This window comes from Argopecten irradians, chromosome 11 (genome assembly GCF_041381155.1).
Source record: "Argopecten irradians isolate NY chromosome 11, Ai_NY, whole genome shotgun sequence".
Taxonomy (NCBI): domain Eukaryota; kingdom Metazoa; phylum Mollusca; class Bivalvia; order Pectinida; family Pectinidae; genus Argopecten; species Argopecten irradians.
Window position 1 is genome coordinate 12,260,181 of NC_091144.1, and position 60,250 is coordinate 12,320,430.

The following is a 60,250-nucleotide window of genomic DNA, read 5'->3' on the forward strand; positions in this document are numbered from 1 at the left end:
CTGATATCAAGATAGATGCTCTGTCTTCTGATTCAGTTTCTGCCTGATTTAATGATTTTTTTTTTCTGGGTTGATTGAGATCTTTCGAACGATCCAATTTTGTAATAGCGATTGATCTATAGGTCTTAAAGCTGTGAAAAGCATGAATTTGTACTTTCATGATATTATGATATTTCTAAGTAAGGATTCTTACACTATATATATTAATTTACATTAATACATTTGTGCTGTTTCATTATTATTGGTGGTATGCATAGCAGGAGGATACCAAACCTGGGTTGTATGTCGAGTCTTCAGGCAGAAGACTAAGAAGGGAGAAAAGAAACTGTAAGACAGTTCAGATTCAGGGTCAATCTGTTGCAACCAGATAGCTTAATTGGTAGAGTACGTACTCCGGCTATAGTGTTTGGTATTCTGGGTTCAAATCCTGGCCGTGCTTTTTTCTGCTCCTACTGCAATTTCATAACAGGAGCTGAGAAAATGTAACAGCCAGACCGGAGCTTGAACCCTGGCGATCTTCCAGGAATACTAGCCGAATGCTCAACCGAATGCTCTACTGAATGCTTAACCAATACTCTACCGAATACTCAACTGAATGCTCAACCAAATGCTCAACTAAATGCTCTACAGAATTCTCAACTGAATGCTCTACCGAATGCTCAACTAAATGCTCCCGAATGCTCATCCGAATGCTCTACTGAATGAGCTACCTGGTCACTGATGATCAATCTGGTCCAATTCCACTACATTCCTCCCTGTTCATATGCATTAATTCCTACTTTTTGTGTTGTTTTTGTGTGTGTTATTGTGGCAACTTGTTTGTGAAACTTTGGATATTGACTTTCTGGTATTCTGTATTTGCATATTACAGATTTATCTGCCCTTGCGGGTAGGTATTGATTGTGACGTCATGTTTTTGGAGCATAACGTCATACTTTTCGGAGAAAAATTGTGCTCACAAAATAATGACGTAACAAACGATACCTATCCACAAGGGAGCTTACTCTGTAATATGCAAAGACAGAATTATTGGCAGGTTAACAACTGTGTTGTAATCCTGCTATTCTCTATCCAATGTGTTCAGGGTACTATAAAAAGCTTAGAAATTTGAAGGGTTCTCACACTCAGAAAAATAATACATTTTTGTATATGCAAAATTACAACACAAAGACAAAACTAAGTCATAAATAAATCTACAAAAGAATTTAAATAAAGTTCTTATATCATGTTCATACAATGATGATACGCTTTGGTCAGCACCCAGAACAAACCACACACGATTGCTGAAATCACTGAACCAATCATTGATCATGGCTCCCCTGTCTGTTGGTTTGAAGAATTTGATTATTTTTATAAAAGTTTCATAGTTTTCATTTCAGATAACACTGTGGATGATTGATCAATGTTGTGATTGATCTGTCAGCTGTTTGACGGTTGTGATTAAGGAAATTGATTGAGGTTTGAGAGTTTAATTAATTTAGAGCGTTGGCATTGGTCTGTAGAGATTGTACTAATGCATGATGGGAGTGATCAATGGACTGAATGAACAAATCAGTGGTTTAGGTTTTTGTGGACAATAAAACTAGCAATGATTGTGTAACAAATGCTGGAGAATTACTCTAGTGTAAAAGTCTCATATTGTGGCAAACTAGAATACGTTCCAATTTGTCATTTACCGTAGGTTGCTTCCATCACACACCAACATCAGGTAAAAATTTTACAGTAGATACATTATAAGATCACCTGAGATAGCCTATTGTATTTAAGTTTTAATCGTTCATAGTGCGATGTCGTAAACAACTTGCAATTTACATTTTTGCATCATCTTCTAAATAACCATTGGCCCAGAGACTTGACAATGGACCTTTAGCATGCTGGGGAAAATGGTTACAAAGTTTGATCACATGATTGATGAATGATCTTCACCTGCATTCAAGGCCACAGAGGTCAAATATACCAAACTAATATGGTTGTCCCATGACTAATTAATGTGCTGGAGACCTGTTATTGGACATGTACTATGTTTAGATGAAAAGTTTTCTAGTTTGTTCTAATGAATTACTTTTACTTCCATTCAAGTTTGATTCATAGGTTTTAAACAAACTATATAACATATTAAAATGGCTTCACATTATATAAGAATCTCCGAGACTTGATATTCATGCTGGAATAAAGGACTTTACCAAGTTTGTTTGATGAATCACTTTGATCTTCATTCAAGTTCACATAAGGGAGTGAAATAGGCTAGATATACAAACATGTACATAATATTGAGGGCTTCTGCGGCCCAAACATGTGATATTGGACATGGGCAGCAGTATGATGAGGTGGTGTGCTACCACATTTATTTAAATGAATGAATTGATCGTCATTCAGTGTGTTATATCAGGTTCAAATGTGTGAAAAGAATTGCCTGCATAACCAAATTCATATCTTTGAAAACATGAATTTAGATTGTTAAAATGAATGATACCTTTCAATCTTATTGGTAGTAAATTTAAAAAAAAAATCAGACAAACAGACATTTAAGACAAACAGACATTTAAGTATTTAAGAAGCCAATTGCCAAAGCAATGCTAGAGGCAAGTTTAGATGAAATACTGAATGCTTTCACTCAAATTCAAAATGGTCTGCAATGTTCTTTCCCAGTGGGAGATTGGTGAGTCTTGATTAATTCTGTCCCTGAAAAAACAATTCAGACGGGGAAAGAAAATGCTTCTCACATTTTTTGCTAATTTTCTTTCAGATGACCTGATATCTATGCCCGCCGAACAAAATTAAGTGGGGAACAAATTGCTTTTGCTTGCAATTCTTATTTACATTCTTTAACTATTTTTCTGCTACAAAGGTTTATGACGCTTTTCTCAAAAACTACTAAATATGGTTTGTAGCAATACTTGACAGACAAAATTACTTTCTGTTCAATAAGTAATAAAATTGACTTTTAGGTCTAACATGAATAAATGATCAATCCATACACTGCAAATGTCATCATTGAAAACACCTTAATAGACTTTGTGGTCTACGAACTTGAAATAATTTGACATAAATACAGGAACTATATATATTGTTGTCAATACCAAGGATGTGCTGCTCTACTTATGTTTTATGACTATAAGGTATGAGATTTTACAAGGATGGCCCTGACCATGGATATATATGGAGATTAGCTGGTGAGGGATGTGTGGCCCTGACCATGGATATATATGGAGATTAGCTGGTGAGGGATGTGTGGTCCTGACTATGGATATACATGGGGATTAGCTGGTGAGGGATGTGTGGTCCTGACCATGGATATATATGGAGATTAGCTGGTGAGGGATGTGTGGTCCTGACTATAGATATACATGGGGATTAGCTGGTGAGGGATGTGTGGCCCTGACTATAGATATACATGGGGATTAGCTGGTGAGGGATGTGTGGCCCTGACTATGGATATACATGGGGATTAGCTGGTGAGGGATGTGTGGTCCTGACCATGGATATATATGGAGATTAGCTGGTGAGGGATGTGTGGTCCTGACCATGGATATATATGGAGATTAGCTGGTGAGGGATGTGTGGTCCTGACCATGGATATATATGGAGATTAGCTGGTGAGGGATGTGTGGCCCTGACCATGGATATATATGGAGATTAGCTGGTGAGGGATGTGTGGTCCTGACTATGGATATACATGGGGATTAGCTGGTGAGGGATGTGTGGTCCTGACTATAGATATACATGGGGATTAGCTGGTGAGGGATGTGTGGCCCTGACTATGGATATACATGGGGATTAGCTGGTGAGGGATGTGTGGCCCTGACTATGGATATACATGGGGATTAGCTGGTGAGAGATGTGTGGCCCTGACTATAGATATACATGGGGATTAGCTGGTGAGGGATGTGTGGCCCTGACTATTGATATACATGGGGATTAGCTGGTGAGGGATGTGTGGCCCTGACTATAGATATACATGGGGATTAGCTGGTGAGAGATGTTAGGTCCTGACTATGGATATACATGGGGATTAGCATGTGAGGGATGCGTGCCCAGTATTGGTATTTCTTCATCATTAGATCCAGAGATTTTAGTTGGATCAGGACCTATGCTGAATATCTCTGCTGAATCTAAACCATCAGTCATGTTCATGGTACGGGGCTTGTCTTGGTCACATGGACGTTTGTATTCATGTTGATATAAGGCTGAAGAATATAGAGCACATGTGCACATGGCTAGCCCAATATGAATCTAAAACAGATGTTAAAAGATTTGCTTTAATTGATTTGGGCTAAATCGTTTTTCATAATTTTTCAAAAGGTCCTCCATTAAATCCCTCGTATTTTCAATACCACCTTGCTTCACATGAATTAGTTGGTGTGGAAAGTGGTAAAGAAAAGACCTTGAATTAGCCTCTTTAATTGTCAGTGAAATTGAAGTTAAAATGTCGGTGTGAGTGATGCAGGTCATTTATGCCTCTTGTGTTGATAGCACTTACAATAGTGACTTAATTATATAGCAAAATGACACCAGCTATAGAAGGAGCCGTGTTCATCCAAAATGACACCAGCTGTAGAAGGAGCCGTGTTCATCCAAAACGATTGCCCACAGATACTATAAAACCCAGAGCACCTAAGTTGAATATAAAGCTTCATAAACATTTACTAAACCAAGGTCATGTGATCAGCAAAGTCGTATTAAAGTTCTCATTTTAAGATAAAAGGTAATTGATATGAACATTTAATTCATAATTATGGCATTCTGATGTTTTCATTACGCAACTTTGGAGGAAAAAGTTCCTAATTTAACTGTAAGACAATTTATCTGTACACTTTCACAATAAAATTTCACAATTGCTGACGTTATGTTCGGCAGTAGATTGCTACAACGGGTCTTACCACTTGTTGTTGATGTATTACAGGTACAGCTAAGTAATATCTTCTGTTGCAGGCTATCTTTGGCACTGGTGATTCTTTGGGGGCAATAACCACCACGGCTAATATGGGATTCGTAAGGGCAGCAGAACGTCAGGTGTGTAGGGTATTAAATATCTTACTTATTTTACTTTCTCAGCAGGTAAGCATCTGAATAGGGCTTCAACAAGCACTGAGCAAGTCACATTCACCAAGGAAGTCTTTCATTCAACAAATTTTGACAATTGTCTTTGTTGTCAATTCAAGTGTTCAGACTGTATCAGTTTTAATTGTCAGATTAAATGTTCAACAAGTCTTGGTGAGTGACTCAAGTGTAGTGTAGTTACAAAACTAACTCCCTAAAACTCAATTGCCATTAAAGCTGATCAGTGCTATGGATAGGTTGTAAGAGTTGTACCTGTTGCCTCCAGTCACAGCAAAAACATACCACAGCCTCCCAAACACATTAACCATACAGAATACATCGCATGCATGGGAAGATGCCATTAAATGGCTACCACAGGATTTCTATGTCTCTGCTCCTGGATGTTCTCAGTTCCTTAGGCTGTCCATATTATGGATCGGCAGTAATACATGTCTGACAGACCAACATTTCTAGTAATGTCATTTTATTTGTTCCGTAAGTATCGACTGTTAAATCAACAAGAGTGCAGCACATCTCATTGGTCAATTCATCAACATTTTAACACATTGGCTTCACTTGTATCAATGTTACCAGAGTCTAATAATAATTGTATTTTATCATCTCACTAAGAACTGTTTTTGTAGAGTTGATTGTGATAGATTTGCTTCCTATTCATGACCAACATTTCATTGATGTGGTACTCAGACTTCATTTCCAGCTTCCTTTGACACCTACCAGGCTGCCAAGAAAAGCCAATATCTCAGATCTATATGATGGATTTCCTTTGAAACATTAACCATGTTACGCCTTCCTATAAGAGCTCAACAAGATTATATTCCCAGAACGTGACAGGGAAACAAAGAAAATAACACTTCTTATTGTTGAAGACATTTGGAAGAAATTAGCTTTCACCTTGAGCTGGCTTGATATATTACCACAGCAATAAAATTTGTTTCTCTCTCATTGATTGTTCCCTTTTGGAATAGTTTTCTGGTTTTAAAGTGATTCCTAGACAAAACCATTTCTGTCATAATCACAGGCGGTTTGGTGATGCCAGTGCTAGCAAAGTAAGTTCAATTTTGATTGGTCGTTTATTGTGATAGTTGCATTTTGTCAGCAAAGTAAGCTCAATTCTGATTGGTCGTTTATGGGTTGGTGTTATGTTGTGTTAGTTGTATTTTGTCAGCAAAGTAAGCTCAATTCTGATTGGTTGTTTATGGTGTTAGTTGTATTATGAATGGTTCGATGTATAACATTCTCTCATGGTTATGTCATTTAGATGTCATGTACATGCTTATATTCATGTTTCATTAGGTGTTTTATGTTTCTGCACATTAAAATTGAAAATAGAGCAGAAAAGTTTTAGATGACATAATAATCTCTCGTGTGCTCTCATAAATTTGTTTGTTTTTTCTCTTTGCCCTTTGCAATAGTTCTCCTAATTCTCTCATCTATTGCTTTATATTGTCACCAGTTATGTAGGATCTAAAATTTTCTCCTTGTAATTTTTCAGATGATAATTTTTCGTCTGCTTCATCTGCTATCATGGGTTATGTAAATTTGTCTTCCTTTTTACCCTTACCAAGATCCCTACTGCGGGGGAGTTTCCTCACATTTCGTAATGGTCAGAAACAAGCAGACGGCGCTCACATTTGTTACACTTAGTGTCTACGCATGTAGATAATTCATAATTCTTGATTTAACCTGTACACCATTTTAATATGCCTTTCATTAGATAAACCTTGTAAGCCTAAGGCGATCTGAACTAATCATACATATATATATACAGAAGAGATCATCCAGACAATACCCATCGCAATTGTCCCTGTAGTTTATCTGTATGTTCTATATGTGTTTGTGTTTTTGTGAACATTTGTGACTGTCCTTAATATGTAATTCTGTTTGTTTTATGTCTCGATAAAGGAGCAGATCGCTTGGAAAATTCAACAATATTTTCTCCACACTGTTAGAATTACCTCTTTGTCCCATATAATCTTGGTTTATATATGGAGAATTCAGAGAAAATTAAGATTCCACATGTACATTCTCTTTCCTTAGTCTTTTTTTCATGTGTAAATCTTTGTAACATAGCTACATGTATAGATTATAGATGACAAATACTCTGTAACATGAAAGGAAGCTCTTAATTGGTTCATTAGTTAGCGAAAAATCCTGTCTGCTTCACCTGTAAGTCTTTAATTAACCATAGATTTTACAGGTAGGACACTGTTTTGGATTAGAAGTACTGATGGGAATGCCATGTTAGATTTACGGTCCTTAGTAGTTCACTAACGTGGATTCAATTCTCAACTGCTGCCACAGATTAACATTGTGTTGGTATACATAGCAGCAGGTATAGTTCACCTGTATACAGGTGTATTAGTTCATGTATACTGGTGGTATAGCATAGCAGCAGGTATAGTTCACCTGTATACAGGTGGCAGTGGGTGGAGGGGGAGTTGTAATACAGAATATGTACATACCAGCCTTATATCGAAAATTGGGTTTTTTAGCCCACCATCAACAGATTTTGATTTTGATATTTTAAGTTTGTTATCGCTATTTCTCAGAAAGTACTGAAGAGATCTGTCTTAAATTGTATTTGTAGGTTCTCCCTAGGGCCCTAGTTGTGCATATAGCATTTTGGGGACCAATCGGTCAACAAGATGGCCACCAGGCAGCCATCTTGGATTTTGATAGTTAAAGTTTGTTATCGCTATATCTCAGAAAGAACTGAAGGGATCTTTCTCAAATTTCATATGTATGTTTCCCTAGGGACCCAGTTGTGCATATTGCGTTTTGGGACCGATCGGTCAACAAAATGGCCGCCAGGTAGCCATCTTGGATTTTGATATTCAAAGTTTGTTATTGCTATTTCTCAGAAAGTAAAGAAGGGATTTGTTTCAAATTTTATTTGTAGGTTCCCATAGGGCCCTAGTAGTGCATATAGCATTTTGGGACCAATTGGTCAACAAGATGGCCGCCAGGCAGCCATCTTTGATTTTGATAGTTAAAGTTTGTTACTGCTATTTTTAAGAAAGTACTGAAGCGATCTGTCTCTCAAATTTTTTATGTAGTATGTTTGAAAAAGTTTGAAAAGTTGAGAAAAAAGATTCATCTTTCCATTGTCAGACATAGATCATTCTTTGGTGGGCGCCAAGATCCCTCTGGGATCTCTTGTATTAGTTTAACAATCTATTAACAGCCTTGGTCATGTAAGGACTAATTGCCAGGTTTGTTGGTGAAGGAAAGCCGGATTATGCAGAGAAAAACTACTGACCAGCGGTCAGTACCTGGCAACTGCCCCCACATGGGGATTCAAACTCGCCACCCCAGAAGTGGAGGTCCTTGTGGTAATATGTCAAGACATCTTAAGCACTCGGCCACTGTGGCCCCTTAATATTAAAAATCAGCTGAACACTTCATCAGAACTAATTCGTAATCAACTCCCAATTTTTCCATTTTAGCAATTTTGTTTATGCTTGTCAACTAGCTGTTTTCTTATTTTTTTTCTTTTGAAAACATAAAATCCCAAAGACGTGATATTGCACCAGTTCTGTTACACATTGGGTTATCATGCACTAACCATTGTTTGTTCGAAGAATGACATTGACATATTTATTCAAGGTCACTTAGGTCAAATGTGGTAAAATTCTTAAATGACTTGTTGTCGGTAACTAATTGGTCCTAAATAGAGACCTGGGATTGGCCTCACTTTATAGAGATGAGAGGATACCAAGTTTGTTCAAATAAATAACCTTGACCTTCAGTTAAGGTCAATTAGGTTAATCTTCAAGGCTTGTTGTCAGTTCCTAAAGGAGCCAGAGATCTGATATTGAGTATGTATAGCTGGTCAGCTGGAAGATCTTAACCTTCATTTCATTCATTAAATATCATAGGAGTAACAGATGGGAAATACTCGAATAGCTTCTTTCTATAGCTGCAGAAACATAAAGGAAATGGAAAATCAATGTGATTTAAATTGTAATGGTAGAGATTTAAATTCCCTAATTCATCATTTCTGCTAGAAATGTTATGTATAACGTAATTCTGAAATGGTTTTAAGTCTTCATCTGTGTAAGCCTGACACAATATCATCTATTTTATATTAAGTGTAATATTACAATCGTAGAATTAAAGATTAACAAATCATTCATAATTCAATTACGTTGAAATCATGTTTCACCAAGGCAAAATTAAAGTAGAAAATAGAAATCCGCTGTGATTTCCGCAGGTGTAGATTTGAGCCTGCAGTGTACGTAGTTGCCAGTGGTAGATGATACTGATACATGCAGGTTTAACTGTCTCAAATTAATTGAGTTATCTGAAATTACATTTTATTATACATCACCAATCTGGAACATCAGTGGGAAGAAGAATCCCATACAGATTAATGTGTTTAATACTTACTACCGGTATTTAAATAATGAATTTAAGCATTAATTGACATATGTTAATTACTCTCTGATCTTAACTGATTTTTAAATAATTGATATAAAAATGTCACCAGTCAATGGAAGATGATGGTCTCACATAAGAAAAGGCTAGGACAAATTAAGGAAAATAAGAAAAGAAAAAAAGATGATATATGTATGTTTGGAAAAGACTATGTAAGGTTAAAATATAGCATTTGTGGTCCCCTTGCAAACACCATTAAAGATTCAAAACCGATACATAGTGATCAAATTGTTGAATTTTAAATAATGAGTACATGCATCTATGATACAATAGGTCTGATGGTTGTGTACGAGTCGTCACAGTTACTGTTGATATGGTAACCACCTTCATATTCTCAGTAAATAATAACTCAAGATTAATAGTGCTGTATTGACAAAACTATGAAAAAATACATAAATTTCAAATTAGCAAATAATTACTTTATACATATTTTGGATGGGTACCACCACAACATAAAGCTTCAAAATTAGGAAACTTCCATATTACATTTGAATTAAGGTTGAGCTAAATATTACAAATAAAACAACTTTGGTAATATCTTAACACTTATTTTTAAAGATGCTCCACCGCTGAAAAATGGCATTTTTTCACTATAAAAAACTGGAGAAGACGATTTGGTTTTTTTCTTCAGTTACAAAAGTAACTTACTTTACACCATTACCATCAATTAAAAATGTCAGAGATTCAAATTTTACTTCAAGTTTAAAAATATGAAAATAATTAACTTTTGCATCCCGAAAAAATTCTGTGGCATTATATCCTATATGGATGAAGTACTGATTGCGCATGCACCAAAGGCAAAATAAATTATTTTTACATTATTTTTAGCCCACCATCATCAGATGATGGGCTATTCAAATCGCTTTTCGTCCGTGGTCCCGTCGTCCGTCCTTCTGTCGTCCGTCCGTCCCATACGTTAACAATTCTTGTTACCGCTATTTCTCAGAAAGTACTGAAGGGATCTTTCTCAAAATTTCATATGTATAGGTTCCACTAGGGCCCTAGTTTGCATATATTGTATTTTGGACTAATCTGTCTACAAAATGGCCGCCAGGCGGCCATCTTGGATTTTGATAGTTAAAGTTTGTTACCGCTAATTCGCCAGAAAGTACTGAAGGGATTCTTCATCAAATTTCACTGTAGGTTGCCATAGGGGTTCTAGTTGTGCATATTGCATTTTGGGGACCAATCAGATTAACAAGATGGCCGACAGGCCGCCATCTTGGATTTTCATAAAAGTTGTGACCCAATTTCTTACTGAAGGATTGTTACTCAAAGTTTCACATGTAGGTTCTGTAGAAGTGTAGTTTTACATAATGCATTTTGGGACCTGTCCAACAAGATGGCCGACAAGCCGCCATCTTGGATATAGGACAATGAAGTTGTTTACCCTATTTTAAGAAAGCATGAAGGGTATGTATCAAATTTCATTGGCATGGGGCCATTATGCATTTTTTGGACCGAATCGATGTTACAAGATGGCGACAGGAGGCCATCTTGGATTTTGACAATTGATGTTTGTTACCGCTTTATCTCAGAAAGTACTTAAGGGATCTGTATCATAATATTGCATGTGCAGCGTTCCCCTTGGGGTTCTAGCTGTGCCATATCACATTTTCGGAGTCCCGATCGACCGTGGACAAGATGGCCGACAGGCCGCCATCTTGGATTTTGATAGTTAAGTTTGTTTCCACTATTTCTCAGAAAGTACTGATGGGATCTGTGTCAAATTGTATGACCATGTTCCCCTAGGGGTCTAGATGTGCATATTGCATTTTGAAACCGATTGATGAACAAGATGGCCGACAGGCCTCCATCTTGGATTTTGTTAGTTGAAGCTTGTTACCACTATTTCTCAAAAAGTACTGAAAGGATACTGTCTCCAATTTTTAGCCCACATCATCAGATGGTGGGCTATTCAAATCGCCTTCGTCCGCTGGTCCGGGGTCCGTCCTTAACAATTCTTGTTACTGCTCTTTCTCAGAAAGTGCTGAAGGGACTCTTTCTCAAAATTTCATTTTATAGGTCCCATAGACCCTAGTTGTGCATATTGCATTTTGGGAACCGATCAGTCATACAAGATGGCGACAGGGGGGCACATCTTGGATTTTGTATGGTTAAGGTTTGTTACGCTATTCCAAAAAATGGTTGAAGGGATCTTTCTCAAATTTGCATATATAGGGTCCCCTAGGCCCTAGTTGTGCATGTTGCATTTTGGGACGGATAGTGTCTGGCCGACAGGCGGCCCTTGGATTTTGGATTAGTTAAAGTTTTTACTGATATTTCTCAAAAAAAGCAACTGATGGGATCTTTCTCAAAATGTTTCCATATTTTAGGTTACCCTAGGACCCTAGTTGTGCGCATGTTCCTTTGGGGACAGATCGCGTGAATTCAGGGCAAACAAGGCGGCCATCTTGGATTTTGTTAGTTGAGGTTTAACGTTACCCACTATTCTCTGAAAGTACTGATAGGATCTGTCTCAATTGTCATGACATGTTCCCCTAGTGGTCTAGCAGTGCAATATTGCATTTTTTTCTGACACGATCGGTGGACAAGATGGCCGACAGGCCAGCCATCTTGGATTTTGATAGTTGAAGTTTGTTGAAGCTATTTACTCAAAAAAAGTACCTGATGGGATCTTTCTCAAATTTCATTTGTTGGCTCCCCTTGGAACCTAGTTGTGAAATTATTGCATTTTGGGACGAGCTGGTCAACAAGATGCCGACAGGTGGCCATCCTTGGATTTTAATGGGTTATAAGTTTTGTTTACTTTATTCTCAAAAAGTGCTAAGGATACTTTCTCAAATTTCAATATTACAGGTTCCCCCTTAGGACCACTAGTTGTGACATATTGCATTTTCGGGACCGCGATCTCGGGTTAAACTAAGATGGAACTCGCTGACAGGCCATCTTGGATTTTGATAATTTAAAGTAAGTGATCACTATTTATCAGATAATAGTAAGTGAAGGATCTTCTCAAATTTCATGCATAGTTTCCCCTGGTACCTAGTTGTGCATAGTTCTTTTAAGGATGCCTCCATTATGCCGTTCGGGACTTCTGATCGGTAAAACAAGATGGCAAAACCGGCCGCCATCTTAGATTGCATTGTTTGACGTTTGTTTCCACTATTTCTTAGAAGTTACTAAAAGGATTGTCTCAAATTTTATATGTCATGTGTTTGAAAATGTTTAAAAAAGCAGGGCAAAAATGATCATCTTTCTATTGTAAGACATAGATCTTTCTATTGACGTGGGCGCCACAATGATCATTCTGGATCTCGTGTTTTTTGCAGGGTTCTGTACAGGTCTAGTTGTGCCATGTTGTAAAGTTTAGGACCTATTGGTCAACAAGATTGCCGGACAGGCCACCATCTGTGGGAATTGATAATTGATATTTGTTTAACGTTATATATCTCAGATAGGTTCATCAAAGAGATCTTTCTCAAATTTCATATGTAGTCAATATTAGTTAAAAGTTTGACAAATAGCAGGAGAAAGATTTCCCTCTTTCGTTTGTCAGACATTTGATCATTCTTTGGTGTGGCCAGCCAATATCATCCCGCTGGGATTCTCTTGTTTGTGTTTATATTAGAACATGTATGACTCACAGGATTAAATTACAAATTAGTGTTCAAATATGATGAATATCATTTTATGCTCCTGTCGGCAGTTGGATGCATCTTATAAAAAAAAAAACCCAGTGTGTTTGGGGGGACCAAACACAGACCTATAACGAGTAGTGTAATAGAAGCTGTTAACTTGTGTAATGACTAAACAGAAGATATGTTGGGTAAACAGTCCATCATTCTACTGTCTCACCGGTCTGTAACTGTACGAACCATCAACAACACTATATTTACCAAGTTTCTATTTTGAGTGGCAAATGCCTATTTTTACCCTGCCTCTGATAGTGATTTAGTCTGTGCACTTGTCACCTTTCTAAACACAGTCGGAATTTTAGATAACGATGATTCTGTGTCCATTACTCTCTGGCTTAACAATTACTGACACTTGTCACTTTACCATGAGGTTGTACAGGAAAAAGCTTGAATTAAAGCACGAGGCAACAAGTTAATGGTTTTGTGTATGTAGGTTGGAATTATGATTGTTTATCACTGAAACCACAGTTTCTGACAATAAGCATCTAATAATAAAACCACTCTCTAGTCTGAAAATGTTACCCTAGTCCATACTCAAAGCCTGACCCAGAAAACTGATATTTTTGAGGATTGAATTTTATACCATTTGAAATTGTTTCGTTAGTGGGGAGGGGTAAATAGGACAACTTGTTTGTCACTCTATATCTCAGATAGAGAAATTAATTAACATGTAAAGATTGTGTAACAGTAGATGGGAAAAAAACTGTAGCGGCCAGAATGGGATTCAAACTCGTAGATCCACTCCGAAACTCTATCCTAGTGCTCTAAACCGTCTGAACACTCCCACTAATGATCTACCCATCCAATCTCGCTACAATATTTAATCCAATATTTGCCCAATATTCATTAGTTTAATATCTAAGCGATCTTTTGACCCATCAATTGCTATGTACACTGGTCAATTCTCTGAAGGGATTATTAGTTTGTGTTCTTTCATTCATTACAGGAAATTATTTTAATAACAATACAAATATAAAGAAAAATTATCATAGTATTGTTAAAAGAATTGGAACTACAGGAGCCAATGCCCTTTATCAGTTTGGTTTCCTTTAACTTGTCTTCTTGTAGTTTTATCTGGTTACTCTGTATCATGTGATCATGTTCTGTTACTTTCAGAACTTTATTTTGATAATGGGGAGTTTGCTTGAAAATTTGAATTGTATTTTTGATAAAGGGAGGTTGCCTTGAAAATTTGACATTGTATTTTGTTTTTAAAATGGTGTGAATTACTTGTTATTTTGTCTACATGGTTTGGAATTACTTGTATTGTTGTCTATATTTTCTTGAATTACTTGAAATTTTGTCTTCATGGTTATGAATTACATGTATTTTGTCCTATATGCTTTGTAGATTACTTGTATTTTATCTACATAGGTTTATATTACAAGCATTTTTGTCTACATAGTTTGAATTACTTGTAATTTGTCTACATTGTTTGAATTACATGTATTTTGTCCTACATGGTTTGAATAAACTTTTGCATCTTTATTTACATGGTTAGAATTACTTCGTATTTTGTCTTCATTGTGTTGAATTACATGTATTTTTGTACTACCATGGTTTGACATTACTTGTAATTTTATTTACATTGATTTGTTGAATTACATGCATTTTTGTTTACATTTTTTGAATTAATTGTGAATTTATTTACAATTGTTTTGGAATATCTTGCATTTATTTTCATTGTTTGAAATTACTTGTTTTTTGTCTAAGTTGTCTTGAATTACCTTGCCCCTTATTTATCATTGTTTGTATTAACTTTGTATTTTGTTTACATGCGCATGAATTAATTGTATTTTGTATTACATTGTTTGAATTACTTTGTATTTTGTTTACATGGTGTGAAAGACTTGTATTTATGTCTACATGGTTTGAATTACCTTGGTAATTTTATCTAAATGGTTTGAATTACAATCATTTTGTCTAAATTGTTTGAATATCTTTATAAGTTGTCTACATTTGTTTTGATTTACTTGTATTTTTGTTGACATGGTATGAAATTACATGCATTTTGTCTACAAATTGTTTGAATTTACTTGCCTTTTATTTACATTGTTTTGGAATTTCTTTGTTTTTTGGTCGACATGGTTTGAAATACTATGTATTTTGGTGTTACATTGTTTGAATTACTTGTTATTTTTGTCTACATTGGCTAGAATTACTTGTTGATAATTCGTTTTACAGTTGTTTGAATTACTTGTATTTAGTTTTACATGGTTTAGAATTACTTTGTATTGTATTTACATTGTTTGAATTACTTGTATTTTGTCTACATGGTTTGAATTACTTGTATTTTGTTTACATGGTTTGAATTACTTGTATTTTGTCTACATGGTTTGAATTACTTGTATTTTGTCTACATTGTTTGAATTACTTGTATTTTGTCTACATGGTTTGAATTACTTGTATTTTGTCTACATTGTTTGAATTACTTGTATTTTGTTTACATTGTTTGAATTACTTGTATTTTGTCTACATTGTTTGAATTAAATGTTCACTTTGTAAGCATTTTTCGATAAAAGCATCTTGTACATGGAATATCGTACACAAAATATTCGGCCGATGCAGAGATGGGGCCCCGGCAAGGGGCAATTATTGCAGCATAGCATTCGTCGTATTTTACATCAACCGAATCATGAAGGTTAAATACAAATAATCGTAACATAATTTCCCATTTAAAACCACACGAAAACGTTCCATAGAACGTCCGTGCATGTAGCTGTCAAAGATGTGAAAATAAATTAACTCATACATAGATATTTTACAAGTACAATATATGTGTTTCAATTATTCGTGTAGTTTTTTTGCAGAGATTTAATTAAATTATCTATGTCTCTGGTTGTTTTTTTTTTTTTTTTTTTTTTTTTTTGTAAACAATATTTGAGTTCTGGAGAGAGATGACATGAATGTCCAGCTGGAAGGAAAGAAACTTTTTATGATGTATATGTATCGTACAATGTATATATGTAAACGTACATTCCATGTAGCTGCTATAGAATTACAACTAGGAAATTCTCTCAAACATTGATAATATTTAATTCTTCACATTCATGTAGGCCTATGCTGTGAGAATTAACACATCATATATATTTCCAGAAAACATATAGGCCTACATGTATGTTACTTTCCTTTTCTGTTGTTTCCTGTTCTTTTTGTGCTCTGGAGAAAAAGATGATTGAGTTGAAGAAAAGTAATTAATTAAGAGAAATGTGTACCACAGTACTTTGTCTGTAGCCGAGGGGTTCTATACTGTTTTAATAGTCCAGTAATTAATAATTAAATTGAAAATTTCAAAATTAAGATGAAATTGTAAATTCCATTTTTGAATGAAGTGGTTTCCCTCCTTTGAGAGTACACAGTGTGTATACCCTTTTTGGTTTTTAGGAATAATACCTGAATAGGAACCTGAAATAACATGACAATCAATCAGGTATGTGTGTGTTGGGGGGTGGGGGTGGGGTGGGGGGGCTAAAAGACAGAAGAATCATGAGGTTGGGAAGTTGTAACTTGAGTGGGGGGTTGAAATATAGAAGAAATAGCTACAGATAACTGGAAGTGGAAGGGTGCTTTATCATTGATCTGGTCATTGCATATTTGGGGTTTACATGGCTTTTTTTTTGGTTATTTAGTCTCATTGATTTTGGAGCAACTTTGAATCCATATGGTACTGTATATCTTTCTTTTTTCCATGTGTAGCTATTTCTTCTGTATTTCACCCTCCGCCCAAGTCACAACTTCCCAATAGGTACCACTTTTTTGTTTAGAACTCAAATCAAAGACAGATGTACATAGTACTACATACTACATTTTAGTCTATGTGTTTGTAATCACTGTTACTACAGTATTAATACATAAATGGTCTATGTACAAGTTACACATAGACAATAAATGTGAAATTTGGTTCAGACAAAAAGATTTTTAACATTTCAGATAACTTGCTAGTTTTATGGTTTTATTTATATGTTGAGTCTACTCTCTTGTAAAGTAGAATTTAGAAATCCTAAGACAATGTTATCTATATTGCTATATGTAAAAAAAAATCCTTATATTTTAAAAGTAATTGAAAAGCTATCTCACAAGCCCTGACAAACAAATGGGCAGGCATATGGATGCAAGAATTATAATCACTGGATCTAGAGGACTAATATAAACAAATATTTCTACAAAGTTAAACAATGAAAAAGTATTGCATCATAATTTTATTTAATGATTACAGTTGAAAGGAACATTTAATAAATTAATACTGTTTAAATGTTCTGTTCATGATCTTCTAGGTCCATATTGGAAAAGTTTACTTTCAAGAGCACTCAAATCAACATTCTTCAGTCTTCATATGATGCTAATTGTATGTATATGTATACATACACTTGTATACAGGTCCAAGGGATGAACTTTCTGTATTCATGTCACTATGCATGCATGGTGCCTGAAAAAAAGAACCAGCAATTTTTTATATCTGTTGAATATGACAAAAATTGAAATGATCAATTTCAAATATATATAAATGAATAAATGTAGGTTCATTCTACAGGTTTTTTTTTTTTTTATTTTAGAGAAAACATTTTATAAGTTGTGAATGTGTCACTGATGCATTTGATAGAATCAAATATTGTTTCAAAAAAGATACAAAATTCATTATCTATAGTTCCAACAAAAATTCAGAATAATTATAAATGATACATGGCTGCAGTACATTTCAACTCTGTAAAGTTTGTCATATACACATGAACCAGGTACAGTTGTAATAAATATACAAACACTATTTATTATTATGACCAGAAACAAATAATACTGTATGTGTCCTCCAAATATATCTAAAGAACAAGCTAAAACCTACATGTACATATGTATATGTGTATATCAGAACATATACAATACAATTTTACCAATTAACCTACAATGTAAATCCTATATACAATGTATGTGTATAACACTACCAGAACATGTACAGAACAAAAATTTACGAATTAAAAATCTATAGATATATACATCAGAACTGTATGAATTGACCGGTAGCATACAGGGCATTCATTACCCCTAAAGAGGCCCCACTAAAGAACCGCTATTTACCCCAGGGTTACGTTTTACGCGATTGGGGAACAGGTATGAAACATGTGACCATATGTGACCACTCATTTATGAAAAAATACTGCTAGGGACTATTTACATAATGATCAAAATACGAAGACTCACTCACAATCAGCTGGAGCAGGGAGTACCGGGTACGTAGTAGGCCTAGGTACGTACAGTAGCGGTCCGGAGCCCGCGTGCTCGTTTGAACTGTTCTCTTCACTATAACAAGTTGTAACACTCTCCATGCGTCGTAATGTTTACCGAGTCAGTTGTTGGGATTGTCGCTGCTCCATTGCCTTTCCTTTCGCATTTTAGGTGAGTCAGTTGGTTGTTTTGGCTGGAAGGGGGAAACATTTTGGTTCAAAACTACGGTAGCCATGTTTTGTTTATACGGAGAGTGGTGGGTGTTGCGCATGCGTTATAGATTGAACTGCACTCTTTAGCCGTCCGGGAGGACTTTTAGGATTCCCATAGATATTATTATTTTCTTCGCATGTACAGCGATTTTGACACGGAAAGTTTATTTTTCTAATTCTTAAGAAATTATACCGGATTATATTTAATACCATTTTTACCGATTTTACAGTCACTTGCCCGACTATTCGCTTTAATATATAGATTAAAAAGCAGCAACGCGGCTAGCGTACCACTGGAGCAAGGCAGTGTTGTGTCAATTGAATTGAAAAAAAGTTTATACTGTCTCTTCTCTTGGATATCCAGGAACAGCAATATCAACTGGGAGTATAAGAGAAGAAGTCGATTGTGCCTAGCACTTCTACTTTAGTTGTACTTGATCATAACATTTTAAGGTGATCCATCACTCCATCAGACAGGTTACAATGTAACATTCCAGATAGTGTAGAGAAGTCATTTGTTCGAGTAAATGTTGTCACAGTGTTGATCCATTCCCAATTGCAGCACTATCTACAAACTTATTTGAAAGTTATGAAGGTTTGAAGCCATTTATGAAACGATATCCAAGAGAACTAAGTTCAGAGATGGATGTTAGAAATTAGATCATAACAAATATGGCAGGATGAGCACTGTAAAGCATCACATTATGCCTTCTAAATACGGAAATGGGAGGATGCATCTTGCTGTTTGTCTTCTAAACAAAACTCTCTGCCAACCTGGCACAAAAAAAAACAATAAGATAATTCATTTTGCTACTGGTGTATGCGCGATCAGTATTACATTCCATATAAGGCACAGTGCAATCGAGTTTTTTTCTAGATGCAATTTATTATTTTTTAAATAATTATATCTTGAAGTAAAATAAGACGGTCAAACTGTTGGTAAATGGTTAAAATAACTTTTGTAACTGAAGAAAGATAATAATTTGTCTTTTTGACTATTTTGATAATGAAAAAAAATACTATTCGTCAGCAGTGTAGCATCTTTAAAGTTTATACATATATCGGAAACAAACCAGTTCTAATGGAATTTGGAGTAAATGTTACCATTGTAATATGTCAGAAAAAGACCATTGTGGTCAATGTGTGTGAAATGTTGATACTCGTTCGCTGTCCTCCATTACACACTGTGGTCAGACATGCCGAACCCTGGCAAGTGGTAGTGTAGTAATAAAACTACTGTCATTGCTCTTGCACCAATGTCCTTACCTTATCGCATGCTCTTGTCTGAAAAACAATTTCATCAAATATTTACAGTTAATGTATTACATTTCTTTAAGCTACGTAACATCGGCTCGGGTATGGGTACAGCGCACATGTATATATTGTACCTGTTTAAATGTATTATATTGTTATCCTACTATTCTTTGAAATTTCAATGTTTTTATCTTAAATACTTAATCGTGTCATAGAATATGTCAATATTTTTAATGTTCAATAAGGAATGAAAAATAATACCAACAGTTATGCCATATTTTGCATGGTGGCTTTTAGCTTGACTGAATTGTCCGTTGAATTAGAATTTGATATTCAGTTATTTTGTAAATAACTTTTTAGGTCATCTGACCGAAGGTCAGGATGACCTATTGTCATCGTGTTTTGTCCGTCGTCGTGCGCCGTCCGCCGTGCGTCGTGCGTAAGACTATTTATACAAAAGCCTACTCCTCCTTAACCCTTGAGCGGATTACTTCCATATTTGGTGTGAAACATCATTGGGGAAGGACAATCATATTTTATATAAATGAGCCTGGTCCGACCACTAGGGGCTGAGGGATGGGGCCCAAAAGAGTGCAAATTTTCTTAATTTTAGCTTTAAAATCCTACTCCTCCTTCATCCTTTAATGGATTTCATCTATATTTGGTGTGAAATATCATTGGGGAAGGACAATCATATTTTATATAAATGAGCCTGGTCCGACCCCTAGGGGCTGAGGGTTGGGGCCCAAAAGTGCAAATTTTCTTAATTTAAGCTTTAAAATCCTACTCATCTTTCATCCTTGGATGGATTTCATCTATATTTGGTGTAAAATATCATTTGGGAAGGACAATCATATTTTATATAAATGAGCCTGGTCCGACCCCTAGGGGCTGAGGGGTGGGGCCCTAAAAGTTCAAGTTTTCTTAATTTAAGCTTTAAAATCCTACTCCTCTTTCATCCTTGGATGGATTTCATCTTTATTTGGTGTAAAATATCATTTGGGAAGGACAATCATATTTTATATAAATGAGCCTGGTCCGACCCCTAGGGGCTGAGGGGTGGGGCCCAAAATGGGGAAATTTTCTTAATTTAAGCTTTAAAATCCTACTCCTCCTTCATCCTTGAATGGATTTCATCCATATTTGGTGTGAAACATCATTGGGGATGGACAATCATATTTTATATCAATGAGATAGGTCCGACCCCTAGAGGCAGAGGGGCGGGGCCCCAAAAGGGGAAATTTTCTTAATTTAAGCTTTTAAATCCTACTCCTCCTTCATCCTTGGATGAATTTCATCCATATTTGGTGTGAAACATCATTGGGGAAGGACAATCATATTTTATATAAATGAGTCTGGTCCGACCCCTAGGGGCTGAGGGGTGGGGCCCCAAAAGGGCATATTTTCTTAATTTTAGCTGGCCCACTTCCTGTTTTCAGGTTTCGGTCTCTGTTCTCAATGAAAATTAGTCTGTAGGGGTTTAAATTGATGCCGAACAACATGCAAACGTTTTCGTGAAGATTTTAGTATTCCAAGATGGCCGCTGACCCACTTCCTGTTTTCAGGTTTCAGTCTTTGATCTCAAGGAAAATTGGTCTATAGGGGTTTTAATTGATTCAGAAGGGGGAACTTCAGGTGAGGACAATCATATTTTATAAAGGACCGAGCTAAGACCCATGGGGATAGTACGGCGGATGTCCAAAATGGAAGCTTTGCTGAAATTTGGCTTTAAAATCTGACTCCTCCTTATATTAATCCATAAATGGGTTACAACCATATATGGATGAAGGGCTACCAAGTTTAATCAACAAATGACATTTACCTATTTCAGAAACTTACATATTAAACTAAGGAGTTCCTCGTATGTGTTTATATTAATCTTTAACCAATACTTTATACTGTGACTTTGTTGTTTTGTGCAATGAGTCAGATGACCGTTAAGGCCCATGGGCCTCTTGTTTTCAGAATGTTTGTTCCTACCTACCTAAACTATTTTTTCAAGGAAACAAGAAACATGCCCTTCAACAATTCAATTGTAACTGGCGTTGGCATATGAACTCAATAAAATCATTCATATTTGTTAACGAAAAGGAATTATATATTTGTAGTAGCAGTGAGCTTTCCAAATCGAAACCATCCACGTTTTTCCAAGCATACCGCTTTACAATTTTTAGTGAATACTATAATGTAAACTTGGTTGACTCGTGGAAACGTGTGTCATAACACCTAACCCTGTGTATAGCAATAGTTGTTTGTCCAGTATCATAGTCAGTTTGGTTTCAATGCTTTCTCACATGGGATAGACTAGCCTAATTTTTAAAATGTTTGTATTCTTGTTTGTCTGTGAATAATATCTGTATTTTATCTGGTGTTGTATTCAAATATTTTTTATGTCAATAGCATTTTAAAAAAATTGATTACTTAATGTATACACAGCTTCTGATATTTATTTAAATATAATAGTACCTAAAACAAAAACTAAGATAACAAAACTAATGCTTCAGTTTTGACAAATCCTTCACTGAAATTATTGGCTGTAAATATATATTAGGATAATCATAAATTAAATCCTAATTAAAAAATGTCATGACTTACAAGATGATGGGGCTCGATAAAACACGATTGTTGTGATATATTGACGTGATGTATGAATAGCACCGCGACTACACCGTATGCTAATGGCAGTATAGGCCGCACGGAGTGATTCATTGTCTGGTCTAAACACAAAACAAATTCAGCTGTGACTCCTGGACCTTAATCCAACATGTCGGGATGGCAAGGGCAGGTGCGTATAGTTCTATAAACATCAGTATTGTTCAAATACTTGTAAAAATATTGTTATCATGAAATGGTTTGAGTTACGCCAAATGTTTTATCTCAATATATGCGTTGTATGAGAATATGTCTGTAGGTCATTTGACAAGTGTTTGCTTATTAGACGTTTGAGTTATATCCACAGTAATTTATCTTCATTTCCAAAATTTAAATGCAAAAATAACATTAATCTCCTTTTTTTAATGCCGTATTTATCATTTCTACTTTAAGGATTTATTATTGTTATGAATTTAAATTCATCACTGATACAGTGTTTAGTTAATAAACGTAAGTTACTACATTCACTGGCAACATTGCATAGTGTCTCCCAATTAACTAATTACAACCTGTATTTCGGTAATGGAATGTTTTTTGTTTAATGCTAAGTTAGTATCTTGTTACTGCAAATAACATTTCATTTCGACACAAGTATCCAGTCGTTATTACATAATGATAATTTATACGGAATACGTCTTCATTTACAATTCAAATTATCACCGAATGTCATGATAACTATTCATATTATTTAATAACGTATGCAAATGATGCTTTTATTAATGTTTGCCAGACAAAGAACAATGGCTATGTGTTAACTTAAATGTCTAGTCAGTTTAACAAATTTTCATAACGATGTGTACATCAGCAATGTGATAAGTAGCTTGTATTTCATTCACTGAAACCATATACATATTTTAGTATTCAGTTAGAATTTCAAGTTATTACTGTCTGCAAAAGTACATTTTGTGATTCAAGGTGATGTGATCATCATGTTCCGATGCTGGCTTTGACTACAACTAAAATGCACTTTACTGTCGGCATATGACAGCTTAGATAACATTTAATCATGGTTTCGATATTCAGTTCACCAAACCGGACTCTGCTTGAAGGTGTCGTCTGTGAGATATGTACTGAGAGGTACACCAGTATATGATATTCTAATTGTCTCTCTATACAATTATCGTGAGAAATTATGGCATCACCTACACCTAAGTTATTTCCGTGGTCACTAGGTTTTCCATGGTGATTCAATTTTGTGATTTAGACTAGTATGGTACTACTTTACCCTTGTCCGTTACGTTACCCGTTGCCATTAAAATTCGCGATTTGCCGGGCAATACGCCTCATTTAACTGAATACGAACAATCCATGTGACTTGCGTTGATGATAAAGCAGAAAACACTGTTTTTGACCTATTTAAAAATCTTTATGAAGATTTGACAAAATCGTGGGACGATAACCACATTTATCTGGTATATCATTTCAAATATACCATCTTCAAGCAGCATGTATTCCGATAGTCTCTTTTCGTTAGCATTATAGGTGCCGTATGGTTAACTCACGAACCAAGACATTTTTTTAGCATTATTCATCACCAAACCTTAGCTAGCAATAATTTGAAAATTAATACTTGCAATGCATATTCTTTAATTCTATATGTACCAATAAGTTCTTAAAATGAATGTTGTGAGTACTACCACAAATAATTATATCAAAGCCTACAGTATAGTGAAATATGTACATCCGGTCAAACCATGACGCTATGTAATTGTGGTCTAAAATTAATACACATTTCTACAGTGTGTTCAGTAATTGTTATGTAGATATGTTTTCATCTAAACCCGCATAAAGCATAAAACAAGAGCATTCACAGTGGATAAAAATTGGTAATAAATCATCAAACATCTGCAGAAACAATTATGTTCTTGCCAATTGATGGTAGAAAATGAGTTTTCAGTAAGGGGCTACATGTATAACCCAAATATTCTCGGACAGTGTTGGTGTAACCATGTTATAAAATTTAAAGACAAAAAAATCACTAGCAAGTTAGATTTGTTACAATTATGGGAAGGCTGGCTAACCATCTTCAGTTCGTGAGTTTTCTACCTATATTTGCATGTGCTTAGTATTAGTGTCTAGATTTATAGTTATTTGATATCTCCAGTTTGGCAGATCACTATTTTGTCTACAAAAAATGGAGAAAAAACATGTATATAGAAAAGATAGATTTGTTACAGTCGCTACACGGACGCTATAATAGAAAATACTTCTATTTAAGAAATAGTCTATTTCTCCCATTACTGTTGACTGTAACTGCTGATCGCCAATGTCTTAGCTCTACCGCATGACATGTACAATTTTCATTTACCCTAGTTTACATTAAACAAGGGGCCCATAGGCCTTAACGGTCACCTGAGTTAGAATATAAAATGAAACAAATTAAAGACATATAAACACTATATGCTGGGCCTTGAAGTTGGTCAGTGATTTATAAATTTAACTTTTAAGACTATGAAGAGTATTAGCTTCGATCAAACCTGTGAACTTCGAGGCATTTTTTGAAATTCTAATCATTTTGACCCTGTTTGGTCCTGCCCCTCTGGTCCCCCGGGGAGTCATCGAGGACGAATATGGATGTTAAAATGCTATGTCTTAGGCTAATAATTCTAATCAAGTTTGACTACTTTCCTATGAAAATTGGGCAAATAATGTTCACAAATACGTTTTTCCTATATAAACTAAAGTAAACTTGACCCCTCCCAAGGGGGTAACGTGAGACCCCAAGGTCATATAATTCACAATTTTTATAAAACAACTTTAAGACCTTTTCATCTATAAAGTGTATTTGATTCTACCATTTCCAGAATTTTAGAAGAATATTTTTGAAGTTTTAGCCTATTTGACCTTTTTTGGCCCCGCCCCTCTGCCCCCAGGGGGTCGGACTAAACCAATATGGATATGATGTTAAAATGCCATCTCAGTTAATAACTGTTACCAAGTTTGACTCGTTTCCCCTGAAAATTGAGCAAAAAATGCTCAAAAATGTGTTTTCCCAATATAAACTAAAGTAAACTTAACCTCCTCCCCAGGGGGAAACTAGACACCCCAGGGTTATATAATTCACAATTTTGTAAAGGACCTTAAGACCTTTCTATCTATGAAGAGTATTTGATTCTACCACATCTGTGAGTAGAGAAGAAGATTTTTGAAATTTTACCCCTTTTGGCCCCTCCCACAGCCTCCTGTGGGATGGGGACCATATAATTCACAATTTTGATTGGCCTTATGCCTAGTAAGGTTTGTGCAACATTTCATTGAAATTGCATCAACAGTTTTGGAGAAGTCGAAAATGTAAATTGTTTACGGACATACGACGGACGACGACGGACAAAAGGCGATAAGAATAGGTCACTTGAGACTTGTCTCAGGTGACATAAAAATTTGTTAATTTGTTTTTGTGTGGCGACTGCAGAATTTGTTTTTAGAAAAGTAAATGGTCATTACTCTATCTAGATTTTCAACAATGATCTGATTCGTAATTCTTATGTAATGAACACAATTCTATTATATGAATATGTAATATGTAACAAGATAACAATTCCAAATGTCAATAGCCTTTGTTTCAGTTGAAATACAAAAAGAAAATCATTTAAAATCATCTGCAAACATATTGATCTAAATAATATAGTCTTAATTGTCGAAGTTATCGGATATAATTATGGTATTACGATTTCTTCTGCAGGATAATGTATTGAATGTAAGGAACCTGGAAGGAAAGTCAACAACTACCCAATTATATCTACCAACGGAGGAGATACATAGAACTCAGTCTTACACTATTCAGCAGGGACAACCAGGTGCTGTTGTTTCATCTACAACCACTTAACACATATTTGTTAAAATGGCTTGTAACAAAATAAAAGATCACGTTCGGAGAATAATTTATATCCCTGCAAAATGGGGTACATTGCAATAAGTATTAATTGTCTGTCTTGTCCGTCCATGTAAAATAGTATTCGGACAACTCAATGACACTTGACAGGAATGTTCAAGACCATTTGCAAATGTGCATGCCGGTTTTCTTTTGCCGAAATTAGGTGCTATGGCAACCAGTTCATTATATTTTTTTTTCTAAAATAGCCATGAACTCATTGTTTTAACAACATTCTTCAATTTGGTTAATTGTAACACGGATGTCTATGATTTGATAATCACATGCTTTAATAACAATTGCAGTGTAAACATAATGAAGGAACATTTGATTGTCATGTCGTAATATAAGGGAAAGCGAAGGGATTAGTAGCCATTGTCTTACAGTTTTAATTGTATGACCGATTTGTATATTTCAAGATTTATATGCTAACCAATTGAGTGACTGATAAATATTATATTTCATTTTCAGAACCAACAAAAACATGTAAATGTGGAAAATGTTTTTTATTCATTCTCGTGATCATTGTGATAGGCATAGCCGTCGGGATATACTTTGCAGGTAAATATACGTGTATAATTAGTAGTCAATCTGTCAGTAACCCTTCAAATGCTATGCGTACATTTATAAATGGGGGTCAGTAGGAAGAAATGTGTCTGTCCAAAGGGGAAACTACCTTGACCACATAAGATCCTGTATTTTTTTTATTTTTTTAGGAATTAACTGTATACAATATAAATAATATACATGTACCTAAGAAATTTTTAATCACATAAGCTTACGTAAACATTCTAATTTTGAATCGTGTTACTTTCATTACTTTTTGTAGTGATGTCATCTGAAAAAGAAGAGGAACAAATTGGTAAGAAAAACGAAATAGTCACTCGTCTTCCTTATTATCATTAAAAACCCCAGCTAAAATGGTCTATCCAAGCAAAAAATTATCAATAATGACCTCTGTGAAGGTCAATATGATGTTACAGTATCGAGCCCCGATAGAATCCTAAATGACCCCAGATATCTATACGCCACTCGAGGTCAATATTGGATTCTAACAGTGTGGTTAACATCATATTAATCGAATTCAAGTGTTTGAAAAAATCTTTCACAAGCGCAGGGTCGACACCGTTGTGACGTCACAATAATAATATTGACTCAACTTTATTGTAAAGACTGTAAATACCTACCTTCATGTATCCATGTATCAAACAATGCGATCAAAAGGAAATCATACTATGAACCTTTGATGAGGTCAATGAAGAGTTATACTTCATCAATCTGATATACCTTAATGACCTAGGTCGTCTATTTAACTAAGTGTAGTAATCAGAACTCATATTCAGAAGGCCCTTATCAAGTTAACAATGCAAATTAACGTCCTATTAACAGCTATGGTCATGTAAGGACGGCCTCCCATGTATGCGGTGTTTTGCGTGTATGTTGTGCGAGGTGCGTGTTTTGGGAGGCTGCGGTATATTCATGTTGTGTCTTCTTGTATAGTGGAACCGTTGCCCTTTTTATAGTGCTATATCACTGAAGCATGCCGCCTAAGACACCAAGCAACACACCCCACCCGGTCACATTATACTGACAACGGGCGAACCAGTCGTCTCACTCCCTGTATGCTGAACGCTAAGCAGGAGCAGAAAACTACCACTTTTATAGACTTTGGTGTGTCTCGGCCAGGGGACAGAACCCAGAGCCTTCCTCACAGGGGCGAACGCTCAACTCAAGGCCAAAAGTGAGGCGGTGCCAAGGGAGGCATTAGGAAAGATAAAGTCAGTTAGGAAGAAGAGAAAAGATAAGAGCCTAAATTAAGTCGCCTTTTACGGTCATGCAATAGGGGCAGCAGGTACAATTCTAACGCCCTACCTGCAGGGTTCAGAAGGCCCTTATCAAGTTAACAATGCAAGTTAAAATTAGTTAATTGAAATTAAAATAAGTTAATTGAAATTTAAAACAAATAACGTTTAGTTTACCGCAGTCTCCCAAACACTCAACACATCGCATACATGGTAAGCTATCCTAGCATGGCCTTAGCTGTTGACGTTAATTTAATCAAACAAGCATCGTAAAAGGGGACCAAGGATCTTATATTTTCTCGTCATCCGAAAAAAAGAAAATTAAATCATTGTTCTACGTAAATGCAATAATGTTTTATTTTTACTTTCTGTAACCATTTAATACTGTCTTCTAACCTAATTTCAGTAAATAGAACAAGCATCAAATCAAGTCCATTCAATGACACAAACTCGGACGATGAGTTATCCACTCAACCTGATACCACATCCAGTACCTTAATGTCCTCTACAGACTCCTCAACGGAATCCTTACCCACGGGCTTTTCAGATGTCATATCTACCGCTGACCATTCTGAATTATTACCAATACCGACCATTACTGGAGGTCAAGATATCATACTGAGAAATGTTGGCAACATTGGTCAAAACGATAGTGATGACCCACTCTTCTGTAAGTACCTGATTGAATTCTGATCCGTAACATATAAACAATCTGCCAAGTGATCAGGAGTATTTGCTGGCATTCCACATGTATAACTTTGCATGTTGCACTATGTTTCACTGTGTATAGGCAGCGAGGAAAATTATTTTTTGTCACAACAGAGTTAGATATATAATTATTCTGGCATAGGTTGTTAGAAAAAGATTTGGCCAAGGTCGGCGATGTTTACTTCCCATCAACATCCACTTATCAATATATATTTTTTAATGCAGAAGTTATATATATCATTGTCAAATGCGATCGGATCTTACAGATTATGGAATAGTTGAATTAGGTTTGCGATGGGTACACTTGTAAATAGAGCTTGGTTACCAGATTAAATTACTAAATAACAATATTACAATTTCTAAACAAAGACAAATTAGTTATCCCTTGTTAATATAACTTCGCTACCAAAGTGATATAAGTGATATAATGTTGATTGATAAGCAATAACTATGTACATTAAATGACCAAAAAAAAATATTACAATTTCTTAACAAAGACAAATTAGTTATCCCTTGTAAATATGGCTTCGCTACCAAAGTGATATAATATTGATTGATAAACAATAACTACTATAATTAAATCACTATATAAAAATATTACAATTTCAAAACAAAGACAAATGAGTTATCCCTTGTAAATATAGCTTCGCTACCAAAGTGATATAATATATAAACAATAACTACTATAATTAAATCACTATATAAAAATATTACAATTTCAAAACAAAGACAAATTAGTTATCCCTTGTAAATATAGCTTCGCTACCAAAGTGATATAATATTGATTGATAAGCAATAACTACTATAATTAAATCACTATATAAAAATATTACAATTTCTAAACAAAGACAAATTAGTTATCCCTTGTAAATATGGCTTCGCTACCAAAGTGATATAATAAAAAATAACTACTATAATAAAATCACTATATAAAAATATTACAATTTCAAAACAAAGACAAATGAGTTATCCCTTGTAAATATAGCTTCGCTACCAAAGTGATATAATATATAAACAATAACTACTATAATTAAATCACTATATAAAAATATTACAATTTTTAAACAAAGACAAATTAGTTATCCCTTGTAAATATGGCTTCGCTACCAAAGTGATATAATATTGATTGATAAACAATAACTACTATAATTAAATCACTATATAAAAATATTACAATTTCAAAACAAAGACAAATTAGTTATCCCTTGTAAATATAGCTTCGCTACCAAAGTGATATAATATATAAACAATAACTACTATAATTAAATCACTATATAAAAATATTACAATTTCAAAACAAAGACAAATGAGTTATCCCTTGTAAATATAGCTTCGCTACCAAAGTGATATAATATATAAACAATAACTACTATAATTAAATCACTATATAAAAATATTACAATTTCAAAACAAAGACAAATCAGTTATCCCTTGTAAATATAGCTTAGCTACCAAAGTGATATAATAATATATAAACAATAACTACTATAATTAAATTACTATATAAAAATATTACAATTTCTAAACAAAGACAAATTAGTTATCCCTTGTAAATATACCTTCGCTACCAAAGTGATATAATATATAAACAATAACTACTATAATTAAATCACTATATAAAAATATTACAATTTCAAAACAAAGACAAATTAGTTATCCCTTGTAAATATAGCTTCGCTACCAAAGTGATATAATATATAAACAATAACTACTATAATTAAATCACTATATAAAAATATTACAATTTCAAAACAAAGACAAATTAGTTATCCCTTGTAAATATAGCTTCGCTACCAAAGTGATATAATATTGATTGATAAGCAATAACTACTATAATTAAATCACTATATAAAAATATTACAATTTCAAAACAAAGACAAATGAGTTATCCCTTGTAAATATAGCTTCGCTACCAAAGTGATATAATATATAAACAATAACTACTATAATTAAATTACTATATAAAAATATTACAATTTCTAAACAAAGACAAATTAGTGATCCCTTGTAAATATAGCTTCGCTTCCAAAGTGATATAATATTGATTGATAAACAAAAAAATAACTACTATAATTAAATCACTATATAAAAATATTACAATTTCAAAACAAAGACAAATAAGTTATCCCTTGTAAATATAGCTTCGCTACCAAAGTGATATAATATTGATTGATAAACAATAACTACTATAATTAAATCACTATATAAAGATATTACAATTTCAAAACAAAGACAAATTAGCTATTACTTTATTGCAGCCACAGATCCGCAGTGCAGAAATCAAAACAATGCAGCGTTGTTCGTTTTTAGCTGTTTCAATCCACATGAGTTTGGGAACATGCCTGATAATGACACCGTAAAATGCTAGTAAGTGTAAAAGAAAGTCGTGTCATCTGATCAATGTGAATATTTTAATGGTGTATAGCAAATTTAAATAATTTAGGGTCAACACGACTTGACTAAAGTTCAACTATAAAATAGGAATTAAATATGCATATTTGTCGACATTCATATATCATAATTTGCTAAAAAAAATTAAACTTGATTCCGGAAATTGCAAAATTAACAAAATGATGTAAAATACACCAAATCTGAAATGATTTTTCACAAAGATGTTTTTAAATATTTGTCGACATTAAGACACCACAAGTTACCAATTACACATGAACTTGATTCCGGCTTTCAAATTGAAAATGAAACAAAATAGACAAAATCATATATAATCGTTAACAATTTTACATAATGAATGAATTATTACTTACAGTTACTTAAGAGAGGTTGGCAAGTGTCTTGAGTTGTTGGTAGAGGAGAGATACCGAGTATCGTGTAATATCCTGGACCAGCTTTACGTCTTCAAATCGAGCGCAAACTTTATCAAGAAGAACGTACACTTTGACGTTATCGTACAATGTAAGTATATATGATTGCACATTAAAGAAGATAATAAGTGGTAAAGACTAACAGGACTTCTAATATATGCAATTTGTTTGTTTAAGTAATTAACGGTATAGTGCGCTGTGTCTTTTTGTATAGTGGAACTCTCGTCCTTTTATAGTACATGTACTACAGTATATCACTGAAATATGCAGTCTAAGACACCAAGCAACACATCCTGCCCGGTCACATTATACTGACAACGGGCGCACAAGGAGCGAAACAGGTGGCCGTGCGTCTCGGCCAGGGTGTGGGGCGACCCAGAGCCTCCATTTCAGGGGCGAGCACTTAACCATAGGCCAAAAGCGAGGTGTCAAGAAGAATTTTAATGAGGGAGACTAGAAAAGATAAGGTTCTAAAATCCTAAATTCAGTCGCCTTTTACGATCATGCAATAGGACCAGCAGGTACAATTCTTACACCCTATCTGCAGGGTACATATGTGCATTAAAAGTCTGCATTATCTCGTCGGTGCTTAGTTTCTGCGAGTCACCGCCATCTCACCATCGTTATATATTACAAAACAAGAGGCCTAGAGGTCCTGAATCGGTCACATGGTTTGTAATGCTTTTTTGTTTGTTTGTTTGATTAATTAACGTCCTATTAACAGCCAGGGTCATGCAAGGACGGCCTCCCATGCATGCTGTGCGCTGCGTATATGTTGTGCGAGGTGCGTGTTTTGGGAGACTGAGGTATATTCATGTAGTGTCTTCTTGTATAGTGGAGCTTTTGCCCTTTTTACAGCGCTTTTCACTGAAGCATGCCGCCGAAGACACCAAGCAACACATCCCACCCGGTCACATTATACTGACAACGGGCGAACCAGTCGTCCCACTCCCTGTATGCTGAGCGCTAAGCAGGAGCAGAAACTACCACTTTTATAGACTTTGGTGTGTCTCGGTCAGGGGACAGAACCCAGAGCCTTCCTCACAGGGGCGAACGCTCAACTCAAGGCCAAAAGTGAGGCGGTGCCAAATGAGGCATTAGGAAGAATAAAGTCATTTAGGAAGAAGAGAAAAGATGGGATTCTAAATTTATTGGCTTTTTACGATCATTTAATAGGGGCAGCAGGTACAATTCTTACGCCCTACCTGCAGGGCTAGGTTTGCAATGCAAAGTAATGTTCTGAATACAGGTTAAGTGTTCCATTTTTGAAGGAGTTTGAATATTTACCTCTAATTTTCCTATTAGGCCCTACTGATTCTGCTCCAGGGGGTTAGAGCCATTTTTTAAGCTATTCTGTTCCCCTTCCCCGAGAATGTTTCTGGCAAAATTTGGTTACAATCTATGCAGAACTCTATGACACGTAAAGGATTTACCTCTATTTCCCCTATTGGGCCTCGCTCCTCCTGCCCCTGGGCGATCAGAGCCAAAAATTACATAAACTGTGTTCCCCTTACCCAGAGGATCTTACAGAGGTTACAATCCTTTTAGATCTTTATAGTTAAGATTGAAACAAAATGTTTCTGGACGGACGGACGCCGCGCCATAACAAACTACAAGTAAATTGAAATAACACTAGTTACCCTTTATGTCTGTTTGGTTTAGTTTGAGTTATATGAACAACCTGGGTCATTTAAGGACGGCCTCTCGTGTATGTGGCGCCTTGTGTGTGTGAAGTGCGAGAGTAAAATATGTTAAGTGAACAAAAAACCAAACAAAAGCAGAAGATGGAATAATTTATAGAGACTTGTATAAAATTCACTGTTTACCTTTACATATCTTTACACATCAACTATAAATGAAGATATATTTTATAAAAAGAACAAAACGGATCTTGGATAGATGGGTAAAGATGCTCCACCGCTGACAAATGGTATTTTTTCACTATCAAAAAACAGGGACAAACGATTTAGTATTTTCTTCAGTTACAAAAGTTACCTACTTTACACGATTACCACCATTGAAAATTTTGAGATTCTAACTTTACATTAAGTTAGAAATATGAAAAATAATGAATTGCATTCCGAAAAAAATCTGTGTCACTATATCCTATATGGAATAAAATACTGATTGCGTATGCACCACAGGCGGAGTAAATTATTTTATTATACTTTTTGTGTTAATTAGACATGTATAAACACGATTAAACATCAATTATTGTTCAAATGATGACTGTCATTTATGCTCTGTCGGAGGTGGAGCATCTTTAAGAAAACACATGGAATTGTAATGAATGTCTGCCAATACGTAATATCCTTACACTAAGGGGCTTAACTGTGATACATTTTACCAAAATACATCACAAATCACAGCGATGTTACATTTCTTTATTAACGAAATAAACATCATTACTATCAAAAGAGGCATAATTTCTCATTAGCTTGGATAACAAAATAAACATACTATGAAGTGTATCTAAAATAATTAATAATTGACACTATTAATTTGAGAAACACATATTTTGTAAATATTGACTTAAAATTCACAGTTATTAAGAATAAGGATATTTTTCTTAATCAGGGAGTTACACCCCTTCCCCTTTACCTTCATATATTTCACAATGTATAAAGATAGATGTGTATTGTCCAATCCTACTGACACGTTGTCAATAAAATATTCAAATTGAAAACTGCAGATTATATTAGATGAAAGTAGACGAGGACGTAAGTCAAAAGTTTGAGATGTATTGCTTTGTAGAATTCATGGTTTTATCTACTTGACCAGATTATATAAAAGAGACATATAAATTTGGTTTTGATGTCAAATACATATATTTAATTGGATCTAATAGAAACTCTTTATTGTTAATTTGAAATCCGTCAACTTATGACACAAAATCTTATCGAAGCGTGAACTAGAAGTAGTCCGAACCTGCACTGCGTTTGTATCCATACGTCATTGCGATTACGCTTACTTGAACGCAACTCCCCTCCCATTGACTATATAGGGGCATATGTAAAGATATTGTCGAAATTTTCAAAAACATTGCTATGGTAAAAATATATTCTTTGGGACATCGTAGATGAGTCATATCTATATATACAGCTTTACATCTTATGATTTTGAAAAATTAATATAAAAATCGAATATCGTTGGGTTTTTTCGATATCTGTTATCACAATATGTTTGTTTTCAGGTCCTGAATGGTGGGATTTCTACGACGACGCTCTCCATAACACTACAGATACAGTCAATCATACTCTATCCTAACACATAGCTTCATCTGTGTAAGCAGTCATCTCCGTCCCAGTGTTCAGTTTCATTTCCAAAAGTGAATATCTACAGTAAATATGACTAAACAGTATATTCTGGAAAGCGGTCATTGGCTTCACGCCGTGTCTTTCATTTATGTATAATTTTTCCGTGACCATGAATGGTATAATTAAGAGTCATCATGTAACTATTATAATGTGAACAAAACGATAAACTACCATAGGAAACAATTTGCCGGTATCGAACATGTATTATAATGGTTGGTGCTGAAATATGGACTTTACTGTAGTCATCAAGCGGTTTCTGATGAACTGTTGTTTTGTATATGATTATATCTGTCAAAATATCAAAATATTGGATTATCATTATTTCTACCCTTGATAAAGTCATTTTTCTAGGAAATGTGGCAGACATTTTATGGTGAATTATGGTTACTCTTACACGGGAGTTCCGGAGCGCAAGGCTAAAATACTTTTGAGGCGTTTTGAGAAAGCATTGTAAATTCTTTGTTCTTAATATGTCTTACTTTCATTGTTGCTGTCCGATTCTTCCGCACGTCTAATGTATTCTTGTTCAAATCATGTAATGGCACCACTTCATTGGCATTCTTTACTAGACTTTACAGCATATCAATAGTTCTAAGTTGATTTTACGACAGCCTCTCATGAACACAGGATACAGACCTTACTGCTAATCTTAAATGGGTTACTATTAGTGGCGAATCAATTCCTGAACTATGGACTGGCTGTGTGTGCGGTAACGGCTGAAACGGGAAAATGTGGTCCTTTGACATACACAAAGAGAATCGTATAACTACATTGTGTGGCTTTGTGACTCGGGTGGCTCTCTACGTTATCTTGAGGAAGACTTTGGATAGTTGAGTCTCCTGCACTAAAATCCTTGTTACAGTATATCTGTAATATGATTTTTGAAGACATTTTCTCATAGGACACTTTTTGCCTTTGAACCATTGTGTAACCCGGAGGAATTCTGAGGATGAAAATATTTAACAAAATAATACCAAAACCAATGCGATTTTCAAATTATTCTGCCTTTATTTTAATTTTTTGTTAAAGTTAACTACGCCTAGTTACTTAATTTGTCGTGGAACAATTTTTTGCAATTTTCTCTTTGTTATACAAGTTTATCATTGTGGTACATCTTTCCACTGTATTCATGGAAATTAATTCGATCGTGAATTTAGAGAAATTTATTCCTTCGCGAATACAAACTGTGTTCTGTGCTAGCATACATTGTATTACAGAGCTGTCTGCCTTTGCGGCTAGGTATCGATTGCGACGTCATGTGTTTGCAAGCTCAATGTCATACTTTTTAGAAACAAGAGATCCATGGGCCTTAGCTGTGACCTGACTTCGGATACAGAATGAAGCAAAGACAAACAAACACTTTATATATTGGCATATCAGGCGCTTGAAATCAGAAGGTGATTTTATAAATTTGACTTTTTAACCTAGTAAGAGTTATATGTTTCATCAAATCTCTGAATTCCAAATATGTTTTGAAATTTTAGTCATTTTGTCCCGTTTGGCCCAGCCCTACTGGTCCTTGGGGGTCAGCGACCGGTATTGATCTTTTAAAATGCTATATCTCAGGGTAATAAATCTAACCAAGTTTGACTTATTTCCTATGAAAATTAAGACAATAATGCTCTCATAAAACTTACCTTTGTAAAATATGGTTAATTTGATCCCCTCTTAAGGGGAAAATATGAGATTCCAGGTCTATCAAATTCACAATTTTTGTAAAGAACCTTAAGACTTATGAAGAGTATCTGGTTCCATCAAATCTGTTAATTCAGAAAAAGATTTTTAAAATTTCAAGTCAATTTTGTTAAGGACCCTTCCATCTATGAATTATATAAGTTTTAGCCTATTTGACCCCTTTTGGCCCCACCCCTTAGGCCCCTTGGAGGTGTGTGGGACGGGGGGTCTGGAACCATATAATTCACAAATTTGATTGACCTTTGGCTTTGGAAGGTTTATATAAAACTTGAGACTTGGTAAACTATTGCTAATGAAGGACACGCGCGCTACATCGAGATCTCCAAAATGGAATTAACAAATCAACTGATGCTGATTTCATTGCATTAAAGGTCATAAAAACCATGTATCAGTTAAAATAGGGGTGTTTATAAACGGCACGGAAAAACTTGTACGAGTTATCGTTCTTTAACCAGCAGACTTGTGACGTCACACCGGCCCACTTTAAATAAAGGCCTCCATGAAACCTGTTGTGTTGGAGACCTTGAGGATAGTGATTCAACTCTTCATTACTGGATTTTCTTACCTGTATATGTTTACAAGTGAACGTTAATATTATGATGGGATTTAGGATCGCTGTTTCTGAATATGGAAGCGAGTGACAATCACTAGCAACGGAGTGACAGAGTGTACGAGACATGAACAAGCCTAACTTGACAGTCAGAGAATCGTTTTTTCTTTACGTATATAGAGTAGTGTAGTCTAGCCTATTTATTCTCGTGTTTTATATTTTAATTGGTCATTGGCATGTCAAGGTGGTAAATGTGGTGAACAGAACACGTAACTAAAATATTCCTCGACGAATTTGCTTTACCGTATCACCATTCAATTAATCGGATATACATGTTATATAATTCGATTAAATACGGCATAGACCTTGCTCCTTTACTAAATGTTAAATTGGCTTGCCATATGGTACATACAGACTAAAGACATGAACACAATTCTATAGAATTTAGTAGTATTAAAATGTTTTTAAATGTTGCTATATATACAGACTTATCATATCATATTAAAATCTAAATATTACTCTTAACAATGCTCACATTAACTTTGGAGTTAGTTATGAAAAATAAAGAATAAAAAAAAACTTTGGAGTTAGTGCTCACTTATTGAAAAACAAAGTTGTTTTTTTTTCGTACTAAATATACATGGTTTGCTCATTGTACATTATTAATTAATTATAAATTTGTTCATTAAATATGTATTTACAACTCAGCTATAAGTAGTTTGACAACCAGTTGAAAAATACTGAATTGGTGTGTCCGGACCAACACATTTGTCCACTCCATCGGGCTCCGGCTTTCTATCAATGTGGCACTGGTCAGCTCTATAGACAGGAAATCTAGATTGACGTAGATGTACTCTCAGCAGATGTAGGTAGAATATCTTCCGCCATGTTTACGCTCTTCAAAAGCTAAAGAAACAACTTTTTTATATTTTTTTAACATGCCATATTATGTAAGGGTTTTGGGTTTTAATTTTTAGGTCATCTCGAAGTCAGGATGACCTATAGCCATCATGCTTCTTCCGTCGTCGTGCGCCGTCCGTAAACTTTTCACATTTCAATATTCTTCTCAAGTTTGACCAGTGGGATTGAGCTGAAACTTACCTGAAATGATCCTGAGATGGTCCCGACAAAGTGTTCTTATTTTTCGGGTCGATCTGAAATTCTAGATGGCCGCCACAGCCGCCATCTTGAAAACACATTTTGAACTTCTTCTCAAGTTCTACCGGTGTGCTTTGGCTGAAACTTGCATGAAATGATCCTGACATGGTCCCGACAAAGTGTTCTTATTTTTCGGGTCGATCCGAAATCCAAGATGGCCGCCACAGCCGCCATCTTGAAAACACATTTTGAACTTCTCAAGTTCTACCGGTGCGATTTGGCTGAAACTTGCATGAAATGATCCTGACATGGTCCTGACAAAGTGTTCTTATTTTTCGGGTCGATCCAAAATCCAAGATGGCCACCACAGCCGCCATCTTGAAAACACATTTTGAACTTCTTCTCAAGTTCTACCGGTGCGATTTGGCAAAACTTGCATGAAATGATCCTGACATGGTCCCGACAAAGTGTTGTTATTTTTCGGGTCGATCCGAAATCCAAGATGGCCACCACAGCTGCCATCTTGAAAACACATTTTGAACTTCTTCTAAAGTTCAACAGATGCGATTTGACTGAAACTTGCATGAAATGATCCTGACATGGTCCCGACAAAGTGTTCTTATTTTTCAGGTTGATCCGAAATCCAAGATGGCCGCCACAGCCGCCAGCTTGAAAACACATTTTGAACTTCTCAAGTTCTACCAGTGCGATTTGGCTGAAACTTGCATGAAATGATCCTGACATGGTCCTGACAAAGTGTTGTTATTTTTCGGGTCGATCCGAAATCCAAGATGGCCGCCACAGCCGCCATCTTGAAAACACATTTTGAACTTCTTCTCAAGTTCTACCGGTGCGATATGGCTGAAACTTGCATAAAATGATCCTGACATGGTCCCGACAAAGTGTTGTTATTTTTCGGGTTGATCCGATATCCAAGATGGCCGCCACAGCCGCCATCTTGAAAACACATTTTGAACTTATTCTCAAGTTCTACCGGTGTGCTTTGGCTGAAAATGATGATTGCATGAAATGATCCTGACATGGTCCCGACAAAGTGTTCTTATTTTTCGGGTCGATCCGAAATCCAAGATGCCGCCACAGCCGCCATCTTGAAAACACATTTTGAACTTATTCTCAAGTTCTACCGGTGTGCTTTGGCTAAAACTTGCATGAAATGGTCCTGACATGGTCCCGACAAAGTGTTCTTATTTTTCGGGTCGATCCGAAATCCTAGATGGCCACCACAGCTGCCATCTTGAAAATACATTTTGAACTTCTTCTAAAGTTCAACAGATGCGATTTGACTGAAACTTGCATGAAATGATCCTGACAAGGTCCCGACAAAGTGTTCTTATTTTTCAGGTTGATCCGAAATCCAAGATGGCCGCCACAGCCGCCAGCTTGAAAACACATTTTGAACTTCTCAAGTTCTACCAGTGCGATTTGGCTGAAACTTGCATGAAATGATCCTGACATGGTCCTGACAAAGTGTTCTTATTTTTCGGGTCGATCGGAAATCCAAGATGTCCGCCACAGCCGCCATCTTGAAAACACATTTTGAACTTATGCTCAAGTTCAACCGGTGCGATTTGGCTGAAACTTGCATGAAATGATCCTGACATGGTCCCGACAAAGTGTTGTTATTTTTCGGGTCGATCCGAAATCCAAGATGGCCGCCACAGCCGCCATCTTGAAAACACATTTCGAACTTCTTCTAAAGTTCAACAGATGCGATTTGACTGAAACTTGCATGAAATGATCCTGACATGGTCCTCGACAAAGTGTTGTTATTTTTCGGGTTGATGCGAAATCCAAGATGGCCGCCACAGCCGCCATCTTGAAAACACATTTTGAACTTCTTCTCAAGGTCTGCCGGTGCGATTTGGCTGAAACTTGCATGAAATGTTCCTGACATGGTCCTGACAAAGTGTTGTTACATCTCTGGTTGATCCCAAATCGACGATGGCTACCATTACATGATATCTAATTAATTTCCTATATGATTATTGCCAAGGTAATCAGACGACCGTTAAGGCCCTTGGGCCTCTTGTTTTAACATTATAAATATGATGTACAAATGTTTTTGAGATGATGAGCATTTAATGCAAGATTACATCAAGAGAAGAGTCGACCCTGACATTCCTTTTCTGTTGTTTCCTGTTTCTTTTTTGTGCTCTTACCCTTACAAGTACAGGTTGGAGAAGTTGTAACTTGAGTGGCGGTGGTTTTGATATATAGAAAAGCTACAGATAAGCTGTGAAGAGGCAAGGTGCTTTATTCATTGATCTGGTCAATGCATATTTGGGGTTTATACCCATATGGTTACTGTATATCTTTCTTTAATTTCCATGTGTAGCGTATTTCTCTTCTGTATTTCCCCTTCGCAACCTAGTCCACAACTTACCCAATAGTGTACCATCCCTAGTTTTTTACTGGATTTATATTATAAAGTCTACTCTCGATGTAAAGTAGAAATTAACCCCATCCCCCAGGTCATACACTGTACAATGTTGGCCTAGTACAATATAAATTAATACTTATTATCGAGTCCATCTTATATTTTTTTTAATGCTTTTTCATATAAATTTGATTTGTTTAATTTACTATATATGACTACTAACGCCTACTATATCATATGATATGTACTGAGCTTTTATATACATAACGTTAGGCTAACTAAACTCTACAGTAGATCTATCTAATTACCTCCAGTCTTCGTCGCTTAAGAACAACATTGCTCCTCCTTCTCTTTCGTCTGGGGGGTCTCAAAATCCGGACGCTTGTTTTAAGTGTAATATTCCTCGACGAATGGGGCGGTGATTAGTCAAATACAGTAGGGATCGCTTCAAGTTTCAGACAAAGTTTCTTCGGCTCATACCCAATTGACGCCATTAACCTCGGATCCTTGACGAAACACTCTGGAACAAAGTGGTACCTGCAAAGTCTTGTGTGAGGACGGAGAAAATCCTTTTCGTTTACAATCTTTCCTTTCTTAATTTTCTATCCTAAGGAATAACAAGAGGCCCATGGGCCTTAATGGTCACCTGAGTTAGAATATATAATGAAACAAATTAAAGACATATAAACACTATATGCTGGGCCTTGAAGTTGGTCAGTGATTTATAAATTTGACCTTTTTAGACTATGAAGAGTATTTGCTTCCATCAAACCTGTGAACTTAGAGGTATTTTTGAAATTTTAATCAATTTGACCCTGTTTGGTCCTGCCCCTCTGGTCCCCCAGGAGGTCATCGAGGACGGATATGGATGTTGAAATGCTATATCTTCGGCTAATAATTCTAATCAAGTTTGACTAATTTCCTACGAAAATTGGGCAAATAATGTTCACAAATATGTTTTTCCTATATAAACTAAAGTAAACTTGACCCCTCCCCAGGGGGTAACGTGAGACCCCAAGATCATATAATTCAGTTTTTATAAAACACCTGAAGACCTTTCCATCTATAATTATTTGATTCTACTATATCAAGAATTTTAGAAGATTTTCAAAGTTTTAGCCTATTTGACCCTATTTTAGCCCCGCCCCCAGGGGGTCGGTCAGGACCAATGTGGATATGATATTAAAGGCTAATAATTCTAACCAAGTTTGACTCATTTCCTATGAAAATTGAGCAAAAAATGCTCATTAATGTGTTTTTCCTATATAAACTATAGTAAACTTGACCCCCTCCCCAAGGGGAAACAGGAGACCCCAGGGTCATATAATTTACAATTTTTATAAACAAACTTTAAGACCTTTTCATATCTATAAAGTGTATTTGATTATACCATTTCCAGAATTTTAAAAGAATATTTTTGAAGTTTTAGCCTATTTGACCTTTTTTGGCCCCGCCCCTCTGCCCCCAGGGGGTCGGCCTGGACCAATATGGATATGATATTAAAATGCTATCTCAGGCTAATAATTCTAACCAAGTTTGACTCGTTTCCAATGAAAATTGAGCAAAAAATGCTCATAAATATGTTTTCCCTATATAAACTATAGTAAACTTGACCCCCTCCCCAAGGGGAAACAGGAGACCCCAGGGTCATATAATTCACAATTTTTGTAAAGGACCTTAAGACCTTTCTATTTATGAAAAGTATTTGTTTCTACCCTTTCCAGAATTTCAGAAGAAGATTTTTGAAGTTTTAGCCTATTTGACCCTTTTTTAGCCCCGCCCCTCTGCCCTTAGGGGGTCGGCCAGAACCAATGTGGATATGATATTAAAACGCTATCTCAGGCTATTAATTCTAACCAAGTTTGACTCGTTTCCAATGAAAATTGAGCAAAAAATGCTCATAAATGTGTTTTCCCTATATAGACTATAGTAAACTTGACCCCCTCCCCAGGGGGAAACGTGAGACCCCAGGGTCATATAATTCACAATTTTTGTAAAGGACCTTAAGACCTTTCTATTTATGAAAAGTATTTGATTCTACCATATCCAGAATTTTAGAAGAAGATTTTTGAAGTTTTAGCCTATTTGACCCCTTTTGACCCAGTCTCTAAGGCCCCTGGGGGTCAGTTATAGAAAATTTGTTAATAGGATTAAATGGCCATCTCATACTGATAATTCTGACAATATTTGACTCATTTCCTATTACAAATGACCAAATAATGCGCAAAAATGTGTTTTCTCAATATAAAGTATAGTAAACTTAACCCCCTCCCCAGGAGGAAACTAGAGACCCGAGGGTCATATAATTCACAATTTTTGTAAAGGACCTTAAGACCTTTCTAACTATGAAGAGTATTTGATTCTACCACATCTGTGAGTAGAGAAGAAGATTTTTGAAATTTTACTCAATTTTACCCCTTTTGGCCCCTCCCACAGCCCCCTGGGATGGGGGGGGGGAACATATAATTCACAATTTTGATTGGCCTTATGCCTTAGAAGGTTTGTGCAAAATTTCATTGAAATTGCTTCAGCAGTTTTGGAGAAGTCGAAAATGTAAATTGTTTGCGGACATACGACGGACGACGACGGACAAAAGGCAATTGGAATAGGTCACTTGAGACTTCGTCTCAGGTGACCTAATAAAAAACGTACTGGTTTTCTTCCCATCATCTGATCTGTTGGTGCAATTCAACGACGCACACTGTACCATGTTCGTTTACGTTTTCTGCTACGTCGCCTGCATTTGACAGTTCGATTTTGACAGCTTCGTGGATGCTGGCCTGTGTGACGTCACAGACAAAGGGAACGTACTGCGTACAGACTGTCAGATACAAGCGACCGAGGAAAATATGCCACTTTTAAACATTCGAATAAGATATGAAAACGATTTGGTTTTGAAAATCATGATGTAACATGTTTTAATGATGAATAATCGCTATTTTGGCGAACAATTTGGGCTGCATTAGGGTTTAGGGTTTTTATCACCTTTAAGCTAAACACCATCCAACTGTAGAGATGAAACAAGAGGCCCAATATCGCTCACTTGGTTTGTAATGCCAAGTTATGCTCTGAATACAGGTTTTTGTTTGTTTGTTTGATTCATTAACGTCCTATTAACAGCTATGTTTATGTAAGGACGGCCTCCCGTGTATGTGGTGTGTGCCCTGGGAGACTGCGGTATATTCATGTTGTGTCTTCTTGTTAGTGGAACTGTTGCCCTTTTATAGTGCTATATCACTGGAGAATGCCGCCGAAGACACCAAGCAACCCCCCACCCGGTCACATTATACTGACAACGGGCGAACCAGTCGTCCAACTCCCTGTTTGCTGAGCGCTAAGCGGGAGCAGAAACTACCACTTTTATAGTCTTTGGTGTGTCTCGGCCAGGGGACAGAACCCAGAGCCTTCCTCACAGGGGCGAAAGCTCAAGGGAACTCGATATAAAAAATTGGAAAGATATTGTCTGTTCGATAATTAACGATAAAAATGTTTGACCGAATAAAACTTAGAACAAATTACACCACTTACGTTTTTTGTAGCAAGACAAAAAATAATATAGGAAATATTGAAAATGTCTCACCATAACAAAAGAAAATAAATAGAACAGAGTAACGTGTTGTGAACCAGCGTCTTTTATCATTCCATTTTCATGAAAAATGTACAACACCAGTGAAAGAATGGATATATCGCCACTGCAACAACCTGATGGAAATTTCCATTTGAAATTAACGGAAATGGACTTGTTAGAAATGAAAGAGGATGAAGTAGAAAACTTTATCGCACAAATTGAAATGTCTGAATTAATTGATGCGAAATATCAACAAAATATCCAAGAGGCACTGCGAGGTCCTGCATTGGAACCCCCCCCCACCCCCACCCCACCAAAGACGCATTGTCAGCCAAAACGGGAAACTGAAACCCCGGAATCTCAACAAATACCGAAAAGATTTAAAAGCAAAAGCGACGAAGAACTTAAAAAGTACAAAAAAATGGTCAGTCGGAGGCAACAAAGAAAAACACTAAATGCGGAATGAAAATACTGCAAGGTAAATCTTTAGTTGCTTGCGATAAAATAAATTTCGCTCATGCAGTTCGAAAATTTAAACTAAAATGCTGATTATGAAATACAGACAATATGCAGCAATAAACACACCAAAAATTGAAAATGTAAAATATGTCAAAGCATTTACATCATTGAGTGCGTCTCGTAAAATATGACCACCTATATTTAGTCAGCAATGGCAACATAAATGTACATGTACAACAAATGCAATGTATCAAACGATTACGTAAACAGATGAATGTACATTGTATGAATGGACATACCGGTAACCCCAAATGCACAACAATGTATCAAATACATATGTTGTAAACAGTAAACGTGTGCTTTTTCTTTTTTTCCACAGACTTGCACAACGAGACATATGGATTTCATCTCGATATTGGAAATGTTACGCCTGACGAATTTTCTGCAAAATTCTACTGTGAAGTAAAACCAGCAACGAATTCAAAGAAATCTAAGATGATCCAGAAGATTATCATAAGAATACGATGGAATCAATTCGATCTGCCATAAATCAACTTTTAGCAGATCTTAATAGAAATGTAGACATTGTTCACGACACAATTTTTAAACCATCAAACAAAAAACTTAATGGGTTACTGAAAATGAGAATAAGGGAAGGTAACTTACGCCCAATCCAACACAAAGAAATCATCCCAATAAGTGACCTTATCAAAATCTCCACTTACCTTGAAATAGCCCACACATGGCCAATTAAACTCCGTTTAGGTGTGTGGTATTTCCTTTCTATCAATTCTGTTAGCCGTGGACTAAAATTCCACCATCAACTGCACAAAAATTCCCTCATTTTTTTTAGTTGATGATGAAGGCAAAGAATATGCACATTTGACACCATTGTACATCAGTTCGCGATACTTAAAGAAATATTGTTAAAGACATTAATGTATTGTAAAAAATTTCAACTGAATTTAGGAATTGTATCTTTTGTTAGATTTGAATGTTTTCTGAAATTATGACAATTAAAAATTATAAGAAACGAGTAATTATTTTGTTGTCAATGCCGCAATGCGGCAGGCAGCGCGGGGTCATGACCCCACTTTTGGTGGGAACATATAAATGTCTCTATTGCAATCAGCTGTTCAATCAAATTCGTTGACAATGACGGGAGAGAAAAAATATGGGTATTTTAATAAAAAATATGCAACTGCTGCGGGAAAAAATAATATTCATTTACTTGAAAAACTGTAAATATAAGGAATAGATGAAGTTGAGGTTATGAGGGTATAATGATCATCTATTCCTTAATTAACTACTCGGCCACCGTGACACCTAATGTGGTGTGTCGCGTGTATGTGGCCTAGTGTATCGTGCATGTTTTGGTCAAATTAGGCCAGAAAGATCTTTGTGGAAGGGGAAAAGAGTTTGTATACATTTTGGCTCTGAAGCCCTGGGGGCAGGTCGTAATTGGGGAAACAGAGGTAAATCCTTTAAATCGTTACTAGTCATAGAGTTCTGCATGGAATGTAACTCAATTTGGCCCCCATAGGGAAATTAGAGGTAAATCTTTAAATACCTTCAGAAAAGAAACAATGCAGTCCTGTATTCAGAATTTTGTTTGTTTGTTTGATTTATTTACGTCCTATTAACAGCACATTACTTCGCATTACAATAACAAGGTGATCAATACAGGCCCTTTAGGCCTCTTTTTTTCCTTCATGGCAGTGACACTTATCCATGTCCGAGTAAAGGTTATTGTCGGTAACCCTTGCTTGATAACGAAACTAAATCAACTATCATGTGTTTTTCATTTGTTATTGATTTTTGGAAAAAAATACCCAGGTACCTGTAAGTTGTCAAATATTTGTGAATGAGACGTCATATACCGTTGATTTCCAACTTCTAGTCGACAGCTCAAATTGATGCCGTAATTTACATGTCGTTTCCTTGTGAAGTGTCTAAATTCCATTTGTATGCATAGTTAGATTAAATATGATTTGATAATTAATTTAAGTGTCCTGTCATAATATATAACCAGCATATAGCCATCCTTGATTTTGATAGTTCGCTATTTCTCAAAAATTACTGGAGGGATCTCTCTTAATAAATTTATATAGGTACCCTTGAGCCCTTGTTATGCATAATGCCTGTTGGGACTGATCAGTCAACAATGTGGCCAACCGGCAGTCATTTTGGATTTTATCGTTGAAGTTTGTTACCAATATTTTTAGGAAAGCACTAACATTTTTATGTACTATGTTTGAAAAAGGTTGGAAAAGCGGGAAAATGATCCGGTGGTGATGAAAGCCACGTGACAAGACTGACTGAATGTTGTATTCCGGACACAGCGTTTTAATCAAATAAACGTAACAAGGGTGACATGCGTGGTATGCATACCAGTCAAAGCCAAGAATAGCAACTGCTCACATGCCTCACGCAGCGACAACTTTGTGCGGTTCCTTGTAGGTCTCACCACCACAGCTTCCCATACCAGCAACCTTCCATTCGGAGTCATTGCCCTCCAACTTTGAGGTGGCCAAGCTATGCCTTCAAAACTTTCTTCTTCAATCAGGCTCCATTCGTTCCTGGTAGATGAAATAATCGCAACTTTCCCTTCCTCATAAGTTTCCAAGCCTTCGCCTCGATGTTGACTTTTTCGAACATCCTTAATATCCCTCCTCGATGTAGGCTGAGCGCTAAGCAGAACGATACGGTCTCCCAAAATACACACCCCGCACTACATACACGCTACACATCGCATATATGGGATGCCGTCTTCATAGCTGTAAATAGGACGTTAATTAATTAAACAAACAAACTTTACAAGACTTGACTGTTAATGGGACGCTAATTAATCAACACTGTCCTGCAGGTAGGGCGTTAGAATTGTACCTGCTGCCCCTATTGCATGATAGCCCTGCAGGTAGGGCGTTAGAATTGAACCTGCTGCACCTATTGCATGATATCGTAAAAGGCGACTAAATTTAGGATCTTATCTTTTCTCTTCTTCCAAACTGACTTTATCTTTCCTAATGCCTCCCTTGGCACCGCCTCACTTTTGGTCTTGAGTTGAGCGTTCGTCCCTGTGAGGAAGGCTCTGGGTTCTGTCCCCTGGCCGAGACACACCAAAGTCTATAAAAGTGGTAATTTCTGCTCCTGCTTAGCGCTCAGCATACAGGGAGTGGGACGACTGGTTCGGCCGTTGTCAGTATAATGTGGCCGGTTGGGGAGTGTTGCTCGGTGTCTTCGGCGGCATGCTTCAGTGATATAGCACTATAAAAAGGGCAACAGTTCCACTATACAAGAAGACAACATGAATATACCGCAGCCTCCCAAAACACGCACCTCGCACAAAATACATGCAACACGCCGCGTACATTGGAGGCCGTCCTTACATGACCATAGCTGTTAATAGGACATTAATTAATCAACCCTATTGCATGATCGTAAAAGGCGACTAAATTTAGGATCTTATTTTTTCTTCCTTCCTAACTGACTTTATACTTCCTAATGCCTCCCTTGGCACCGCCTCACTTTTGGCCTTGAGTTGAGCATTCGCCCATGTGAGGAAGGCTCTGGGTTCTGTCCTCTGGCCGAGACACACCAAAGTATACACAAGTGGTAGTTTCTGCTCCTGCTTAGCGCTCAGCAAAAAGGGAGTGGGACGACTGGTTCGCCCGTTGTCAGTATAATGTGACCGGGTGGGGTGTGTTGGTTGGTGTCTTTGGCGGCATGCTTCAGTGATATAGCACTTCCGGTTGCGCACGCACCTATGGCGGATGGTTAGAAATTTCTTCTGAAGATCGGCTGATCTAAATCGATCATCATCACACTTTCTTTTACATTTTTCAGTGACATATTTTGGTAAAAATGTAGAACTGGTTATATTCTACCATATTTTTTGACTTTAGGCTGATTATAGGGACATATTTTTGCAAGAATAGGATGCATTTTACTGTCAAGTGATTTTCAAAAATCAAAATGGCTACCACCTGATCCAAATTGATCCTAATTACCTTTTCTTTACATTTTTCATTGTCATATTTTGATATAAATGTAGTACTCATCATATTCTATCATATTATCGACCATATGCTGATATAGGGATGCATTTTTTCCATATATTAGGATAATGTTACTTGCTACGGACATGTGATTTTCAAAAATTCAAAATGGCTAACTCTTGAGGACGAGTCGAGGCGACCTTCTGTAAGTAGACAACTTTTCTGTTCATTATTTAAAGATAACATTATATCATGTAATAAGAATGGTACACCCCTAAATTCACATTTTTGCCCAATACTTTATAATTATCCCCATGAGTGTATCGAAACTCCAAAAATATCTAGAAAGAAACCCGCCCCAGCTAGATGTTCGTAGTGATCGTACAATCATTTTCGTCTCTGATAGTAAGGGCCTAAAACTAAGAGATGTAGCTGAGACGCCTATTGAAAAAAGTATTGTGTGGTACTGTCGCCCTGGCCAGAACACCCGAGTTTCGATTAACTATATAGTTGAGAACTTGGAGCCCTTCATTAGGCGTTACACTAAGGTGTCAATATTTCTCTGGACGGGCACGTGTGATCATACCAAGAAGACTGGTCGATTCATCGGCCTACATGAGGCCCCTATCGACAATGTAATAGAGCAGTACAGCAGACTCGTCTCCCTCAGTAACAAATATGGAGACTCTGTAAAGTTCACTATTCTAGAGTGCCCTTACTACAGTATCCGGATATGGAATGCGAATAAAGGCTATGAAAATCCTGAAACACTCGCCGACTCAGACTCTATCTTAAGAGCGAAAATAGATGAGCTGAACAAAGGTATCCACGCCCTAAACCGCGAATTAGGAACAGCCTCTCCCCAACTAACCCTTGACATGTTCAAGTCGAGAAAGAGCAACAAAGCCTACACAACCGAAAAAATATCATACTCGCTTCTATCTGACGGGGTCCATTCCACCAAAGTTCTAAACAAATACTGGCTGAGAAGGATCATAGAGTACTTTGTTGCTGAACTCTAACATTTATACTAACTAGTTTCTGCTCAGTTGTTTGGGGATTGCTCCGCCACTGAGCTAGTAAACTACATATTTGTACAACATACAAGAACTGTCTTTAAATACCACATAGTATAGTTCATTTCTGTCTACCTAGTGTATTCACCATGGACAAAGACCAGCGCAATAAGAGGTCCAAACCAGAAGACTCACTACATCTGTGTGGCCAATGTGAAACAGAACTCAACACACACACGAATCATATTCAGTGTGATATTTGTGGGTTAAACTACTGCCAAAGATGTTCGAGGATTTCGGATATGGCCTATCAGTGTCTTATCAATAGTGACATAGATAACATGACCTGGTCATGCAGAGTGTGTAAAAGAACAAAACCAACTCTGGACCATATTAATAACTCCCTCAAAATGTTGTGTGAGAAAAACGAAGTCAGACTCGACAGCATAGAGAGCAGGCTAAACCAACTAGAAACCACCTCCAAAGAAACCAAGACGGAACTTCTCAAAACATCTACAATGATGGATAACCTCAGAGATAATGTCTTCGATCTAGTTGACGAGAGAACGAAAGAACTCCAAGAACGACGTTCCAAGGAAGAAAATGTGATATTATTTAATATGCCTGAATGTGAAAACCAAACACCAGATGAAATAAAAACCCATGACACTCAGGTCTTTAACCAGTTATGTACAGCCCTCACTGGATCCATACCGGAAACACTCTCCATGTATAGACTCGGCAAGCATAACAAAGACAAATCCAGGCCACTAGTAGCTGTAATGAAGGCAAAACAGGAGCGTAAACAACTCCTGGAGAAGGCAAGAAATATCAAAGACAGAGCCCCTCCATCTCTAAAGAATGTCATATTGACAAGAGATCTTACCAAACTACAACGTGAGGAACGAAAGGCAAAATTCAAAGCAAAAAAGACTGTGGAAAACTTAAAGGAGTCCCCCTCAAGCTCAAGCTCCTCTGGAACCAAGATAAACAAAAAATCTAAGGAGAAAGACCTGCTGTCTTGGGATAGCCCCGCCACAGGTCCTATCCGAAACCCCAGTCATCCAAAACCTTCAACCATCCAGAAATCAACAACCGTGGATGACGTTCGGTCACTGCAATCAGTAGACTTTATAAGTCCTATAAGGCCCAGCCAAAGGTCAGCCAAGTTGAGAATGGTTACAGCTAGTGTATATAATGATACAACTCTCAACTCTTCCCAAATTTCCATCATGGACGACCAAGAGGAAACACTAGCATATGCAATTGATTCGGACGATAACCCGGTCAACGATACCATTACCGAATCAGGTTCCCAAAAGACCATATTATAGGATACCTGTTTTACCAGTTTTACCCAAGATGATGTTCAAAATGAAGTATGTGGGAAACTAACTACTATGTACTCGAACTGTGATACACTAACACAAAACAAAAAAGCTGAATTAGAAGACATTATACGGATTAGTCACCCTGACATAATATGTCTAACCGAGATTCTTCAAAAAAAAACCATCATATACTTATGACGATCGTCACTACAAGATAGAAAACTACCACCACTATGTAGCTAGCAACATGAAGAGAGGAGTAGTGATCTACATTAAGAGTAACATCAGCTCGGAATACGTTGAGCTAGACCCTCTAGAAGATCAAGTATCTTGCACCATTAATCTACGAAATAGAGACCAACTCCTTATTTGGAATATCTATAGGAGCCCAAATAACACAGAAGAGAACAACAATAAAATACTAGAAATCTTTGACAGGCTGTATACCTATGAACTTTACACATATATTAGTAGTAGGAGATATGAACTTCAAACAGATCAACTGGGAGACTATGTCAACAACGGTCGGAAACAACCACCCTGCTAACAAATTTCTGTCTACTATCGAGGACTGTTACATGTTTCAACACGTAAAGGATCCGACTAGATATAGAGAAGGCCAAGTAAGTAATATCCTGGACCTGATCATCACAAATGAGGAAGGAATGGTGGAAAATCTTGAGTATAATCCAAGTCTAGGTTCCAGTGACCACCTAGTACTGGCATTTGACCTAATCGTGTATGTTGATAGCAACCCTAAAGACAACACTAAAACAAGATACAACTTCCATAAAGGAGACTATGAAACTATCAGGCAAAATCTTACAAACATCCAACTACAAGACATTGAGAACTGTTCTAATGTATCGGAAGCCTGGGAAGTCTTCAGTCAACAACTCGATAGGGAAATTAGGGAGAACATTCCACTACATCAAACTTACAGCCAAAGAAATTCAAAACCATACATATCCAAAACAGCAAAGGATGCAGTTAGACGAAAACGGAAATGCTGGACCAAATACCTACATTGTAAATCCGCTCACAATTTTGCTGAATATAAAATGGCTAGGAACCGTGCTACACAAACTCTGAGGCATTCCAAATACTACTACGAAAAAGACCTGGCTGACAAAATAAAAACTAATCCGAAGCTTTTCTGGAAATATGTTCGAACTAAAACTAACACAGCTACAACGATTGGAAATGTTACAATGCCATCAGGAGAGCTAACATCGACCTCCGAAGAAATAGCCAACACTATGAATAAATACTTCGCCAGTGTGTTTACTGCAGAGGAAAGAATCAGAGAAAGACCACACCTTACAACCAGAAATTATGCTGAACCCCTTGAGACGATTACTGTGACTGTCACACAAGTTGAAAAAGCCATCAATAAAATCAACCCTAACAAATCACCAGGTCCAGATAATATCCATTCAATGCTGCTGGCAAAAACAGTTAATGAAATAAAAAGTGTACTAACTATTATATTCAACAAATCAATCCAAGAAGGGACACTCCCAGACCCATGGAAAAAAGCCAACGTTTGCCCAATATTCAAAAAAGGTTCAAGGAAAGACCCAAGTAACTAGACCAATCAGCCTGACCTCAGTACCTAGCAAGATTTTACAAAGAATAGTGAGAGACGAAATTGTCAAACATATGGATACCAACAACCTATTCACAAAAGAGCAACACGGTTTCAGACAGGGACGTTCATGCACCACTCAATTACTGGAATGCCTGGAAGACTGGACAATATCAATGGATGAAGGGCACAATACCGATGTGATATACCTGGACTTCAGCAAGGCGTTTGACAAGGTATGTCATGTCACAGCTTACTGCTACACAAACTGGAACAATATGGTATTAAAGGGAGAGTACTCCAATGGATCAGAAATTTTCTCACGGACATGGAACAGCGAGTAATTGTTAACGGAACACGTTCCCATAGTCTACCTGTAACAAGTGGAGTTCCCCAAGGAAGTGTTCTGGGACCTGTACTGTTTCTGATCTATGTAAATGATATTCCAGAAGTTGTGCCATGCCTCGTTAAAATGTTTGCTGACGACACCAAACTTTACAAACAAATATCTACTCCGGGTAGCAGACAAGAACTACAAAATAGCATAGATAAAATGGTAAAGTGGGCAGAGAACTGGCTGATGACTCTCAATCTTACCAAATGTAAACATATGGAGATTGGTAACAACGAGAAAACATCCCAATACAACATCCGGAACGAATCCTCAAACATAACTATCCAGAAAGTCTCAACAGAAAAGGATCTAGGTGTGATCATAGATGAGAAGCTGAACTTCTCGGAACAAGCTAACATAGCAGCACAAAATGGAAATCGTATCATGGGAGTAATTTTTAAGACATTTACATACATGGACCAACCTATATTTAGAACTCTTTACAAATCCCTGGTACGACCGCACTTAGAATATGCCACTACCATCTGGTCACCGTTCCTACAAAAAGATATCATCAAAATCGAAAATGTCCAACGTAGAGCTACAAAGAGGATTAAAAATATCAAAGACTTGTCCTACGAAGACAGACTTAGAACATTGGGTCTCCCTACACTGGAGTATAGACGAAAACGTTGTGATTTGATTCAACTATACAAGATTATTAATAAGCATGATAAAATAGTCTCAGACACAATGTTTAGTAGTCGACCATACCAGTCAACCCGAGGAAATACCCACAAACTGTTCAAGAGACAAGTTAGGCTGAATACAACAAAAAATGCCTTCTCCAATAGAGTCATCAATCACTGGAATGCATTACCAAACGAGGTAGTCAACGCCAAGTCAATCAACAGCTTTAAGACTCAGCTAAACAAATATTGGAAGACCAACAACAAGTTTGTCTTAAGTGAACATCCTTAGTGAGGCCGGTAGTGTAACTTTTAAAATAGATTTGGTCTAAGGAAACTGCAAAAGAGACTCTATTAAACACATATGCAGCCTATAGACCAATTCTAATCGCCAGTCTACTCAGGTTTATATACTCATCTACCATTAAGTAGGTACAAGATGTTTGGGGATTGCCCCGCCACTTGTATCAGTGTTCCCCATTATATATCATTGTATCAATCTACCCTATAGATAGATCATAATTTTATGAAACTAAATCTATTAACTAGTACGTATACACATAGGGTACCCTCAATTCATTTGACACCAATATTTTAAAATGATACATATTTTCAGTCCCTATGACTTGAATTTATAGATATTTTATTTTTTTTTTTTTTTTTGTTAATAGTGATACTTTTAAATTTTTGTAAATAACTCTATAATATCTGTGCGTGCGTAGCCGGAACTCAAAAGTCGGTGTAGGAGGGGGAAAAACCCCTATCTCCACCAAGATCTATAATACCATCAATGCCTCTCTACAAGTGTGTACACTTTCAACGAGGCCGCCATCAGCGAAGTACTATAACAAGAGGCCCTTGGGCCTTAACGGTCATCTGACTCATGGCACAAAACAACAAAGTCACAGTATAAAGTATGGGTTAACGATTAATATAAACAATACAAGGAACTCCTTAATTGAATATGTAAGTTTCTGAAAAAGGTAAATGTCATTTGTTGAACAAACTTGGTAGTCCTTCATCCAAATATGGTCGAAACTCCTTCAAGGATTAATATAAGGAGGAGTCAAATTCAAAAGCCAAATTTCAGCAAAGCTCCCATTTTGGACCTCGGCCGTACTATCCCCATGGGTCTTACCTCTGTCCTTTATAAAATGATTGTCCTTACCTAAAGTTCCCCCTTCTGAATCAATTAAAACCCCTATAGACCAATTTTCATTGAGATCGGAAACTGAAACCTTAAAACAGGAAGTGGGCCAGCGGCCATCTTGGAATACCAAAATCTTTACTAAAATGTTTGCATGTTGTTCGGCATCAATTAAAACCCCTATAGACCAATTTTCATTGAGATCGGAGACTGAAACCTTAAAACTAGGAAGTGATTTATTTTGATTTATAAGTGTCACAGGACTCATCAAAAATTGTAATGCTGAGTCCTGAGTTACGGGACGCGTAGCGTCCCGCCCGCCCCGAAGCGAGGGAGTTTCGACCGAGCGAAGCGAGGGAGCTTTCTAGGGGGGTCTGGGGGCATGCCCCCCCAGAAAATTTTGAAAATCTAGAAGCAAAATCCTGGCATTTCATGCATTTTGGAGAGGTTTATTTTAATAAAACTTAAGGAGTCTTTCATATAATTTTGGAGGCAGTTTGTAAAGAAAGGGACATTTTTTGCTGGTTTTGTACAAAAATTACAACACAAAAGCAACTCAAGTAAAACAATTTTAATTTATTAATAACAAGATTTAACAAGTAAACTGTAAAAAATAAAGATTAACTAAATTCGCATTTAATTTAACATCATTCAACAAACAAAAATATGACTAGCTTCTTTACTGTATGACTGTTTGTATATTGTCTCATGACTAGACGGATTTTATATAGCTAGAATTTAGTTTTCATTTCACAAAAGCCACTGCCTAGATCATGGAAATGGTCACTGGCAAATTGGACAAGCAAACAGTAAAAAACAAAGAAAACATTAGTAACTAATTACATCATTCAACAAATAAAATATGACTAGATGTTAACTGTATATATGACTATTGCCTCATGACTAGACTGATTTTATATAGCTAGGATTCAGATTCTATTTCAGAAGGGCCATTGTCTAGGTCATGGAAATTGTCATTGGCAAATGGGACTATATGTGAAGAAACAAAGTTATTTCTTCAGTTCATACATTCTCCTATGTTTTAGATTCCATTTGGTAAGTGCCAGGTCATAGTTGAAACTGTCCGTGACACTGGAAAGTTTGACAGACATGATTTTCCTTTGGGTTTCAACAGTCAGTTTGTTTCGGTATATTGTCAGAATTCGGTTTTGAACCGAGAAACCTCTCTCACATCCTGCTGTATGGACACTTGTTGTTAAAGCCAATCTAGCCAAGATGAAGAGGTTTGGAAAGTCATCTTTGTGATGAGTGTACAGAAGATGCCATAGTTTCCACATTTCATCCCTAGGATAACATTCAGCTTTAACAACCTGCTTAGCAAGATGCCATTCCACTTTTACTTGGTTGGGATCAAGCAGAGGAGGGGATGTCTCAGACCTCCTTTCCTTGTCTCCATTTTCCTTCCATTGCACACTCTGTTCTTCTCCATAAAATTCACAGAGCTTGTCGATTTCATTGTTACCATACATATCAAGATCTTGTGAAGAAAGAAAAGTCAAAGGCCTCATAGACAGGACTCCAAAGCACTGCAGTAATTCTTTATCAGGAAACCTGAAATACAGCAAGAGATGTTAGTCAAGAATATGCGGTTCCAGATATAAGGTACTATGAAGCTCATCAACATGATTTCAATAGAATGCACTACTGGCCTTTTCAGTTTGCACTAGAGGAAAGACCAACTTTCATACATGTGTCACAGTGTGTTAGTAAAACTTAAAGTAAATTACTGAAGGTGAATTTACTATAAACTAGGTATAAAGCTAAAAGTCATATATTTATGTTGCTTTGTATGCATGTATAATATTACCTAGACTTGATGTTCTGAATCAGAGCATCCGCAAATTCTTTGGTGATGTTTTCCAGGTTGAATGGACTGCAGGTAATATGATGGTCTTTGAATGTAGATCCAGTCAGGTCTTCAGTCAATTTTAACAGATAGGGAGTTTTCATTGACTTGAGTTGCTCTAGCTTATCCAGACAGTTATCCAGCTTTACCTAGGATTTATGTAAATAAATAGAATTATTTATTTTATTGGTTCTCCAAAACTTGGTTAAATACATTATCACACTTCACATGCAGTTAGATTATAGCCTAACTTCGACCAAAATGTTATCAACATCTGAACATTCATTTCATCCTTCTTTTTTTTTTTACTTATACCAAACAAGGTAATCAATATTTCATATATACTTAACAGCAATGACAATGTTAACTTATGAAGGTAGTTACCTGAACAAGTGCGATATCAATGTTTTCAGTCTGGAAAAACTGGGACAGATCGTCACAGGTACCATGGCATCCATCAACATATAGGTCAATGAGATGAAGCTGTCTGTACCAATCTGTAGCAAAAAGCAAACAACTAAGTTGTATTCAAATTTTCAGATGCGTAGAACTGTAGTAAAGCAGAAAAAAGAAAGCCACATTAGAGCATACCTAATATTTCTTTTTACTGCTATTTGTGTTAAATCTAAATCAGAAAGTGACAATTGTACAAGCTGCTTATATACCATTGGTGCAATTTGATTTAGTTGAAGTGATTTTATTCAATTCACATTTTGAATTATTTCTTTTATTGATTACCTTCTTCTTAAGTCCTGCAGCTTTTGGATCTTCGGAATGGTTTCTTTCAGCAAGGTAGGACAATAGACTATCAAGTGTCCTCCAAACTGTTGTAAGTGCAGAGAAAAAAGAAAGCCACCTTACAGCATGCACCTCCTTATAGTTCAAAACTGGGTCATCCATCAGTTTTTTTGTATCTCGTGCAGCCGTGCCGCACGTTTTGCACTGCCCTGATAAATAAAAAATGAATAATAGATCTGATTAGGTAAAAATTTTCAGCAAAATTATCAATTTTGATTTTACTCTGTAATTTGGCACTTTATTGAATTAATCAAAGAGACAAACAGCATAATAAATGGAAAAAATGAGTACTATTTAGATATATGGAAAGAGGACAGACATAAAGAAAAACGGGGTTATTTTATTATGAATTATTTTAAATGTCTGCAACATTTCTCTAACCTTGAAATAGTAGAACAAGTCTGTCAAGATTTGCTGATGTCTCTTCAACATGGGGATGCTTTCTGCAGCCTGAGAGGTACAAAGGGCCAATCGGTGTGCTATACAATGTGTATTTATCATGTGAGGGTTCTGTCTCTTCAGGATAGCTGCACAACCTGTAGAATAAATATAAATATTTCAACTTTACAAATTTCATCCAACCTTGTTTTAGATTATACAATATACTACAGTATAAAATTGATGATAAAGATTCTTAAACTGATAACAAGTTATTACAAAATTCTGAAACTCACCATTGTGTTTGCCGGTCATTACTGAGGCTCCATCTGACCCAAGGCTAAGGAGTTTCCCTGGTTGTACACCCCAACTCTGAAGCTCTTTCATTATTTCACCAGCTAGTCCTCTGCCTGGATCAGGATAATTATAATATTAAAGCAACATTATATTAAAACGAAACAAGTTATGTGATAGAGAGTTAACTTTACTTTCATTCTCTTTACCTATGTATTTATTTCTGTAATTCTATCTTTCTGTAAAATATATGACTGTGTTATACCAAGTAATTTAGATCCATAAACTTACATATATATAGTGCACTAAATTGATAGAACTGCATACTTTCTGTTTCTTTAATGTCTTATGAAATATTGAAATTATAAGTACATTAAAGTCTTAATTTACTCAAAATCTATGTAGACATGTCATGCATTAATTACTATTTTAATAATGATTTGTTACCTGTTGCATCTGTGCATTCTACATTTGTCAAAAACATTGTCGATGGCTTCATATCTGTCGAAATGACTTGGGCATATAGAACAAGTCTTTTGGTGTTAGAAATGTCTGTGCTCTCATCTGCCAATACTGTTACCACAGGAGATTCATCAAGTTTTTGTTTCACTTGCTCCTCAGAAGTCATGGCCAAAGCATTGAGCAGTTCTGTGCATGTAGTTGAAGAATTGTAAAGCATGTCTGAATTCTTCAAACTATGTAAAGCCTGCAAGTCTTCTGGAGTAAGTGTGTACAAAAACTCAAGAAATGGCTTGAATTTTGCAAAAGGTGTATCCTCCTGACACATCCAGTTAACTATCTTCAGTAGAACAATACTGGCCCTATCCTTCACTTGGTACATTTTCTTCTCGACCGTCTTTCTGTTTGTTTCGTGTATTGGAGCCTGTACAAGGGCGACGTGGTCGGGGTGGTTTGCATGTCTAGTGAGTGTACTGTTCTGGAAATTTGTATTTCTGTTCAATTTCACCATAGCGTTCTGCTTCCTATGTGAAGTACACAAATCGCAATACATAAAACCATCGACATATCTCAACCAGCTGTATGTTTGAAGCCACTGCTGACGAATTTGACTTACAATTTCTAGTTATTTTTGACTTTACAGTTTTTTTTTCATTCGAGTTTATGTCTGTTGAACTTTCTACATGTTTTTCTATTTTGTTACAGTTCGCTAAACGTTAGACGTGTTTTGTGTCGGTTCAGGATTGTTAAATTTTCGTTTACGTCCAGTTACATGTACTTGAGCCATTTCTGTGGTATTTACATCTCTGGTATTTACATCTGGATAAATGAAGCGCTTTCATGCCAACTGTGCTTTGTTACCCTGTATTCAAAACGGCTTAATGACCAAGACTTTCGACGGTACTAATTCCTAGGGTAAATCCCGAGACGCTCCGAATGCTTATAGTCTTGTTCAATCGGACCCTTGTTGCCTACGTGTGTTATGCCAGATTAATCAAGCGTTTGAACGTACACATGATTAACGAGGTATTACGAGGGAAACGACACTTCCGACATTTATCGACGTTCTCATGAATCTAAACACGGGAAACAAATAAAACACGACTCGGCAGAATAAAACTAGATGCGTCAAACAACTCGTTAGATAATATTTCTTTGCGTCCTTTCATAATTTCCGTGCGTATTATACGCGGGACGCAAGGCAAAATGAATCACAAATATGGATGGAAATCCATCGAAGGAAGGAGGAGGAGCGTAGGATTTTAAAGCTAAAATTAAGAAAATTTGCCCTAATTTTGGGGGCCCCACCCTCAGTCCTCTATGTTTGTTTGTTTCGTTTGATTTATATAACGTCCTATTAACAGCTCATGGTCATGTAAGGACGGCCTTCCCATGTATGCGGCTGTGTGTTGAGTGTATGTTGTCGCGAGGTGCGTGTCTTTAGGGAGGACTGCAGGTATATTCGTGTTCGTGTCTTCTTGTATAGTGTGAACTATTTGCCCCTTTCTTATAGTGCTATATCACACTGAAGCATGCCCGCGAAAGACTCACCAAGCAACACACACCCAACCCGG

At 36.3% G+C, this 60,250-nt stretch overlaps 2 protein-coding genes and 1 pseudogene across 2 annotated transcripts; 2 read left to right on the plus strand and 1 right to left on the minus strand.

Moving 5' to 3' along the window:
- The first annotated feature begins 22,499 nt into the window (after positions 1 to 22,499).
- Positions 22,500 to 36,008, plus strand: LOC138334755 (uncharacterized). Its single transcript, XM_069283468.1, has 8 exons — positions 22,500 to 22,625; positions 26,175 to 26,289; positions 26,835 to 26,924; positions 27,193 to 27,225; positions 28,572 to 28,835; positions 31,132 to 31,240; positions 31,638 to 31,783; positions 34,886 to 36,008. Exons 1-8 carry the CDS (start codon positions 22,605 to 22,607, stop codon positions 34,957 to 34,959), a joined length of 852 nt encoding a protein of 283 aa, XP_069139569.1. The 5' UTR covers positions 22,500 to 22,604; the 3' UTR covers positions 34,960 to 36,008.
- A 15,596-nt stretch (positions 36,009 to 51,604) lies between these two features.
- On the plus strand, positions 51,605 to 52,714 carry LOC138334402 (uncharacterized). Its single transcript, XM_069283072.1, has one exon. It carries the CDS (start codon positions 51,605 to 51,607, stop codon positions 52,712 to 52,714), a length of 1,110 nt encoding a protein of 369 aa, XP_069139173.1.
- Positions 52,715 to 55,436: 2,722 nt separating this feature from the next.
- On the minus strand, positions 55,437 to 59,279 carry LOC138334756 (zinc finger protein 862-like; annotated as a pseudogene).
- Positions 59,280 to 60,250: the final 971 nt, after the last annotated feature.

Coding starts and splice junctions, on each gene's coding strand:
- LOC138334755 (XM_069283468.1), top strand. CDS start 22,605: ATGTCGGGATGGCAAGGGCAG. Junction 27,226..28,571: donor AAAAGAAGAGGAACAAATTG/GTAAGAAAAACG, acceptor ACCTAATTTCAG/TAAATAGAACAAGCATCAAA. Junction 31,241..31,637: donor AATGACACCGTAAAATGCTA/GTAAGTGTAAAA, acceptor TATTACTTACAG/TTACTTAAGAGAGGTTGGCA.
- LOC138334402 (XM_069283072.1), top strand. CDS start 51,605: ATGAACTTCAAACAGATCAACTGGGAGACTATGTCAACAACGGTCGGA.